Here is a 71174-nt window from a genome sequence, read left to right on the forward strand (position 1 = left end):
GTCCATATTAAAATGAAATCTTCACAATTTATGTTCAGAGATTGAAGTAAAGGCAGGTGTAAGAAATTATAAAAGTATTATTTGGGAACTGATATATGTCCATATTAAAATGAAATCTTCACAATTTATGTTCCTCTGCTGCAGCTCCAGCCGGTCCCTCCATTCAGGGTCCCTGACTTCCCACAGCAAGCCACCATGCCCAGCCTCCCACCCTAACTTTCTTTACTGGTTCTAGAAAACATTCCTAAATTCATTCCAACCTTTTTTTGTTTTTTGTTTTGAGACAGCATCTCACTCTGTTGCCCAGGCCAAAGTGCAGTGGCACCAACACAGTTCACTGTAACCTTGACCTCCCAGGATTGAGCAATCCTCCCACCTCAACCTCCCAAGTAGCTGGGGCTACAGGCATGCACCACATCCCACTAAGTTTTGTTGTGGTGATTAATATAGGGATCTCCCTATGTTGCCCAGGCTGGTCACAAACTCCTGGGCTTAAGCCATCCTCTCACCTTGGCCTCCCAAAGTATTAGGACTAAAGGCATAGGCCTCCATGCCTGGCCCTCCTTTTCTTTGACCTCCAGCTGTAACAGTTGTGAGCTTAAGTAATAGACTTAAATGAGCCTGGAAGAAAAGTCAGAAGCAAGTTTGACTTTTGGCAGCAGCAGCACCCATGAGTATTATCAGTGGCTTCTCTTGGGTAAGTGCTGAGGAGAGTGAGAGTAAGTAAACACAAGGCCCCTGCCCTGTGTTGATACTCTGTGACAACATGGATGCCCATATGACAGGAGCTGATACTCTGTGACATGGTGAAATACTCAGCCCTCCATATCCAAGTGCTGCTCATCTGTGAACTTAACCAAGCTTGCATAGAAAAATATTCAGAAAGGCCAGGTGCAGTGGCTCATGCCTGTAATCCCAGCATTTTGGGAGGCTGAGGCAGGCATATTACAAGGTCAGGAGTTCGAGACCAGCCTAGCCAACATGATGAAATCCTGCCTCTACTAAAAATACAAAAATTAGCTGGGTGTAGTGGCATATACCTGTAATCCCAGCTGCTTGGGAGGCTGAGGCAGGAGAATCACTTGAACCCAGGAGGCGGAGGTTGCAGTGAGCTGAGATTGCACCACTGCATTCCAGCCCGGGTGACAGAGCGAGACTCTGTCTCAAAAAAGAAAAAGTATTCAGAAAAAAGAATTGCATCTATACTGAACATGTACACCACAGATGTCCAACCTTTGGCTTCCCTGGGCCACACTGGGAGAAGAATTGCCTTGGGCCACACATAAAATACACTAACCACAACTGATGAGCTAAACAACAACAACAAAAAAGGTTCATGTACAATTTTTGTGATATCTGCCACCACAGGTAAGCAAAATGTCCTCACATTTAAAGGGTTGGAGATGGCTGATGTACTTTTTTTTTCTTGTCATTATTCCCTAAACAATATGACAACTATTTAAATAGCATTTACATTCTATTAGGTATTATAAATAATCCAGAGATGATTTAAAGTATACTGGAAGATGTGCATAGGCTATATGTATAAACCAAAAATAAAATTCTAAGTCCCCCCACAACCATCTGAATGGACCCCTCCTTTAGGCCAAGAGCATTCCAACACTAACCTGAAAAACTAGTTTTGGGCCATGATGGGAAGGGGGAGCCAGAAATGTCTCATTATACCTTCCTCCTTTTTGGACTTGCTGATAGAAGAGATTCTTTAAGTCTGATAAGTACCATTTACAATCTGTTATCTGTAAAGTCTGCTACCCGGAGGCTTCATCTACATGATGAAAACCTTGGTCTCCAAAACCACTTATCTTAACCCAAACATTCCTTTCTATTGACAGTAACTCTTTCAACCAATTGACAATCAGAAAACTTTTAAATCTGCCCATTACTTGGAAGCTCCCACTTCCAGCTGTCCCACCTTTTGGGACCAAACCAATGTACATCTTACATGTACTGATTGATGTCTCAGGTCTCCCTAAAATGTATAAACCCAAGCTCTACCCCAACCACCTTGGGCACATGTCCTCAGGATCTCCTGAGGATGTGTCATGAGCCATTGGTCACTCATATTTCGCTCAGAATAAATCTCTTTAGATAGTTTACAGAGTTTGACTCTTTTGTCAACATAAGCAAATACTACCCATTTTATATCAGGGACTTGAGCATCAGGGGCTTTTGGTATCCTCAAGAGGTCCTGGAGCAACTCCTCCACATATACCAAGGGAGGGCTATATTTGGTGTTCATCCCTGTTTCCTGACACAGAGCTCCTAAAACACTTAGAATCTCTAGACAGATAAGAGCATCTTTTGAGATAAGAGATAATGAATGACTGACAGCTGAGGGCTCCTAGATAGCTTCTGGATGAGAGTTGGTCACAGGAAAGACCAAGCCCAGATTAGAGAGTTGTGACCTTCAGCCCTACCTTCCAATGTCCAGGGAGAGGAGAAGAGCTGAAAGTTGACTTGATGACCAATAGTCAATGATGTAATCAATCATGCCATTGTAATAAGGCTTCCATAAAACCCAGAGGAGAGAGTTGAAGGGGAGGGCCTTCCAGATAGCTGAACACATGGAGATTCCTGGAGGGTGGCACCCCAGAGAGGGCATGGAAGCTCGGTGCCCCTCCCCATACCTTGCCCTGTGCATCTCTTCCCTCTGCCTGTTCATCTGTATCCTTTGTAATAACTTTAAAAAAAAAAATCATGCTGGATGCAGTGGCTCATGGCTGTAAACCCAGTACTTTGGTAGGCTGAGGCAAGTAGATCATATGAGGTCAGGAGTTCGAGATGAGCCTGGACAAAATGGTGAAACCCTGTCTCTACTAAAAATACAAAAATTAGCCGGGCGTGGTGGCTCACGCCTGTAATCCCAGCACTTTGGGAGGCCAAGGCCGCCTCACCTGAGGTCAGAAGTTCAAGACCAGCCTGACCAACATCGAGAAACCCCATCTCTACCAAAAATACAAAAAATTAGCTAGGCGTGGTGATGCATGCCTGTAATCCCAGCTACTCAGGATACTGAGGCAGGAGAATCACTTGAACCTGGGAGGCAGAGGGTGCGGTGAGCTGAGATCATGCCATTGCACTCTAGCCTGAGCAACAAGAGTGAAACTCCATCTCAAGGCCGGGCGCGGTGGCTCAAGCCTGTAATCCCAGCACTTTGGGAGGCCGAGACGGGCGGATCACGAGGTCAGGAGATCGAGACCATCCTGGCTAACACGGTGAAACCTCGTCTCTATTAAGAAATACGAAAAACTAGCCTGGCGAGGTGGCGGGCGCCTGTAGTCCCAGCTACTTGGGAGGCTGAGGCAGGAGAATGGCGTGAACCTGGAAGGCAGAGCTTGCAGTGAGCTGAGATCCGGCCACTGCACTCCAGCCTGGGTGACAGAGCGAGACTCCGTCTCAAAAAAAAAAAAAAAAAAAAAAGAAACTCCATCTCAAAATAAATAAATAAATAAATAAATACAAAACTTAGCTGGGCATGGTGGCAGGCACCTGTAATCCCAGCTACTTGGGAGGCTGAGGCACAAGAATCACCTGAACTCAAGAGGTGGAGACTGCAGTGAGCTGAGATCAAGCCACTTTACTCCAACCTGGGTAACAGAGTGAGAATCCATCTTAAATAATAATAATAATAATTTAAAAATCATTAGTTTATTTATTTATATTTAGTGATGAAGCCTCACTATGTTGCCCAGGCTGGCCTCAAACTCCTGGGCTCAAGTGATTCTCCCACCTCAGCCTCTCGAATAGCTAAGACTAAAGGTGCGTACATACCTGTGCCTTGCTTTGTAATATCCTTTATAAAATACTGGTAAACCTAAGTGTTTCCCTGAGTTTTGTGAGCACTCTAGCAAATGAATCAAACCCAAGGCCCGGGTTGTCAGAAGCACAGGTCACAGGCTGTGCTTTTGACTGACATCTCAAGTGGGGGGCTGTCTTGTAGGACTGAGCCCTTAACCTGTGGGATCTGGCAGTATCTCCAGGCAGATCGTGTCAGAATTCGACTGAATTAGAGGACATCGAGCTGGTGTCCCATGGAGAATCTACCTTGGCCAAATTGCTCGGTTGCTGTGTAGGGAGGAAACCTCACCCAGCTGGTATCTGAGTGTGGAGTTGGACATGTGAGAAGAGAAAGAATACTTCAGGTTTTTTTCCTCTGTCCCTTTCTACTCGATTACAAGACTTGATATTGTCAACCTAGGGAAGAAGCTGAGGCAAAACTAATACAAGTAGAGTTTATTTGGGCTAAACTTGAGGAGTGCAACCCAGGAGCATAGATTCATGTCCTGAATATACACTCCAATTAACAGGAATTACAAGTTTACAAGTTACAAGTTTAAGGCAATAGGGTCTGATACAAAGTGGTCTGTCAGGAATTCTCATTGGTTTACAGAAATAATATCAATTAATGATTTGCTATATACTGATTTTTAATTTTTAATTTTATTTTATTTTATTTTTGAGACGAGTCACTCTGTCATCCAGGCTGGAGTGCAGTGGTGTGATCTCAGCTCAGTGCAACCTCTGCCACCCAGGTTCAATCAATTCTCCTGTCTCAGCTTCCCTAGTAGCTGGGACTACAGGTGCATACCACCATACCTGGCTAATTGTTGTATTTTTAGTAGAGACAGGGTTTCACCATGTTGGCCAGGATAGTCTCAAACTCCTGACCTCAGGTGATCTGCCTGCCTCAGCCTCGCAAAGTGCTAGGATTACAGGCATGAGCTACAACACCTGGCCACATTTTAAATATTTTTTTGTAGAGATGAAGGGGGAGGGTCTCTCTGTTGCCCAGGCTGGTCTCAAACCCCTGGCCTCAAGCCATCCTCTCACCTTGGCTTGCCAAAGTGTGGGAATCACAGGAGTAAGCCACTGCACCCAGCCTTGGCTATACACTGTTAAGCTATAGGGTCCACAACCTATATAATCTTTAGGGCAGCATTATTATTAATAGGTTAATTTATGGCTACTTGTGACGATAGCAAGCAGTTTCAAGAGATGACTACATAGCTCAAAAGGAGGTAGTGGGACGTGATTGCTGTCTCATTTTAATGTCTAGGTCTGATAATTTAAAAGGATTCCCATTCCTCACGTAAAAGCTGTTTTTTCCATATGAATGAGTTCCTGCTCTAGAAAAAGGTAGAGGGCCCGGTCATGGTGGCTCATGCCTGTAATCCCAACACTTTAAGAGGCTGAGGACCGAGGATCACTTGAGGCCAGGAGCTTGAGGCAAACCTGGGTAACATAGCAAGACCTCATCTCTACAAAAAAAAAAAAAAAATTTTTTTTTTTTTCAGATGGAGTCTTGCTGTTGCCCAGCCTAAAGTGTAGTGGCAGGATCTTAGCTCACTGCAACCTATGCCTCCTGGGTTCAAGTGATTCTCCTGTCTCCTGAGTAGCTGGGATTACAGGCGCACACCACCACGCCTGGCTAATTTTTGTATTTTTAGTAGAGACAGGGTTTCACCATGTTGGACAGGCTGGTCTCCTGACCTCAGGTGATCTGTCTGACTCAGCCTCCCAAACTGCTGGAATTACAGGCGTGAGCCACCTCACCCAGCCAAAAAATTATTTTCTTTACTTAGGTGCAGTGGCACCCACCTGTAATCCCAGCTGGGGAGGCTGAGGTGGGAGGATTGCTTGAGCCCAGGAATTGGAGGCTGTAATGAGCTATGATTGTGCCTATAATTAGCCACTGCACTCCAGCTCAGGCAAGAGTGAAACTCTTTTTTTTTTTTTCTTTGGGAGACGAAATCTTGCTCTGTCACCCAGGCTGGAGTGCAGTGGCATGATCTCGGCCCACTGCAACTTCTGCCTCCCAGTTTCAGGTGATTCTCCTGCCTCAGCCTCCTGAGAAGCTGGGACTACAGGAGTCTGCCACCATGCCCGGGTAATTTTTTTTTTTTTTTTTTTGTATTTTTAGTAGAGACGGGGTTTCACCGTGTTAGCTAGGATGGTCTCGGTCTCCTGACCTTGTGATCTGACCGCCTCGGCCTCTCAGTGTTGGGATTACAGGTGTGAGCCACCTGTAATGGCTCACAAGCCATTTTTTGAAACAAGGTCTTGCTATGTTGCCCAGGCTGGTCTCTGAACTTCAGGCCTCAAGCAATCCTCTGGCCTTGTAATCCCAACCACCAAGACCTGATCTATTTTTATTTTTTCTTATTTTATTTATTTTGTTTTTGAGCCCCGGCTGGAGTGCAGTGGTGCAATCTTGGCTCATGGCAACCTCCACCTCTGGGGCTCAGGTCATCTTCCTACCTCATCCTTGAAAGCAGCTGGGACCACAGGTGTGAGCCACAACACTGGGCTAATTTTTAAATTTTTTTGTAGAGACAAGGTTTCACCATGTAGCCCAGGCTGGTCTCAAACTCCTGCGCCCAAGCACTCTGATCACTTCAGCCTCCAAATGTACTGGGATTACAGGTGTGATCCACAGCCTGGACGAAATTAATTTCTTTTTCTTTTTTTTTTTTTTTGAGACGGAGTCTTGCTCTGTCACCCAGGCTGGAGTGCAGTGGCGCCATCTCGGCTCGCTGCAAGCTCCACCTCCCGGGTTCACGCCATTCTCCTGCCTCAGCCTCCCGAGTAGCTGGGACTACAGGCGCCCACCACCACGTCCGGCTAATTTTTTGTATTTTTAGTAGAGACAGGGTTTCACCGTGTTAGCCAGGATGGTCTCGATCTCCTGACCTCGTGATCCACCCGCCTCGGCCTCCCAAAGTGCTGGGATTACAGGCGTGAGCCACCATGCCCGGCCTTCTTTTTTTTTTTTTTTTTTTTGAGACAGCGTCTTACTCTGTCGCCCAGGCAGGAGTGCAGTGGTGGTTCTCGGCTCACTACAACCTCTGCCTCAGCCTCCTGAGTAGCTGGGATTACAGGTGCCGGCCATTATGGCCGGCTTTTTGTTGTTGTTGTTTGTATTTTTAGTAGAGACAGGGTTTCACCATCTTGGCAAGCTGGTCTTGAACTCCTGACCTCATGATCCACCCGCCTAGGCCTCCCAAAGTGCTGGGATTACAGGCGTGAGCCACCGCACCTGGCCGAAATTAATTTTTTTTTTCTTTTTTTTTTTTTTTGAGACGGAGTCTCGCTGTGTCGCCCAGGCTGGAGTGCAGTGGCTGGATCTCAGCTCACTGCAAGCTCTGCCTCCCGGGTTTTTACGCCATTCTCCTGCCTCAGCCTGCCGAGTAGCCGGGACTACAGGCGCCCGCCACCTCGCCCGGCTAGTTTTTTGTATTTTTTAGTAGAGACGGGGTTTCACCGTGTTAGCCAGCATGGTCTCGAACTCCTGACCTCGTGATCCGCCCGTCTCGGCCTCCCAAAGTGCTGGGATTACAGGCTTGAGCCACCGCGCCCGGCCTAATTTTTTTTTTTCTTTTGAGATGGAGTCTTGCTCTGATACCAGGCTGCAGTGCAGTGGTGTGATCTCGGCTCACTGCAACCTCCACCTCCCAGGTTCAAGCGATTCTCCTGCCTCAGCCTCCCGAGTAAGCTGGAACTACAGGCACGCACCACCATGCCCAGCTAATTTTTTTTGTATTTTTAGTAGACACAGGGTTTCACCATGTTGTCCAGGATGGTCTCGATCTCTTGACCTCGTGATCTGCCCACCTCGGCCTCCCAAAGTGTTGGGATTACAGGCGTAAGCCACTGCACCTGGCCCAAAATTAATTTTTTAATGTAATTTTCTGAACCCAATATACTCAAAATATTATCAGTTCAACATACAATCAATATAGAAACAAATTATTCAGGCATTTTACATTATTTTTTTCATGCTAAGTCTTTGAAATATGGTGTGTATGTTAAACTTGTGACAGTTTGGACTGGCCACATTTGGAGTGCTCAATGTGCACCTGTAGCTGGCGGCTACTGTCTTAAGCCACTGTAGGCCTAAAGTTTCCCTCAAAAGTGAGACCAAATTCAACAGGTCTCCCTATCTCAGGCCTTGCCCTCCTTGGCCCATCCTGAAACTCCACTGGCTACTAGTTATCTTTCAAAAAAAACAACTCAAATCATGTCATCCCCCTGCTTAAAAGATCTCTGGGCTGGACGCGGTGACTCACGCCTGTAATCCCAGCACTTTGGGAGGCCGAGGCGGGTGGATCACGAGGTTAGGAGATCGACACCAACACCATCCTGGCTAACACGGTGAAATCCCATCTCTACTAAAAATACAAAAAATTAGCTGGGCGCAGTGGCGGGCGCCTGTAGTCCCAGCTACTCGGGAGGCTGAGGCAGGAGAATGGCGTGAACCCGGGAGGCAGAGCTTGCAGTGAGCCAAGATCGCGCCACTGCACTCCAGCCTTAAAAAAAAAAAAAAAAAAAAAAAATCTCTGATCTCTCCTGCCCTTCTAAGACAAAGTCCAAGCACTTTGGCATGATTTGAAAAACTCAATGACCTGACCCCAATTTCCTTTTTAAAAAATTATTATATATTTTTTAGAGATAGGGTCTCTGTCACTAAGGGTGGAGTGCAGTGGTGTGATCACACTCACTGGAGCCTCAAACTCCTGAGCTCAAGCATCCTCCAGCTCAGCTTCCTGAGTAGTGGGGATTACAGGTGCACCACCCAATTTCCCTTTTAAACTTTCTTCACCCTCTTCCCCACAACATGTGCCCACAATGCTAAGAACTTCTCAAACCCAACAAGCTTTTCCATCCTCGGTCCTTCTTGCATTTTTCTCTCTCCCCTTGAACATCCCTCCATCCACCATCCAAGGAGTACCTACTAAATCTCAGGCAGTGGGGTGGGCGTTGGACCCAATTCAGGAGTTATCGGGAAACCTCTTTGACAAACTCTTACCCCTCTCCTACGCCCTTCCCTCTCCCCCTACCCCCGCGCCCTAGCTCTAAATTTAACTCCCAGGACGCCGCTGGTTGGTTCACTCCTCCTCCCACACCCTGTCTAAAGGCCGGGAACAGAATTGTTAGCCCCACCATCCCCACCCCCATCAAGGTCAAGAAATTGAGGCGGGGGAGGGGGTGAGCATGACCACTCAATCCCCACTTTCTCATCTGAGGAACTAAGGCACGAAACAGGGAGTGCCGGAGGGTACACCGGGCCTGATGTACTAAGGCAGAAACCGGGCCTTCCTGCAGTGGGCCGGGTCAGCTCGGATCTCCGCGCGGTCCTGAGTCGCCGCCCCCAACCCAGCCAAGGATTAATTTAGGCGAGCTATCCCGCCCACCACCCCCACCCCCATCCCTGCCAACGTGGCGGGGAGGGACACAGGACAGAGGGGCAGTCGCTGCGGGGCGGCGCCGGCGCCCGTGCGGAAGAGCCCGTGAGCAGGCGTGAGTGGGTCGGGGGGCTGCGGGGGATCCCACGTGGAAGCAACGTCCTGGAGCTGGGTGGGGCTGCGGCGCGGACTACAAATCCCAGGGGCGTGGGCGGGAGAGGCGGAAGGGGCGTCCTGGGGCGGGGCGGGACGGGGCGAGGCTGAGCGGGACCCGGCTAGGCGGAGCGAGGCTGGAGGCGCGGGAGGGCAGCGAGAGGTTCGCTGGTGCAGCGCACAGGAGACCATGTCCGGGGGCAGCAGCTGCAGCCAAACCCCAAGTCGGGCCATCCCCGCCACTCGCCGGGTGGTGCTCGGCGACGGCGTGCAGCTCCCGCCCGGGGACTACAGCACGACCCCCGGCGGCACACTCTTCAGCACCACCCCGGGAGGTAGGCGCGGGCTTGGGGACGCAGCTGGCCGGCTCCTGGGCGGGCGGGAGGATCGGGAATCGCGGATTGGACCGGGTGTCCAGGCTCAAGGGCGCTGTGACTGGAAAGAACGGAGAAGGGGCATCGGGGAGATAGCAAGGGTCATGGAAGTGGCCGCCCGTCTGCCCTCTTGAGTGCGTCGTCCAGACCCAGGTTGCAAACTGCCCCGTTCGTTTCCTCTTTCTGTTAGGTGTCAGACAGCTGACACCTAACAAACACGCACTCTTCCAGGACTGCCACATGCCGAGCTGTGCTGCCCCTTGTGGGTGTTGGGGGCGCTCCCGAGGCAGGATAGGGCGGAGTCAGGGTGGCCCACGATCCAGGAGAGGCCTGGCCTGGTGTTTTTATGGGATGGGTATTATCTGTTGGGATAAATGATTCCTGCAGGGCCCTTTTTCCTTTCCGAAGCACCCCTAGTTTTGCGTTGGACACGCGCGCTCTGACGGAGGTTTGGATGTGGGGGTGCTCTCCTGCTCCAGCAGAGCCTCCCGGGCACCTGTGGCACGTTCCCCATTTTCGCGAGTGGGATCTCCGCGGGGGGGCCGGGCGCCACGGGCAGGGCTGTGCAGAAAAACACGTTCTTCTGTCCGGGGAGAGGAGGAGGCACCGTGTGACCTCCCTGGGAGAGGATGAGGAAGAGGAAGCTGAGCTGGCACGGGTGCGGGGGTGGGGGGGCAGCCTCAGGCTGCCCTCAGGAGCCTGGCATTCCCTCCCAGCCCCGCAACCCCAGCGCACAGACGCTGATGAAACCTACGCGCCTGTTTGCATGATGAAACAAATCCTCGTGGCTCTCCACTCCCCTCCCATCCTCGTACTGCCCCCACCCCTTTGACTTCTCTCCCTTCAATCTCCTCCACGCTGCTTTCCAAACTACTCGAAAACGCGACAGATCCTGGCGCTTCACTCGGTGGCGGGCAGGGGCCACATGCTTATTTTCTCAGGCAGCTGTCCTACCAGCAGCATGCACGGCCGGATCCGAGGTCCTCAGCTATTTGATCCAAAACATACACTGTTAGAACGGTTAGGGATCTTGTCCAGCCCTGCCGCCTTATTCTACAGAGCCGGGCATTGAGGCCCCAGAGCTTGAACACGTGTCTATTGCCCATTGTCACACCGTTTTCCCAGATTGGACAAGAAATAGCAACCAGGCAGAGAAGGGAGGAATGCTTCGTTTTCTATTAGAAATGAGCCAAGGAAAAGCTCGCAGGGGCTCTTATTGCCACTCCCGACTCATCCTCTTTCCCTTGCTGGGTCTTTTGTAGTTCATGCTGTTCTCCTTTGTCCCTGTCACAATGGTCTACCAGGACAATTCCTGACAATTTTGGACTTCTTTCAACTGAGGGTGTAAGTGTCTGCTGGATTTGTTCAGGGTGGGCCCTGAGGCTGGCCTGAAGGCACAGGTAGCCCTTTTTTGCGCCTTTTATTGCTGGATTGTTGGGTCAAATTGGAAGCCACAGATACTGTTTATAGGCACTTCTGGCACGGGTACCAAGGTTCACACCTGTAATCTCAGCATTTTGGGGAGTCGAGGCAGGAGAATTGCTTGAGGCCAGGAGTTCAAGACCAGCCTGGGCAACATAGTGAGACTCCATCTCTACAAAAAAAAAAAAAAAAGATGTCCTAGCTATTACAGAGGCTGCGGCCAGAGGGTCGCTTGAGCCCAGGAGTTGGAGGCTGTAGTGAGCTATGATTGACCACTGCATTCCAGCCTGGGTGACAGAGCGAGACCCTGTCTCTAAAATAAATAATAAACATAAAATATATGAACTTTGAATCCACTTTTCACTTTGGGTTGGGAAGTGGGGAGTAGGCAGGGGGCTGACAGACCACAGCAAATCCCCCTCCTTTTGAAGGTCTTTTTTTTTTTTTTTTTTTTTTTTTTTTTTTTTTTTTTTTTTGAGACGGAGTCTCGCTCTGTCACCCAGGCTGGAGTGCAGTGGCCGGATCTCAGCTCACTGCAAGCTCCGCCTCCCGGGTTCACGCCATTCTCCTGCCTCAGCCTCCCGAGTAGCTGGGACTACAGGCGCCTGCCACCTCGCCCGGCTAAGTTTTTGTATTTTTAGTAGAGACGGGGTTTCACTGTGTTACCCAGGATGGTCTCGATCTCCTGACCTCGTGATCCGCCCGTCTCGGCCTCCCAAAGTGCTGGGATTACAGGCTTGAGCCACCGCGCCCGGCCGAAGGTCTTTAACAGTAGGGGGAGTGGGGAAGGGGCTTCTGCATCAGGGCATAGCATGTTTCTGAGATCACTGGAAGAAGCTAGCAGTGCCAGGAGCCTAAAGCCAGCTCACTCTTTGGGTCATCCAGGTACAGCTCACAGTCCCTAAGCCAGGGAAACCCGGCTTACTTCCACTAAAGTCAAGCAAGCCTGGTCGGCCTCGATTAGCCAAGGTGTGAACTCTTCCTCCAAAGCCCACCTCAGCCCACCTCTGCTAGGGCAGAGAAGCTGAAATGGTCACATCGCAGGACCCTTTTGCTCCAGAGCAGAATACTGCGTCTCAACCTTCCAGGTGCTTGAGGATAACTGGGGGCTTCATTTAAGTGCATATTCTGATTCTGTAGGTGGGGGTGGGGACTAGATTCAGCATTTCTTTCTTTTTTCTTTCTTTCTTTTTTTTTTTTTTTTTTTGAGAAGGGTCTCACTCTGTCACCTGGGCTGGAGTGCAATGGCATGATCTCAGCTCACAGCAACCTCCACCTCCCGGGGTCAAGCGATCCTCCCACCTCAGCCTCCCCAATAGCTGGGACAACAGGCACACGCCACTCATGCCCAGCTAATTTTTGTATTTTTTGGCAGAGACGGGGATTTCACCGTGTTGGCCAGGCTGGTCTCAAACTCCTGACCTCAAGTGATCTGCCTGCCTCGGCCTTCCAGAGTGCTGGGATTACAGGCATGAGTCACCATGCCCAGCCTAGATTCATCATTTCTAACTAGCTCTCAGTGATTGGTGCATATACCACACTCTGAGTACTCAGGAATTAGTGGAACGTAACTTCCCTCACCTTTCAGATCTCTGGAGTCTGGCGGAAAAAAAAAAAAAAATGATGACTCCATCCAGGTAAACCTTGAGGTTGGGCTCAGCATCTGTCTCTAAATCATGGTGTGGAGAGTCAGGCTTTTGATAGAGTGTCTGTATGGCTGTCTGCACCTGCTTACTTATAGGGACTGTCAGCTTCTCAGGAAAAACCACTGGAGTAAGTGCCCACCAGTCACTCCTGCTGGGAATGGCCATCAAGTGATCGTCCCTGGAGGGAAAGAAGCAGAGTTGGGTTGCGCTATCTCCGTTCCTGTGACTGCAGTTTGCTTTCCTTTTTTTTTTTTTTTTTTTTTCCTGAGACAGGGTCTCACTGTGTCACCCAGGCTGGAGTACAGTAACATGAACATAGCTCACTGCAGTCTCAAACTCCTGGGCTCAAGTGATCCTCCTGCCTCAGCCTTGCAAGTAGCTGGGACTATAGGCACGTGCCCCCATACCCTGCTAAGTTTTTGATTTTTTTGTAGAGGCAGGGTCTCTCTGTATTGCCCAGGCTGGCCTCAGACTCCTGGGTTCAAGCAATCCTCCCACCTCAGCCTCCCAAACTGCTGGGATTATAGGCATGAGTCACCTCACCCGGCCTCCAGTTTGCTTTCCATGGTCATTAACCATTTGTACACTGAGGCTCTGCTGAGGTTAGCTGTCCGGAGTACTTAAGAGAATTTTGCTGAAGGGAGTGTCATGTATGAATATTTGAGTCTTTGGAGTCTTAGAAATATCCAGCAACACCATAAACAACCCATTAGCCAGCAGAACCTTTGAGTGGATCAGAAAGAAACTTTCCCTTATCGATCTCCACATTCCCAGCTCCGTGTTGCATGTTTGACTCTGAAGCCTACATACAGGCTTGGGTGGCAGTTATGCCAAAGACTCGTACCTGGATAAGGTGAATCCGAGGTGAGCAGGTAGAGCTGCAGGTGTTAATGGCACCCTGTTTGGTTAAGCAAACAAGGTCTGTGCCTGGGAAGCTTACCTTGGAGCAGCTCCCAAGTCTTTGGACATGAAAGAGGCGGTGCTGGGAAGAGGGGGGACGTAGGCTAGGCATCGAAGCCAGAGCACAGCCCATGTCCTGAGGCCTTAGTCACATAGAGGGAAGAAGTTATTATTAAGGATGGGTTAAAAGAGCTTGGACATTAATGCAGTGAGGGAGAAACAATGGACCCTCTTCTCACATTTACCTGAGCTTCCTTTTAAAGTGTTTGAAGGAGCCAGGTGCAGTGGCTCGCACCTGTAATCCCAGCTACTAGGAAGGCTGAAGCAGGAAAATTACTCAAGGCCAGGAGTTCAAGACCAGCCTGAGCAACATAATGAGACTGTAGGTATAAATTAAATAAATAAAATTTTTAAAGTGTTGGAAGCATTCCACACTGTGTCCCTTATTAAAGATTTGGTGGGGGGGGGTTCCTGATGTAGAGCACCCCGGACTCCTTCCAATCCCCAGACTCCTTTTTATTGTTGTTGTTGTTATTATTATTATTATTTTGAAATAGAGGTTCGCTCTTATTACCCAGGCTGGAGCGTAGGTTGCAGTGGTGCGATCTTGGCTCACTGCAACCTGCGCCTCCTGGGTTCAAGCGATTCTCCTGCCTCAGCCTCCCAAGTAGCTGGGATTACAGGCATTTGCCACCACACATGGCTAATTTTTGTATTTTTTTTTTTTTTTTGAGGCGGAGTCTCACTCTGTCGCCCAGGCTGGAGTGCAGTGGCGCGATCTCGGCTCACTGCAAGCTCCGCCTCCCAGGTTCCCGTCATTCTCCTGCCTCAGCCTCCCGAGTAGCTGGGACTACAGGCGCCGCCACCACGCCCGGCTAATTTTTTTGTATTTTTAGTAGAGACGGGGTTTCATTGTGTTAGCCAGGATGGTCTCGATCTCCTGACCTCGTGATCCGCCCGTCTCGGCCTCCCAAAGTGCTGGGATTACAGGCTTGAGCCACCGCGCCCGGCCAATTTTTGTATTTTTATTAGAGACAGGGTTTCATCTTGTTAGTCAGGCTGGTCTCAAACTCCTGACCTCAGGTGATCCACCCGCCTCGGCCTCCCAAAGTGCTAGAATTATAGGCATGAGCCACCACACTCAGCCTTATTATTATTATTATTTTTAATTTTAATTTTATTTTTGAGGCAGTCTCATTCTGTCATCCAGGCTAGAGTGCAGTGGCGTGATCTCAGCTCACTGCAACCTGTGCCTGCCAGGTTCAGGCTGATTCTCCTGCCTCAGTCTCCCTGGTAGCTGGGATGACAGGCACATGCCACCATGCCCAGCTAATTATTTATTTATTTATTTATTATTTGTTTGTTCCTTGAGATGGAGTCTTGCTCTGTCGCCCAGGCTGGAGTGCAATGATGCGATCTTGGCTCACTGCAACTTCCGCTTCCTGGGTTCAAGCAATTCTCCTGCCTCAGCCTCCCAACTATCTGGGTTTACAGGTGTGCTACCACACCTGGCTAATTTTTTGCATTTTTAGTAGAACCGGGGTTTCACCACGTTGGCCAGGCTGGTCTCGAACTCCTGACCTCGTGATCCACCCGCCTCGGCCTCCCAAAGTGCTGAGATTATTTTATTTTATTTTTGAGGCAGAGTCTCATTCTGTCACCAGGCTGGAGTGCAGTGGCACTATCTCGGCTCACTGCAGCTTCCACCTCCTGGGTTCAAGCAATTCTCCTGCCTCGGCCTCCCGAGTAGCTGGGACCACACACCAAGCTATTTATTTTTGTAGAGACAGGGTCATGCTTTGTTTCTGAGTCTGACCCTCTAGTTTTTTTATTATTTGAAAGGAGAGGCCAGGTGTGATGGCTCACACCTGTAATCCCAACACTTTGGGACGCCGAGCAGATCTCCTGAGGTCAGAAGTTCAAGACCAGCTTGGCCAACATGGTGAAACCCCATCTCTACTAAAAAAAACAACAAAAAAAATTAGCCGGCCCTGGCGTGGGCGCCTGTAATCCCAGCTATTCAGGAGGCTAAGGCATGAGACTCACTCGAATGATTCTGGGTGACAAGAGTGAAACTCTGTCTCAAAAAAAAAAAACAAGAGAGAGAGAGTTTGATTTTTTTTTTTTCTTCCTAAAAAAGCAAAAAAGTCCTTCATTGCCAAATCTGAGGAAAAAGGGTCAGTAGAGCAGTACTGTATTTATCCATTGACATAAAGTAGCGAGGAGTTTTCTCATATAGACCTTTATTTTGATGTTCTGGAAGATGCATTAGGAAGGCACAGCAATATTGTTTCTTTCTTTTTTTTTTTTTTTTAATTTGAGACAGGGTCTCACTTTGTCACCCAGGCTGGAGTGCAGTTGCAGCCTCACCCTCCTGCACTCAAGCGATCCTCCCATCTCAGCCTGCCAAGTAGCTGGGACTACAGGCGTGCACCACCATGCCCGGCTAATTTTTGTATTTTTTGGTAGAGCTAGGATTTCGCCATGTTGCCCAGGCTGATCTCAAACTCCTGAACTCAAGTAATCCACCTGCCTTGGCCTCCCAAAGTTCTGGGATAGAGGCATGCTCCACTGTGCCTGGCCTGGGAAGGCACAGCAATATTGAAAAAAAAAGGAATATTGCTTTCCAAGGTGAGTTTTTGAAGAAAACATGTTCAGTTTGCACATACATTCTTGCCTGTGCCAACAAACCCATGAAAAACCTGTTTCTTTCTTGTCTGACTTAGACCCATGCCTGGGGTCTCTCTCCACTATGATTCATAGTGAATGAATCACACTTATTTGTTTACGTGTTTGTTCCCTAGGTTAGCCAGGAAATTTTTTCAGAGCAGTCTTACTCATCTTTGTATTCACATGACCTAATGCCAGGTCTAATGTCCGGAAGGTGAAGAGTTGAAAAGAATGCTGGAATGAAAGTGTTCCCCTCAGGATAACCTAATTCTCTTATTTTATTTATTTATTTATTTTTAGACGGAGTCTTGCTCTGTCGCCCAGGCTGGAGTGTAGTGGCGTGATCTCAGCTCACTGCAATCAACTCCCTGGTTCAAGTGATTCTCCTGCCTCACTTCCTGAGTAGCTGGAATTACAAGCACACGCCACCACGCCCAGCTAATTTTTGTATTTTTAGTGGAGACGGGATTTCACCATGTTGGCCAGGCTGGTCTCGATCTCCTGACCTTGTGATCCGCCCGCCTCGACCTCCCAGAGTGCTGGGATTCCAGGCGTGAGCCTCCGCGCCTGGTCAGGATAACCTAGTTTTCTTACCATCAGGCCTCGGTCTCCGCTGGCTTAATGATGATGTTTAAATTTCCTTTTCTGTCCTTTCAGTTGCAGGGTCTAAGTGTTTATCTCAGAATGTCCCAGGGGCAGAAACTTTCTCTGTTTTGATGTTGTTGTTGTCTGTTTTTTGTTTGTTTGTTTGTTTTATGAGATAAAGTCTTACACTGTTGCAGGTTGGAGTACAGTGGCATGATCATGGCTCACTGCAGCCTCGACCCCCTGAGCTCAGGTGATCCTTTTGCCTCAGCCTCCCCAGTAGCTGGGACTACAGGCACACGCCACCAAGCCTGGCTAATCTTTAAATATGTAGTAGAGACAGAGTTTTGTCATGTTGCCCAGGCTAGTCTGGAACTCCTGGGCTCAAGAGATCCACCGCCTCAGCCTCCCAAAATACTGGGATTACATGCATGAACCACTGGACCGGCCAGAGAATAACTTTCTCTGAACCCTCCTACTTACCCTCATACAGATGATCCCCGATTATGATGGTGCGACTACAATTTTTGACCTTACGATGGTGTGAAAGTGATATGTGTTCAGTAGGAATTGTACTTTTTAAAATTGTTTTTAAGACAGAGTCTTGTTCTATTACCCATGTTGGAGTACACAGGCATGATTTCGGCTCACTGCAATCTCCGTCTCTCAGGCTCAAGCAATCCTCCCACCCCAGCCTCCCAAGTAGCTGGGACTACAGGTGTGTGCCACCATGCCCAGCCTAGAAATTGTACATTGAGTTGCGAATTTTGATCTGTTTCTGGGCCAGCAATATGAGGTACATACTCTCAAGACGCTCAGCCGCATCAGTGAGCTGCAGCTCCCATTTAGCCCCACAAACATGAGGACAAATGGCCAGTCACAAGCTTGTCTAACCCAAGGCCCTCGAGCAACATGCACCCTGGACAGCTTTGAATGAGGCCCAGTACAAGTCCGTAAACTTCCTTAAAACATTATGAAATTTCTTTTTTTTTTTTTTTTTTTTAAAGCTCAGCTGGAGTGCAATGGCGCAATCTCGGCTCACTGCACCTCCGCCTCCTGGGTTCAAGTGATTCTTCTGCCTCAGCCTCCCAAGTAGCTGGGATTACAGGCATGCGCAACCACGCCCAGCTAATTTTGTATTTTTAGTAGAGACGGTGTTTCTCCATGTTGGTTAGGCTGGTCTCGAACTCCCGGCCTCAGGTGATCTGCCCGCCTCGTCCTCCCAAAGTACTGGGATTACAGGCGTGAGCCACCGCGCCCAGCCAGTGTTAGTGTATTTTATGTGTTGTCCAAGACAATTCTTCTTCCAATGTGGCCCAGGGAAGCCAGAACATTGGACAGCCCGCTATAGAGTCTATAGTGTGCTGTGTTGCCAGATATTTTGTCCAACTGTAGGCTAATATAAGTGTTCTGAGCACATTTAAGGTAGGGAAGGCTAAGCTATAATGTTCAGTTGGTTACGTGTACTACATGCTTTTTTTTTTTTTTTGAGACAGAGTGTCACTCTGTCACCCAGGCTGGAGTGCAGTGGTGCAATCTCTGCTCACTGCAACCTCTGTCTCCCAGGTTTATGCCATTCTCCTGCCTCAGCCTCCCGAGTAGCTGGGACTACAGGTGCCCACCACCTCGCCCAGCTAGTTTTTTGTATTTTTTAGTAGAGATGGGGTTTCATCATGTTGGTCAGGCTGGTCTCGAACTCCTGACCTCAAGTGATCTGCCCGCCTCGGCCTCCCAAAGTGCTGGAATTATAGGCGTGAGCTACCGCTCCTGGCCCTAAATGCATTTTTGACTTATGATATTTTCTATGTATGGTGGATTTATTGGGACATACTTCATTTTAAGTCGAGGAACATTTGTATTAAACAGTATTGATGATATTACTTTTCCCAGTATTACTGAACAGGGAGTGGATGTGACCTCTTCTTTTAAAAAAAAAAAAAAAAACTTTTTACAGATAGGGCCTCACCTCTGTGGCCCAGACTGGAGTGCCTATGGGCTGAAGTGCAGTGGCGCGATCACTGCTCACTAACTTCGAGCTCCTCGACTCAAGCAGTCTTCCTGCCTCAGCTTCCCGAGTAGCTGGGACCACAGGCACACGCTACCACACCTGGCTAATTTTTATTTTTTGTAGAGATGAGGTCTGTCTATGTTGCCCAGGCTGGTCTTGAACTCGTGGCCTCAAGCACTCATCCTGCCTCAACCTCCCAAAGCATTGGGATTACAGATGTGAGCCACTGCACCTGGTGACTTTTTCTTATACTGAACAAGTCAGTATTGGAGTCAGGGTCTCAGACACTGGGACTGATGCTCTTTATTTACCTGTTTGCATCCAGCATTGCTGACAAGGCAAGAGTAGGTAACTGCTGCCCACTGGCATTTGGGCATGGGCAGCAAAGGGCGCCTTGTAATCTAATGGTTATGCCCATGAAAGCTCATTAAGAGAGCTCAGATACTAGGCCCAGAGGATCAGGGCTTCTTAACTGCCTAGGGAGACTTGGTGGAAATGGTTGTATCGGTTAGCTACTGAGTCTTGCTCTGTCGCCCAGGCTGGAGTGCAGTGTATAACAAGCCATCCCCAAACAGTAACTAAGTAGCAGCGATTTGTTATTGCTCTCTATCCTTTGGGTTGGTTGGATTATTTGCAGATCTTGCTGAGCTTATTCGTATTGCTGCATACAGTTGATGGCTAGATTGTCCTGGGGTGGAAGCTCCAAGATGGTCTTACCCATACATCTGGGGCATTGCTGGGGACAGCTGGAAGCCTGGGAGTTCTCTCTATCCTCTTGGTCTCCCAACATTCCGATCACTCAGTAGTCTAGCTTGAGTTTTATTTACATGATAGTTTCCAAGGCCACTTAAGGCCTAGGCTCAGAAGTCCCATAACATCACTTACCACGTATTCTATTGGTCAAAGCAAGTCACAGGGCCAGTCCAGATTCAGGAAAAGGAGAAAAAAATGCCTTTTGTTGTTGTTGTTGTTGTTGTTGTTGTTGTTGTTGTTTTAAGATGGAGTCTCCCTCTGTTGCCTAATTAGCTGGGATTACAAGCATGCACCACCATGCCCAGCTAATTTTTGTATTTTCAGTAGAGACAGGGTTTTACCATGTTGCCCAGGCTGGTCTTGAACTCCTGAGCTCAAGTGATCCACCTGCCTTGGCGTCCCAAAGTGCTGGGATTACAGGCATGAGCCATTGCGCCTGGCCTTTTTTGTTTGCTTGTTTGTTTGACAGAATCTGGCTCTGTTGCCCAGGCCAGAGTGCAGTGGCACGATCTCAGCTCACTGCAACCTCCACCTCCCGGGTTCAAGTGATTCTCTTGCCTCAGCCTCCCAAGTAGTGGGGATTACAGGCGCCTGCCACCACTCCTGGCTAATTTTTGTATTTTTAGTAGAGATGGGGTTTCGCCATGTTGGCCAGGCTGGTCTCGAACTTCTAACCTCAGGCAATCTGCCTACCTTGGCTTCCCAAAGCACTGGGATTACAGGCGTGAGCCACGACGCCTGGCAGGAAATACATGCCTTTTAATGAGAGAAGCTACATGTGCAACAGGAATGGGAGGTGTGGCAGGAGCCACATTTTCGAATAATCCTCCATGAGGGCCAGACCTCAAAGCATGGGTCTTAGAGGGAAGGTGCTGCCCATACTGATGTGTGGCCAGCAGAGCCAGGACCAGGTACAGAAGCCGAGTGGAATCACAACCCTGTGAATCAGGGTTAAAGAACAAAGGAAACCTTCCTGAAGGTACTGACTCATAGATCCCATACCCTGTTCTCACAGCCTTATGAGCACCTCCACAAAGCAAACCACACAAGATCGGGTGCAGTAACTCATGCCTGTAATCCCAGCACTGTGGGAAGCCAAGGCGGGTGGATTGCTTGAGGCCAGGAGTTCGAAACCAGCTTGGGCAAATAGTGAGACCATGTCTTTACAAAAAAATTTAAAAACTAGCCAGGTGTAGTGGCGTGCACCTGGAGTCCTAGTTACTCGGGAAGCTGAGGTAGGAGGATCTCTGGAGCCCAGGAATTTGAGGTTACGGTGAGCTGTGATCATGCCACTGCACTCCAGCCTATGTAACAGAGTAAGACCCTGTTCCAAAAAAAAAAAAAAAAAAAAAAAAAAAAGCAAACCACATAGGTGGCCATGATGCTAGACCACTAAGCAATATATTACTCTTTGTGTTGTGCCTTCATTGCAGGCCACCACCCAAGCCATCTCCTCTTCCCGCTCCAAGCGTCCTGCAGGCCAGGCTTTGGCAACACTCTTCAGGGGAGCCCACACCTGCCCTGCCGGACCCAGCACTCCCTGCAATAGGATGGACTCATTTGTCTGTGCCCAGCAGTACAAAACCAGGCAGGAATGAGAATAGCAGAGGGTGCAGTCGGGCTCAGTACTCCCTTTGGTTTGGAAGTGGACAATGTGGAGGTGTCTTGCCTTAAGGAGTGTGTGTGTGAGTGTGTGGTGTAAACAGATTTCTCTCTTCTGCCCTTCTGAACACAAGGGTAGAGCGGGCCTGCATTAGTTTACTATGGCTGCCATAACAAAATAGCACAGATTGGGTGCTTTAAACAAAATGAATTCTCTCCCAGTTCTGGAGGCTGGAAGTCCAAGATCAAAGTGCCAGCAGGGCTGGGTTCTGAGGCCCTTCTCCTTGGCTTGCAGATGGCCACCTTCTCCCTGTGTCTGCACATGGGCCTTCCTCTGTCTGCATCCAAATCTCTTCTCATAAGGACCCCAGTCAGATTGGATTAGGGCTCCACCCTAACAGCCTCATTTTAATTTAATCATCCCTTTAAAGACTTTATCTCCGAATACAGTTACATTCCGAGGTACTGGGGTTGGGCTTCAACATAAGAGTTTTGGGGGCAGGCCGAGCATGGTGGCTCATGCCTGTAATCCCAGCACTTTGGGAGGTCAAAGCAGGTGGATCACTTGAGGTCAGGAGTTCAAGACCAGCCTGGCCAAGATGGCAAAACTCTGTCTCTACTGAAAATACAAAAAATTACCCAGGCATGGTGGCGGGTACCTGTAATCTCAGCTACCAGGAGGAGGCTGAGGCAGGAGAATCTCTGGAACTGGGGAAGCAGAGGCTGCAGTGAGCTAAAATCATGCCACTAAACTCCAGTCTGGGTGACAGAGTGAGACCCCATCTCACACACACACACAAAAGTTTTTGGGAGAGATGCTATTCAACTATTCAGCTCTTAACAGGGCCGGTCCCCTTTCTAACTGGGACAGCAGGAACTGCTGTTTCTAATGGGAGGCATTTCAGAAGGGCATTCCCTATTGGTAATGAATTTCAGAGGCAGCTTTACCCATAGGGTACATTTGAAGTGTTTGGGAGGAGTTAAGGAAGGGGAGGAGCTTGGCCAGCAATCAGAATAATTAGCTCAGCTATTTTGTTCTGAAAGTCTCTGTCAAAGTCAATTTTCTTTTCTTTTTTTCTCTTTTTGTTTTTTGAGACGGAGGCTCGCTCTGTTGCCCAGGCTGAAGTATAGTGGTACGATATCAGCTCACTGCAACCTCCGCCTCCAAGGTTCAAGCGATTCTCCTGCCTCAGCCTCCTGAGTAGCTGGGACCACAGGTGCACACCACCACACCCGGCTAATTTTTGTATTTTTAGTAGAGATGGGGTTTCACTATGTTGGCCAGGCTGGTCTCGAACTCCTGACCTCAGGTGATCCACCTGCCTTGGCCTCCCGAAGTGCTGGGATTACAGGTGTGAACCACCGCACCCAGCCTGAAGCCAATTTTCAAAGAAACTGACTTATTCCCTCCCATGCCAGAGCCTCAGAGGGAGAGGCTGCCGATCGTCCCCATCTGGTATCCAGCAGCTTCATAAGACCCCTGGCCCCTGAGAAATGTTGGGATCTTGGTTCTCTTTGTGGAGGTGGGTGGTTGGGGGGCAGAGGTAAAGAAAAGTCTTGGACTGAGTGTGCTCTGCATCTCTCACCAAGACTTCCCCCCTGGCAGTTCTGTCCTGTTTGTTAAATAGACCATCCAGCCAGAAAAGCCACCCAGATACATGCGATTCCTCCCTGGACTGTGTGACGAGGAGGGAGGGAAGACCGAGATTCTGGCGTGTCGGCATATTTACCTCCAGGTTGACAGGGAGCTGCTGCTCAGACCTGGAGTTCAGATTGTCCGGGGTGTTTTGCTCACTGGCTGTTGGCTTGGATCTGAGCACAAGCATTTGAACCTCCCCCATCCCGGCCCTGTTGTGAAATGCTCTCCCTCTCCCTGGAATGGGAATAGCAGTTCTAGGAATTCCATCCTCGTACTCTCACTAAGCCTCACGTCCCCCCATCCAGGGGAAGAATGCTTCTGCCAAAGGAACCCCAGGGGAAAGTGAGGGCCATGCGCGGCTCAGTTTACAGAAGTCCTGTCCAGCCAGAGTATGGGCACTGGAGGGCTATGGGAAGCGCTCAAGGCAGGGAACATCCTGTTCTGACTAGCACCCAGAAGTCTAAGACCTCTTAATTTTTCCAGCTGAGAGTGTTAGCTAAGGGGTAGTAGCCTGGTCTGCCTTACTAATTTTATTTTATTTTGTTGAGACAGGGTCTCACTCTGTCACCCAGGCTGGAGTACAGTAGCATGATCCTAGCTCACTGCAGCCTCAAACTCCTGGGCTAAAGCGATCCTCCTGCCTCAGCCTCTGGAGTAGCTGGGACCATAGGCGCACGCCATCATGCCAGGCTACTTTTTAAATTTTTTTGTAGAGACGGGGGTCTCACTGTGTTGCCCAGTCTGATCTCAAGCTCCTGGCCTCAAGCAATCCTCATGCTTTGGCCTCCCAAAGCACTGTAATTGCAGGCATGATCCAGCCTTGCTAATTTAAGCAGTAGGAGGCATTTGGGATGGGAGTCAAGGTGGATTAGGTTGGCCTCTGGACGGCTGTGTAGGGACAGCGTTTCTGGGCTGCAGTTTCCTCTTCTGCAAGGTGAGGCTCCTGCGTGAGGAGTTGTAAGGGGGAATAACAGGCTGTGAGCACAGACCAGAGGGAATGACGGATGGCAACCACGATTGCTGTATGCACCTCGCCTGAAAATCTAAGCCTTCATTCATGCAGCACTCCAGTGCTCCTTGGCCTCCAAATATGCTTCCTGTTCCCGGCTCGTGACATCTTTCTTTGGTTGTGTGTGTTCTCCCAAGTGATTTTCTCTTTAACAACAATTATGTGAATGTCACTTTATTCTCATGCAAAGAATCTTGATGTTCTTTATTTTATTTAATCTTCACGATACTCTTCTGAGGTGTGGATTTTGTTATTCCCTCCCTCTTATAACTGAGAAATGAAAGTACAAGTTGGAGTTCAGGGACTGGTATGTGGCAAGCCCAGGTCTGAGGCCAGAACATCTGCCTCCAAGCACTATGCTATTTGTACATTAAGTACCTGCCAACAAGGAGATCCTAAAAATAAATGGCACATGCCTGGTGCTTTCAAAATAGTTTGAATGAGCCTAGTACAATGCCCTTGTTTTACAGATGAGGAAACTAGAACCTAAGGGAATGTCTCTATGGCTTTATTTACTGTAATCCCAGAAGTTTGGGAGGCCGAGGTGGGGGGATTGCTTGAGCCCACAAGTTCAAGACCAGCCAAGGCAATATGACAAAACCTTATCTACAAAAGAAAAAAAAAAAAGGCCAGGTGCGGTGGCTCACGCCTGTAATCCTAGCACTTTGGGAGGCTGAGACAGGCGAATCACGAGGTCAAGAGATCAAGACCATCCTGGCTAACACAGTGAAACCCCGTCTCTACTAAAAATACAAAAAAACTAGCCGGGCGAGGTGGCGGGCGCCTGTAGTCCCAACTACTCGGGAGGCTGAAGCAGGATAATGGCGTGAACCCGGGAGGCGGAGCTTGCAGTGAGCTGAGATCATGCCACTGCACTCCAGCCTGGGCGACAGAGCGAGACTCTGTCTCAAAAGAAAAAAAAAAAAAATTAGCTGGGCGGGGTGGTACATGCCTATAGTCCCAGCTACTTGAGAAGCTGAGGCAAGAGGATCACTTGAGCCCAGGAGGCAGAAGTTGCAGTAAGTCAAGGTTACAATATTATTCTCCAGCCTGGGCAACAGAGCGAGACTTTATCTCAAAAAATAATAATAATGATAATTAACAAAAAATATTTATTTACTTATTTTTAGAGACAGATCTTGTTCTGTCTCCCAGGCTACCATACCGTGGTAACATTGTAGTTCCCTGCAACCTTGAATTCTGGGTTCAAGCCATCCTCCTGCCTCAGCCTCCTGAGTAACTGGGACTGCAGACATGCACCACTACACCTGGCTAATTTTTTTATGTGTTTGTTTGAGACGGAGTCTTGCTGTCACCCAAGCTGGAGTGCAATGGGGCAATTTTGGCTCACTGCAACCTCTGCCTGGATTCAAGCAATTCTCCTGCCTCAGCCTCCCAAGTAACTGGGATTACAGGCGTCCGCCACCACGCCCAGCTAATTTTTGTATTTTTAATAGAGACAGGGTTTCATCATGTTGGTCAGGCTGGTCTCAAACTCCTGACCTCAAGTGATCCACCTGCCTTGGCCTCCCAATATGCTGGGATTACAGGCATGAGCCACCGCACCCGGCCTACCCCTGGCTAATTTTTAACTTCTTTTGTAGAGATGAGATCGTGATTTGTTATCCATGCTGGTCTTGAACCCCTCCGTTGCTTTATACATTGAAAGCAAACTGCTGTTACCACAAAGCATGCCTTGAAAACAAAATATCATTCCTATATTTGGTGCACATCTGGAGTTTAAAATCCCGAAGGATACTGGCTAGCAAATATGCTGAAGTTCATGATGGTTCTTGGTTTCCGTGGGCCTAAAAAGGAGGGAGGATGCCCTCACCCTGTCCCTTCCAAGTCTCTCTCCTGAGTTGCTGACCTGTCCTTTGATTTGTCCCTGCTTTGACCGATAATTGGTTGCTGGTATAGATGGCACTGAATAAATGGTGAAATATGTCACCGGGACCCTGCAGGTCATGATAATAACTAGAATTGTGTGGGGCTTCTATTGTGTCAGCCACTGTTCAAATCCACATGGTAACCCTGTGAAGTTGGCACTATCATCATCATCATCATCATTGTCATCGCCAATCTGGAGAAGCAGAAACTGAGGCACAAAGAGTTTAAGTCATAACTTGCCCAGAGTTGCGAGAGCTAGCAAGTGGAATGACAGAGCTGGGTTTCCAAAGGATTTCAGGTAGAATGAGCCTCAGTTATTGTCCCCAGATAGTTCAAGACCGAACCTTGAACTCTACCCCCCAGCAAGCGATGGGCTGGATCCCAGCTACACAAACGGTTTGAGGTGTAGGGGTGCTCCTCTCTTCTTTCCCTGCTCTGCTGGGAGGCAGGGTTCTGAGTTTCCCTGCTCTGCATCTCTGGGTTGGCAATCAAGGTCAGCCTCAGCTCACCTCCCTCACCCCTTGGGCACTGCAGAACTGGGGTGAGATGGATGTTTCTCTGGACCAGGGGTTTAGGGTCAGGCTGCTTGGAAGCAAGAAGATGGAGGACTTGGGATCTGTGTCCCTCAGTGGTCTCCACTTAAGGCCTGTCTGTGGACTTCATACACTTGGCTGTAATCACGTGTTTACAGGTCTTTCTCGACTAAATTAGATAAGGTTTAGATCTAAGTGCTTTCACTATATCTGACTTTTTTAAATCCCTAGCACCTCGCATGGTGCTAGTACAAAGTAGAGGTTCAGTGAGTAAATAAATGAGACCAGCACACATACTTTCAGGAAAAAGGATTGAGCAAAGACTGGCAAATATGTGGGTGAGGATTAACACTTTTGTCCCTGGATTGCAGGAGTCTCTATACTTGAATACAGTTCATGGGAGGTAAGGTGTAATGTAGGGTTTTTTTTTTTTTTCTTTTTTTGAGACAGAGTCTCACTCTCTTGCCCAGGCTAGAGTGCAGTGGCACGATCTCAGCTCACTGCAACATCTGCCTCCCGGGTTCAAGCAGTTTTCCTGCTTCAGCCTCCCGAGTAGCTGGGATTACAGGTGCATGCCACCACGCCCAGCTAATTTTTGTATTTTTAGTAAAGACAGGGTTTTGCCATGTTGGCCAGGCTGGTCTTGAACTCCTGACCTCGGGTGATCCACCCACCTTGGCCTCCCAAAGCACTGGGATTACAGGCATGAGCCCCTGCGCCCAGCTTGAATCTCTTCTTTGGTAAATGAGGTTTTTTTTTTACCTCTGTATTTTCTCTCTTCCTCTCCCCTCATTGTCCCAATAAAATTACATTTCAAAGTTTTAAAAAATCCAGCCAGGTGCAGTGGCACACACCTGTAATCACAGCTTCTCAGGAGGCTAAGGCGGGAAGATCACTTGAGTCCAGAAGTTTGAGTCTAGCCTGGGCAACATAGCAAGATTGTGTCTTTAAGGAAAACAAAAAACAAAAACAGGCTGGGTGCAGTGGATTGCTTGAGCCCAGGAGTTCCAGCCCACCCTAGGCAACATGGTAAAACCCTGTCTCTACAAAAAAATATATACAAAAATTAGCTGGGTGTGGTGACACATGCCTGTAGTCTCAGCTACTCAGGAAGCTGAGGTGGGAGGATCACCTGAGCCCGGAGATCCAAGGTTAAAGTGAGCCGTGATGGCACCACTGCACTTCACCTGAGTGACAGAGCAAGACCCTGTCTCAAAAAAAAAAGAAAAAAAAATTTAAATTAAAATTAAAAGTAAATATTTGTTGTTTTTATTATTATGATTCTTGAGCCAAGTAATCTATAATAATAGCATTTCCATTTATAATTTTTTTTAAAAAAAAGCAGAGTTAATAAATGCTTTGTTTTAAAAATGTGCTTAGTTTTTATTTAGGTTTTCCCAAACCTTCCAGAAGGTCTTGCACACAGTCATAGTAAGGTCTTGCACACAGTCGGACTTCTAGATTTATCTGCCCAGTTTTTCCCTCTCTCCTGAATTAAGACAAGATTTGGAGTGACGGTTTGGCTGCTCCAGCCCTGCCACACAACTGTCAATGTGGGGTTCCCTGAAGCCCTAGTCTTTCTATAATTTTGGCAGAACACGTCTTACTGTATTATTTCTGAAATGTCTCTATGGCCAGGCGCGGTGGCTTACACCTGTAATCCCAGCACTTTGGGAGGCCGAGACGGGAGGATCATTTGCAACCAGGGGTTTGAGACCAGCCTGGCCAACATAGCAAGACCCTGTCTCTAAAAATAAAATTTAATTTAATTTAAAGAAAAAGAGAGAAGTATCTCTGTTATACTTTTACTTGATTTGTGTTTGGCTGGGGATAAGATGCAGGTTGAAATGAATTTTCCTTCAGATTGTGAAGGCATCGAGGCACTGTTTGCATGCTTCCAATCTTGCCATTTAAGACATTTTATGCCCTTCTCATTCCCTGTCCTTCTATATACCTGAAAATCCTATAAAGGATTTTCTCTTGATCTCTAGTATTGTGAATTTCACAATGATGTTAACTGAGGGTTTTGAATTCATTGCGCTACTTACTGAAAGAGGAGCTTCAATTTCAGGAAAATTTCCATCTTCTGTTTTTTTTTTTTTTTTTTTTTTTTGAGACAGAGTTTCGCTCTGTCCCTAAGGCCAGAGTGCAGTAGCGTGATCTCAACTCACTGCAACCTCCTCCTTGTGGGTTTAAGCAGTCTTCCTGCCTCAGCCTCCCGAGTGGCTGGGATTATAGGCACATGCCACCATGCCAGGCTAATTTTTGTATTTTTGGTAGAGATGGGTTTTCACCATGTTATCCAGGCTGCTCTTAAACTCTTGATCTCAACTGATCTACCCACCTCAGCCTCCCAAAGTGCTGGGATTACAGGCATGAGCTATGAACACCCGGCCTTTCTTCATATTTTTAAAGTAAATTCCCTTTTATTAGTTTCTCTTTTCTCTTTCTAGACTTACTGCCATCCAATATTGGACCCCTAATTTATTATCTTTTTGCCTGTTGTTCATCTCTCTTTGTCCTTTTGTTTTTCTTTTTTTTTTTTTTTTGAGACGGAATCTTGCACTGTCCCCAGGCCAGAGTGCAGTGGCACAATCTTGGCTCACTGCAGCCTCCGCCTCCTGGGTTCAAGCAGTTCTCGTGCCTCAGCCTCCTGAATAACTGGACTACAGGCGTGCATCACCACACCCAGCTAATGTTTTGTATTTTTAGTAGAGACGGGGTTTCACCATGTTGGCCAGGCTGGTCTTGAACTCTAACCTCATGTGATCCCCCCGCCTCAGCCTCCCAAAGTGTTGGGATTGTATACGTGAACCACCGCACCCAGCCTTGTTTGTTTTTCTTTAAGGTTTTCTGCTTCCTTTATTACCTGTTTCCTCCTGTTGGTTTGCTTAGATTGCTTATTTTTTGACACAGGGTTTCACTCTGTCACTCAAACTGGAGTACAGTGGCGCGATCTTAGCTCACTGCAGCCTTGGACCTCCTGGGCTCTGGCGATCTTCCCACCTCTGCCTCCTGGGTAGCTGGAACTACAGGCGTGTGCCACCACACTTGGCTAATTTTTGTCTTTTTTGTAAAGACAGGATTTCACCGTGTTGCTCAGGCTGGTCTCAAACTCCTGGGCTCAAGCAATCAGCCTGCCTTGGTCTTTCCTTTCTTTTTTTTTTTTGAAAGACAGGGTCTCGCTCTTTCGCGCAGGCTACGGTGCAATGGCATGATTATAGCTCACTGCAGCCTCAACTTCCTGGGCTCAACTGATCCTCCCACCTCAGCCTTCCAGAGTGTTGGGATTACTTGTAGGTGTGAGCCACTGCACCAGGCCTGGCTGTTTTTATTTAAGGGTGGGGAACTCAGGAGCTGACCAGGAGTCCCTTGTGAGGCCCAGAGACTGATGGGTTCCATCTGGTGGCTAGCTGGTTTTATTCACTGCGGACCCCCGTGCCACAATCAGTTTCTGTGGGTCTTTATCTTCACTCTTTATTCTGAAGCAGGGGAAAGGAGAGGGCTTAAGGCTCACCATTCGGGAGGTCAACATTAATTTCCCTGTCACCCCTCTCCTTGGGGCAAGGGACACCTGGCACCCCTCTGGTAAGTTTGTTCAAGAGAGTAAACCTCAGGGCAGCTGCTAGATGCTGGTAAGAACCTGGGATTTCCATTTTCCATACAGACTTCCAAGCAGTCTCCTTGTTATCAGCCCCCATCCCCAGATTCCATGCTGTGCCTAATTCCTGAACCTTCCTGGGGTTCTCTGGGGCAAACGGATAACTTGCTCCACCCCCATCTCCCTGCACTTCAGTGTCACCCGCTTGCTGCCCTTGAGATCGTTGACTGCTCCTGTACTTGCCTCTGTCTTTACCTGTTGTGATTTGGGATGACAGTTGGAGCTCTCCCTGCATCCAGGTTGGAGAACGTGCTTGTACTTCTCATTCTTGGTGTTTGGCATGACTTTTGAGAGGAGCAGGAGAAAAATGTCATGGCTCTGCCATCTTGAAGTCGCTTTGATCCTCAAAAGCACTTCATACTCTTTGTTTGTAGTGACCTAGTGGAGGTGGGTCATTTACCCCAGTGTAGAGAGGGCCTGCTGAGGACATAGGACCTCAGCAGGACATAGGACCTCAGCTAAAGAGGTTTTGTTTTCCTTTTATTTATTTATTTTTTGTGACAGAGTCTCACTCTGCCTCCCAGGCTGGAATGCAGTGGCACGATCTCAGCTCACTGCAACCTCCGCCTCCCAGGTTCAAGTGATTCTCCCACCTCAGCCTCCCGAGTAGCTAGGATTAGGTGTGTGCCACCATGCCCGGCTAATTTTTGTATTTTTAATAGTGGCGGGGTTTCACCATGTTGGCCAGGCTGGTCTTGAACTCCTGACCTCAGGTGATCCGCCTGCCTCAGCCTCCCAAAGTGCTGGGATTACAGGAGTGAGCCACGGCGCCCAGCCTGTTTTGCTTTTAAAGATGAGATCTCGCTGTGTTGGCCAAGCTGGTCTGGAACACCCAGCCTCAAGTGATCCTCCAACCTTGGCCTCCCAAACTGTTAGGATTTACAGATGTGAGTCACTGTGCCCAGCCGTAGCCCCCACCTTTGGCTAAAGTTTTATGTGGAGGCCACCCTAGCATGATGCCACTCCACCTGCCAAACACACACACAGAGGTTTCTGTCAGAGCACACCTGACCAGCAGCCCTGAAGGGACCTTGGCATCTATCCTGCCCTCTCGAGTTTCCATTTCCTGACTTTGTACATGGGCCAAGTGTCCCCCGCACCAAGAAGTTCTGCAGCGGGCGTCTTCAGCCAGGCTTTGAGGTTTGTCTTTTTTTTTTTTTTTTTGAGACAGGGTCTTGCTCTGTCTCCCAGACTGGAGTCCAGTAGTGCCATCATCACTCACCACAGCCTCGATCTCTCAGGCTCAAGCGATCCTCCCACCTCAGCCTCCCACATAGCTAGGACTCCAAGCGCATGCCACCACACCTGGTTAATTTAAAAAAAATTTTAGGCCAGGTGCAGTGGCTCACGCCTGTAATCCCAGCGCTTTGGAAGGCCGAGGCAGGCGGATCACCTGAGATCAGGAGCTGAAGACCAGCCTGGCCAACGTGGCAAAACCCCATTTCTACTAAAACTACAAAAATTAGCCAGGCATGGTGGCAGGCAACTGTAATCCCAGCTACTTGGGAGGCTGAGGCAGGGAGAATTGTTTGAACCCAAGAGGCGGAGGTTGCAGTGAGCCAAGATCGCGCCACTGCACTCCAGCCTGGGGAACAGAACGAGACTCCATCTCAAAAAAAAAAAGAAGAAGAAAAAAATTTGTAGATAAGGTCTTGCTGTGTTGCCCAGGCTGGTCTCAAACTCCTGGGCTCAAGCAATCCTCCCACCTCAGCCTCCCAAAGTGCTGGGATTGCAGGTACAAGCCGCCTCACCCAGCCTTCGGCTGACTTTCTGAACGCTGCTGTTTACTCCTCACAGCCCCCTCCCCAACTAAAATACTCTGATTTTATTAGGTAAAATTAGGATTCTTATTTTTAAGTAAGTGTGGTAGGCATAGGACAAAGGGCACGGAGGCTTTTTCTTTCCCTTTTAAGTATAATTAATGATTTAATTTTTTTTCTTTTTTTTTTGAGACAGAGTCTTGCTTTCTCTGTTGCCCAGGCTGGAGTGCAGTGGCATGATCTTGGCTCACTGTAACCTCCGCCTCCCAGGTTCAAGCAATTCTCTTGCCTCAGCCTCCCAAGTAGCTGGGATTACAGGCATGTGCCACCACACCCAGCTAATTTTTGTATTTTTAGTAGAGACAGGGTTTCACCATGTTGACGAGGCTGGTCTTGAACTCCTGACCTCAGGTGATCTGCCTGCCTCAACCTCCCAAAGTGCTAGGATTACAAGCATGAGCCACCGCACCTGGCCTGTTTTTTGTTTTGTTTTGTTTTGTTTTGTTTTGTTTTGAGACAGGGTCTTGCTCTGTCGCCCAGGCTGGAGCGCAGTGGCGCGATCTCAGCTCACTGCAGCCTCTGCCACCCAGGTTCAAGCGATTCTCCTGCCTCAGTCCAGAGTAGCTGGGATTACAGGTGTGTGCCACCACGCCCGGCTAATTTTTGTATTTTTGGTAGAGACAGGGTTTCACCATGCTGGCCGGGCTGGTGAAAGCAAGATCTTCAAGAAGTTATTTGTACTCCCATGTTCATAGCAGCATTATTCACAACAACTGAGAAGTGAAAGCAGCCCAGGTGTCCATCAGTCAGAGGAAAGGATAAGCAAAATATGCACACACTCACAATGGGATATAATTCAGCCTTCAACAGGAAGGAAATCCTATCACATGCTACAGTGTGGAGGAACCTTGAGGACATTATGCTAAGTGAAATAAGCCGGTCAGGAAAAGGTAAATCCTGTATGATTTCACTATATAAGATATCTAGAGTAGTCAAAATCAGAGAGACAGAAAGTAGAGCCCTGCTTGCCGGGGCTTCAAGGGAGGGGGGAAGGGGTGTTGTTGTTGAGTTTCAGTTTCGCATGACGAAAACGTTTTTGGAGATGATTGGCGGTGATGGTAGCACAACACTGAGAATTTACTTCACACTACTGAACTGTCTCCTTAAATTGTTTAAGATGGTCAATGTTATGTGTATTTCACCACAATTTTTAAAAAATCACCAGGGGCTGATGCCCTTTAAAAAGGCTCTCCAGATGGTTGCTGGCCCCTGGGCTCTTCTTTGAGAGTATTGAATCTTAACTCTTGGGTTTCACTCTATGGTAAACAAACCAACAAGAACAAAAAAAGTGTGGCTCATGCCTGAAACCCCAGCACTTCGGGAGGCTGAGGCCGGTGGATCACTTGAGGTCAGGAGTTCAAGACCAGCTTGGCCAACATGGTGAAACCCCATCTCTACCAAAAAATACAAAAATTAGCCGGGCGTGATAGCACATGCCTGTTGTCCCAGCCACCAGGGAGACTGAGGCGGGAGGATTGCTAGAACCCAGGAGGCTGAGATTGCAGTAAGCCAAGATCATGCCACTGCATTCCAGCCTGGGTGACAGAGCAAGACTCCATCTCAAAACAAACAAAACAAAAAGCAAAGCTGGGGAGAAACAAAAAGGGGGGGACTCTTGCCGAGTCTCAAAGATTAAGAAACAACAGAAAAAAAGTGGTCCCATCTGGAGCCAGGATGTCCAGCCATGTGTCCACTGAGTCCCCACCCCGCTGCCTGGACCCTGTGGTCTCTGGGCTTCCCTCCCCTCTGGGGAGGGGAGATTGTACAACCTCAAGCCTTGCAGAGTGGAGCAATGCCACATCTGGCTTCTAGAACCAAAACAAATCTGGATCACTTTTAAAAAAAGAGAGTTAGAAATTGGTCTTCCCAGGCCGGGCGCGGTGGCTCAAGCCTGTAATCCCAGCACTTTGGGAGGCCGAGACGGGCGGATCACCAGGTCAGGATATCGAGACCATCCTGGCTAACACAGTGAAACCCCGTCTCTACTAAAAATACAAAAACTTAGCCGGGCGAGGTGGCAGGCGCCTGTAGTCCCACCTACTCTGGAGGCTGAGGCAGAAGAATGGCATAAACCCGGGAGGCGGAGCTTGCAGTGAGCTGAGATCCGGCCACTGCACTCCAGCCTGGGTGACAGAGCGAGACTCCGTCTCAAAAAAAAAAAAAAAAAAAAAAAAAAAAGAAATTGGTCTTCCCTTACCTCCCCTCACTGTTGCCCTGGCCCTGCAAAAAGAGGGCACCACCGCCCTCCATTTGTAATCTATTGGGCTCATAGCCACTCAGACCTAGAAGGTGTATGGGTCTTTATTTTACAGATGAGGAGACGGAGGCCCAAAGCAGGGAGTGCAAGGAGCAGCGCGCATAGGGTCACACAGCTGACTGGGAATGGAGCCCAAATGCACCCTGGTTCTTTCCTTTACACCCCTCCTCCTAAGAAACAGCTCTGTGCTGGAGTCCCACAGGCAATGAGCAGGGCTGTCAGCTTCAGCATCGCTGCCTCTCCTGCAAGGGGACAGGAGAGTAAGACAAGTGACTGCCTGGAGGGGCTGCAGCCAGACTAGAGAAACACGGCCAGCAGGTGAAGTTTCTCTTTAGGTATCTCTCTACATTCCTCTGCCCTTCAGCATCTCAGGTCCGCCTCAGCACAGAGCCCCGTTTCGTGAACTCGCACTTAGTCTCCAAGATGGAAATTCGTGCCTTTCAGGAGTTTACAGAGAGTCCAGTGCTGAGGATCAAGAAATGAATTTCAATATGTACAACTATTATGGATCCATAAAAATTAAAAATGAAAAAAGTAAAATAAAGCGTAAGAAATGAATCTCAGCTGTTGGAATGCCACTCATCATAGCCCCTAAGTGAGGGAGAGATTTCAAGGTTATTGCTAAGGAAGGGCATTCCTGAAGTCCTTAAATCATGATTCCCAAACTTGGGTTATTCATATTTTATCTGCACAATTATTACTATACCTTGCATTCCACTTGTACAGATGTTTAACATTTCTTTATATCACCTTAGCTTTTGAATTTAGCTTACATTATTTTATTATAGAATCTACAATATAGTATTATATTATTTGTACATTAAAAGGAATTGCTATCACTACTATATGTGGAACACCAGATTCACTTGCCATAAATAGAAGGTAGCTATAAAAAGATACAAAGGGGCTGGGCACGGTGGCTCACGCCTGTAATCCTAGCACTTTGGGAGGCCAAGGTGGGCAGATCATGAGGTCAAGAATTTGAGACCAACCTGGCCAACATGGTGAAACCCCGTCTCTACTAAAGATACAAAAAATTAGCTGGGCGTGGTGGCACACGCCTATAATCCCAGCTACTTGGGCGGGTGGGGTAGGAGAATTCCAAAGTCAGTGACACACTGGCAGGACACACTGGGGACCTCACAAAGGAGAGAGGCTCAGCAAGAGAGCCTTTGGGGGCAAGGAGAGCCCACCCTTCACTCCTGCCTCTGGCTCTTCTCTGCAAAGCCCAGGCATTTCTCTTTTTTTTTTTTTTTTTGACATAGGGTCTCACTGCAGCCTGGACCTCCTGGGCTCAAGCAATCCTCCCGCCTCAGCTTCCCGAGTAGCTGGGACTACAGGCACGTACCATCATGCCCAGCTCATTTTAACTTTTTTGTAGAGATGAGGTCTGTCTAAGTTGTCCAGGCTGGTCTCAAGCTCCTGGGCTCAAGCGGTCCTCCCACCTTGGCCTCCCAAAGTGCTGGGATTACAGATATGAGCTACCACACCCGGCAAAAGTTACTATTTTTACTACTCTGGTTGAATCACTTAATTTTCTGTTTGGTCATTTGTAAAATGCGGCTATTCTGGTTATCCCACAGGAGTGCTGTAAGGACAGGACTGAATAATGAATAGAAATGCATTTTTTCCACCATGGTATGTGATTGTCATGGGTAGTTAACACTGAGCCCTGGTGGGTGAGTGAGCTGAGGGGCTTTAGGGACAGAGCACAGTGTGCACAGAGCCCTGGGAAGACACAGGTGCAGTCGGTGGCCTGCAGACCCCTTCCATTAGATCATTCCATGTGAAGGGGAGTCAGGGCCATTTGGAGGTAACGGAGTTCTGAGTGGCAGCCAGACCCCCAAATAAGCCTCATTGATCTGGCTTTTTTTTTTTTTTTTTTTTTTTTTTTTTATGAAAAGGAGTCTCGCTCTGTTACCCAGGCTGCTGTACAGTGGTGCAATCAGCTCACTGCAACCTCTGCCTCCCAGGTTCAAGTGATTCTCCTGCCCCAGCCTCCTGAGTAGCTGGCGTTACAGGCTTCCGCCACCACGTTGGCCAATTTTTGTATTTTTAGTAGAGACGGGGTTTCACCATGTAGACCAGGCTGTTCTCAAACTCCTGACCTCAGGTGATCCACCCACGTTGGTCTCCCAAAGTGCCGGGATTACAGGCATGAGCCACCGCACCCGGCCTCCTCTGGGTTTTTCAGGAGAATCTGCTGCCTCTACTGCAGCCACACCTTTAAAAATTGGAAAAACCAGCAGGCAAGAGGTTGCAGGTGGCTTGACCAACCTCCCTGTGCCCTTCTAGGTACCAGGATCATTTATGACCGGAAATTCCTGATGGAGTGTCGGAACTCACCTGTGACCAAAACACCCCCGAAGGATCTGCCTGCCATTCCCGGGGTCACCAGCCCTTCCAGTGATGAGCCCCCCACGGAAGCCAGCCAGAGCCACCTGCGTAATAGCCCAGAAGATAAGCGGGCAGGCGGTGAGTGTTGGGGCTTGGCCAGGCTCTACCTTGGGAAAGGGAATGTATTAGCAATACCCTGGAGTCCATCCACTGGGGTGAATTCCAGGGAGGAGAAATGACAGGGACTCTGCCCTACCCTCTAAGGAGCAGCTCAGAGCCCAGAGGGTGAGAGTAGGGATGGGGAGGTTGAACTCTTCATTGATAGCAACTTTCCCCCTGAAAAGGGTCCAGGCATCTCAGGAAAGGTGATCTGGCACCTTTGGGTCATGTAATTAGTGGGGAGTTTGTTTGAAATGGCAGTGGCTGCACACAGCAACTTTCATAAGCATCTGCCTCTGTATAATTGTCCCTGAAGCATTTCCACTTGGAACACACCCATGATGTTTGTGGTGCAAGAGACAAGTTATCAAAGACACAGTGTACTTGTCCTTTGGGAAATTACATGTCTACAAGATAAGAAATACATCCGGGATGCCTCCTGTTGGGCTGTTGTTCCCTAGTGGATCTTTATGAAGGCAGGTAGAAACAATGCAGCCAGTTGTCTCTGCCGATTTGACATTTGGTAGCTGGGTCCTTCCTGCTGTCCCCACCTCCTGAGTAATTAGAGCAGCCACGCTGGTACTGGTGTAAATGAATGCACTCTTTGTGGCATCTTGACTGGCTTGGCAGAGTGTTGGAGTTCTCTGCTGCAAGATGATGCAGCGTAAGCACTTCCAGGCAACTATACTCAGATTGGAACCTGCCAACCCTTCACCCGGAAGGCCATACCCCAGACCCAGACAGGAAGCAGCAGGGACCTCAGCTGGGCTTGCTCTGCTGACAGCAGCAGAATTCATCTCCCCAGGGCCTGGAGGACATGATTCATAATTACCTTGGGAACCTCACAGTACAAGAGAGACAATAGTTGCCTGTGTCTTAGTCTGTTTTTTTATGGCTGTAACCGAATACGTGAGAGTGGGTAATTTATGAAGAAAAGTGGTTTATTTCTTACAGTTCTGGAGGCTGGGAAGGCCAAGGACATGGTGCCAGCATTTGCTTGGCTTCTGGTGAGGGCCTCCTGCTGCATCATAACATGGCGGAAGGCATCACAGGGCAGGAGGGGCACATGAGAGAGAACCAAGCTGGCTTTTTATAACACTCTCGTGATAACTAGCCCACTCCTATGGTAACCATTAATCCAGGAATGGGCTAATCTATTCATGAGGACAGAGCCTTCATGACCCAATTACCTCTTAAAGGCCCCACCTCTTAATACTGTTACATCGGTATTACCCCATTAAGTTTCTGTATGAATTTCAAACCATAGCATTCCAGCCCTGGACCCCCAAAACTCATGTCCTTCTCATATACAAATATATTCATTTGGTCCCCATATCCCCAAAGACTTAACACGTTGCAGTCCTAGCTCAAAAGTTCAAAGTCCAGAATTGCATCGGAATCAGATGAGACTCACAACATGATTCATCTCAAGCTTAATTTCCTTCCAGCTGTGAGCCTATGAAACTAAACAAGTTATCCCCTTTCAAAAAATAGGGACTCTCCCTGGCCCCTAAAAACATCAGCTGGCGGCCAGGCACAGTGGCTCATGCCTGAAATCCCAGCATTCTGGGAGGCTGAGGCAGGATGAATACTTGAGGCCAGAAGTTCAATACTAGCCTGGGCAACAATGCGAGACCCCATCTCTACATAAAATTTTAAAATTAGCCAGGCATGGTTGTGCATGCCTGTAATCCCAACTACTTGGGAGGCTGAGGCAGAAGGATCACTTGAGCCCAGGAGGTCAAGGCTACAGTGAGCTATGATTGTATAACTGTACTCCAGCCTGGCCAAGAGACTGAGACCCTGTCTCTAAAGAAAAAAGCAGAAACAACAAAAAAGCCCAAGTGATATAGTTTGGATATTTGTCCCAGCCCAAATCTCATGTTGAATTGTAATCCCCAGTGTTGGAGGTGAGGCCTGGTGGGAGGTGTTTGGGTCTTGGGGACAGATCTGTCATAGCTTGGTGCTGTCCTCATGATAGTGAATGAGTTCTCTCCAGATCTGGTTGTTGTAAAGTGTGGGAGCGCCACTCCATCCTCTCTTTTGCTCCTGCTTCTTCCATGTGACATGCCTGCTCTCACTTTGCTTTCCACCATCAGGAAAAGCTCCCTGAGGCCTCCCCAGAAGCCAAGCAGAGGCCAGCATCATGCTTGTGCAGCCTGCAGAACCATGAGGCAGTTAAATCTCTTTTCTTGGCTGGGTGCGGTGGCTCACACCTGTAATCCCAGCACTTTGGGAGGCCGAGGAGGGTAGATCATCTGAGATCAGGAGTTCGAGACCAGCCTGGCCAACATGGCAAAACCCCATGTCTACTAAAAATACAAAAATTAGCTGGATGTGGTGGTGGGCGCCTATAATCCCAGCTACTCTTTTGGGAGGCTTAGGTAGGAGAACCGCTTGAACCCAGGAGGCAGAGGTTGCAGTGAGCCAAAATTGGGCCACTGCACTCCAGCCTCGGAGACAGAGCGAGACTCCATCTCAAAAAGAAAAAAAAAAGCAACTTATTTTCTTTATAAATTACCCAACCTCAGGCATTTCTTTATAGCAATGAAAGAATGGCCTCATATACCAAGTATTCACCCATTATTGACCTGGCCCTCTGTCCCCTCTCTCCCCAGGTGAAGAGTCACAGTTTGAGATGGACATTTAAAGCACCAGCCCCTCAGGGCCTTCCTGGGAGGAGTCCCACCAGCCGGGCCTTATGAAAGTGATCATACTGGGCAGGTGTTAGCATGGGGTCGGTCACCCCAGCCCTTTCTCCCTCACTCAGGGCACCTGCCCCCTCCTCTTTGTGAACACCAGCAGATACCTCCTTGTGCCTCCACTGATGCAGGAGCTGCCGCCCCAAGGGGAGTGACCCCTGCCAGCACACCCTGCAGCCGAGGGCCAGGAAGTGGACAAGAAGAAACCCTTCCTTCCGAATGATGAGCAATTCCAGCCTCTCGCTGCTGGGGGCGCAACCACCCCTTCCTTAGGTTGATGTGCCTGGGAAAGTTCCCTCCCCCTCCTTCCCTAAGAGAGGAAATAAAAGCCACCTTCGCCCTAGGGCCAAGAGTTGGGCCCTGTCTGAGCTTTTTTCAACCCCGTGTGGTAACTAACACCAGCTGCTATCTGTACAGTGCTGCTTTTTTTATTTTTTTTTTTGAGACGGAGTTTCACTCTTGTGGCCCAGGCTAGAGTGCAGTGGCGCGATCTCGGCTGACTGCAACCTCCACCTCCCGGGTTCAAGCAATTCTCCTGCCTCAGCCTCCCGAGTAGCTAGGATTACAGGTGCCCACCACCACACCCAGCTAGTATTTTTTTTGTATTTTTAGTAGAGATGGGATTTCACCGTGTTGGCCAGGCTGTTCTCGAACTCCTGACCTCAGGTGATCCACCCACCTCGGCCTCCCAAAGTGCTGGGATTATAGGTGTGAGCCACCATGCCCAGCCTTGTACAGTGCTTCTAAAGCATGGGCCTGTCCTTATTTGATTCTGACTCTGATCCTGTGGGTAAGTACAACAACTGTTATCCTCACTTTATAGCTGAGAAGACTGGCACAAGAACAGGTAAAATTGTGCAGCTGCTGAATGGCACATGGGACTAGGTTTGAGTCCTGCTACTCTTTTTTTTTTTTTTTTTTTGAGACGAGATCTTGCTCTGTGTCCCAGGCTGGAGTGCAGTGGCATAGTCCTAGCTCACTGCAGCCTCGAACTCCCAGGTTCAAGCAATCTCCTGCCTCAGCCTCCTGAGTAGCTGGGACTACAAGTTCATACCAGCATGCCTGGCTAAGTTTTTTGTGTGTAGAGATAAGGTCTTGCTATGTTGCCCAGGCTGGTCTTGAACTCCTGAGCTCTAGTGAGCCTCCCACCTCAGCATTCCAAAGTGTTGGGATGACAGATGTGAGCCACCACGCCCAGCCCATACCCTGCTATTCTTGATCTCTTGTTTTTCAGTGGCAAGGCAGCTGCCTTGCTTCTGGGCTTTTTCCCCCTTATCTCAACCCTAAGCCTGTCGAGTTTGGCACCTTCCCCTCAGGGCCCATTCCATGCAAGAATCAAAGGGAAGAGCCCCTGCCTTGGCCAGTGTGGCATCTGATCCACAGGCACTCAACCTTTGCCAACTGATCGCTTTGTGTGAGCTGTCATGGGCGGCACAAACACAGACAAGCTCTCTGCCTTGAAGATTTCGTTGAAATGTAAGATTTGCCCAAAAGTAAATGTAGCATAGGCTGGACACAGTGGCTCAAGCCTGTAATCCCAGCATTTTGGGAGGCTGAGATGGGAGGATTGATTGAGACCAGGAGTTGGAGACCAGTCTGGGCAATGCAGTAAGACCCTGTCTCTATAGAAAATTTTTTAAGTAGCCAGACATGGTGGTGCACACCTGTGGTCCTAGCCACTTGGGAGGCTGAGGTGGGAGGAACACATGAGCCCAGGAGTTCAAAGCTGCAATGAGCCACGATTGTGCCACTGCACTCCAGTGACAGAGTAGAGGCTTCATGGAGGTGATGCTACAGCCAGGCCCTGGGAATGAGTGGGTTGGGGGAGGGAGGAGCCCAGTGTTGCCAAGCTCAGATGGTCTTGGGGAGCTGGGGTATTCAGGGATGGGACATCAAGTAGCCTGCTTTGGTCAGAGCAGGCAGTTTGTATGGGAGAGAATCACTAACAAATGGCCAAAGTAGGGTGAGGTTTCTGAAGGTCTTGAATGCTAGCTAGGCAGAGATCTTTGCTGAGAAGCAACAGGAATTTCTCATTACAGGGTATGCTGGTGGGTGGATGGCCTTTGAACAAGAGGCAGTGGCTGGCATTTACTTAACAAGCTCCGGGCACATAGGATTTGTCCACCTGCCATTTGGAGAGCAGCAGACCTTCAGTGGCCAAGTTGCTTTCTTGGCCTTTTCTATAGCTGGGTTGCAGCACCCTTCCCTCACAAGGACTGAAAGTAGCTGAGTCCAGGTGCGTGGTGATGTGTGGCAGGCCTGGCCTTTGGCACGTTGCCTCCAAGCACGCAGCAAAGTCTGTCCATATGGATGGAAAAGAGAGGCTAGGGATGGGCCACCACTGGTGCAAAGAATAATGAAAGCTTCAGGTAGGCTCAAAGGGGAGATTGGGTCAGCCTTCCCAATGCCTTAGCTTTTCAATAAAAGCATCTTCCTCCAAGGCCAGGCACAGTGTTTCCTACCTGTAATCCCAAAGCTTTGGGAGGTCAAGGTGGGAGGATCACTTGAGGCCAGGAGTTCGAAAACAGCCTAGACAACATAGTGAGACCCCATCTCTACTACCAAAAAAATTTAAAAATTAGCTAGACATGGTGGTGCACACCTGTAGTCCCAGGTGCTTGGGAGGCTGAGGAGGGAGGATCACTTTAGCTCAGGAGGTCGAGGCTGCAGTGAGTTATGATCGCACTACTGCACTGCAGCCTGAGCAGCAGGCTTAAAAAAAAAAAAAAAAAAGCGGCCAGATGAGGTGGCTTATGCCTGTGATCCTAGCACTTTGGGAAGCCAAGGTGGGTGGATCACTTGAGGTCAAGAGTTTGAAACCAGCCTGCACAACATGGCAAAACCGCATCTCTACTAAAAATACAAAAATTAGCCAGGTGTACTGACACATGCATGTAATCCCAACTACTCGGGAGGCTGAGGCACGAGAATCGCTTGAACGTGGGAGGCGGAGGTTGCAGTGAGCCGAGATTGCACCACTGCACTCCAGCCTGGGTGACAGAGTGAGACTCTGACTCACAGGAAAAAAAAAAAAAAAAAAATCTCACTCTGACATCCCACCAGAGGTCTTACCAGCCTACAGATCCATTTCCCTTCTTGGTCTTACGTCTCAGGGTCTAAGAGACAGGTAAATAAATCATTTAAAAATGATTTATCTGATAGTTCAGGGGCCACAGTAAGACAATTTTTCAGGCTGAGCATGGTGGCTCATGCCTGTAATCCAGCATTTTGGAAGGCCAAGATGAGGATCACTTGAGGCCAGGAGTTTGAGAGCAGCCTGGGCAACATGGCAAGACCCCTATCTCTATGAAAAATAGAGATAAAAAGAAGAAATAAAAGAAGTGTGCCCCTTTCCTACTGAGCAAAAGCATCCCCCTGAGGACCCCAGGTGTGTTTTGTCATTTTTGGCCAGGTGCTGTGGAGTGGCCACGATCCACAACACAGTCCTTATCCACAAGGAAGTTAAAATTTTGGGGAAAGCGAAACTGTTGTGGTCCAGCTGAACATGCCTGTGCATTGAGATCTAAAGCTCGTAGAGATGCTCACTATAGAGGACCATCACAGTTTGGCCCCTGCCACCCTCCAACATCACCAAAACCACTGCTTTTGCAATTGGGAAACGCCCTGACAACTGTTGGACAGATACCACGTGCCAAGACCCAGAGGAGACAAATGAGTGTTTTTAGCTATGTTGTGTGTTCTCAAAGAGCTTACAACCTGATCAGGAGAGGAGAAGTACTCCAAGTAGTAAATGGTCATTGGAAATACAAAGCAATACTTATGTGCTTGTCCAGTGAATGGAGGGGAGGCCGTGCATGTCCCAAGTTAGAGGAATCTGAGGTTTGAGAAGCCTTCACGGAGGAGGTGTGGCTTGATAGGACTGGTAGGATTCCTGTGTCATGAATGGCGTAAGGTACAGGAGCCCCCAGGAACAGGTGAGCTGGAGAAGCATGGACGCGGTTAGGCGTTCTGTGCACGAATGAAGAGGCTGGCCTGACAGTGGAGATGGGAATGGGCTGTATTGGGAAGAAGGCTTGACACCCTTGAGTGAGGTAGAGGGAGGAGGGATGTGTTAAAGGTTTCTGGTCCAGGAGATCCAGGCAAGAGGTCAGAAAGGAATTGCTGGTTTAGGAATTATGTAAAGAGCAAGGAGGCCAAAGATGGAACCGTGGGGAATGTTCCCAGGGAGCATGAGTGGAGGAGTGTGGGGAGCTGAACTGCTGGTGATTTTCCAACCTCCAGGCTGCTACTGACACAGCTGTGGGCGTCGCTCCAACTTCCAGGTAGCCAGACAGGTATCAACCAGGCCGTCTTTTTCCTGGTGCCTTTAGTGCGACATTTATCAAGATGACTCAAGGAACAGCCCAAGGACACGTGGCCAATCAAGAAGGCTCATACTTGGCTGGGCGCAGTGGTTCACAACTGTAGTCTAAGCACTTTGGAAGGCTGAGGCAGGCCGATCACCTAAGGTCAGGAGTTCCAGACCAGCCCCGACCAACATGGAGAAACACCGTCTCTACTAAAAATACAAAATTAGCTGGGCATGGTGGTGCATGCCTGTAATCCCAGCTACTTGAGAGGCTGAGGCAGGAGAATCGCTTGAACCCCGGAGGTGGAGGTTGTGGTGAGCCAAGATCACGCCGTTTGCACTCCAGCCTGGGCAACAAGAATGAAACTGCATCTCAAAAAAAAAAAAAAAAAAGAAGGCTCATAGTCTTGCCACCTGAAAACCAGTACTTCTAGAAGGGTGAGATTCAGCAAAAGACTCCAAGTGGTCTTCCAGGTAAATCCAACCTTTGATTTTTTTTTTTTTTTGAGACAGAGTGTAGCTCTGTCATGCAGGCTGGAGTGCCATGCCACAATCTCGGCTCACTGCAACCTCTGCTGCCGGGTTCAAACAATTCTCCTGTCTCAGCCTCCGGAGTAGCTCGGACTACAGGCACGTGCCACCACTCCCAGCTAGTTTTTCTACTTTTAGTAGAGTCAGGGTTTTGCCATGTTGGCCTGGCTGGTCTCAAACTCCCAGCCTCAAGTGATCACCACCCTCATCAGTCTCCCAAAGTGCTGGAATTAAAGGCAGGAGCCACAGCTCAGGCCCCAGATGAACTCTGATTTAACAAACATTTACTAAGCGTCTAGTAAATGCTAGATCTTGAGGCAATACAAGAGAATTTTAAAACAAATACCTGGGAAAATGTGAAATAATCCAAGGAGGCATGATTAGGTACAAATAAATGGAGTGATAGATGTGACAGGTCAGCAAGACAGGGACAATCAGTGACAGTAGGAAGGATATGTAGACTATAGAAGAAATTGAAGTTGCACATGGTGATTCATACCTATAATCCCAGCACTTTGGGAGGCTGAGGTGGAGGTGATCACTTGAGGCCAGGAGTTTAAGACCAGCCTGCCCAACATGGTGAAACCCTGTCTCTACTAAAAATACAAAAATTAGTCGGGCATGGTGGTGGGTGCCTGTAGTCCGAGCTACTCAGGAGGCTGGGGCAGGAGAATCTTTTGAACCCAGGAGGTAGAGGTTGCAGTGAGCCAGGATCGCACCACTGCACCCCAGCCTGGATGACAGAGTGAGACTCTGTTTAAGAAAAAAGAGAAAGGGCTGGGCGCAGTGGCTTACGCCTGTAATCCCAGCACTTTGGGAGGCTGAGGCAGGCGGATCACCTGAGGTCGGGAGTTCGATACCAGCCTGACCAGCATGGAGAAACCCCGTCTCTACTGAAAATACAAAATTAGCTGGATGTGGTGGCACATTCCTGTAATCCCAGCTACTCGGGAGGCTGAGGCAGAAGAATCGCTTGAACCCAGGAGATGGAGGTTGCAGTGAGTTGAGATCGTGCCACTGCATTCCAGCCTGGGTAACAGAGTCAAAAAAAGAAGAAGAAGGAGAAGAAGAAGAAACTGCATTAGCAAAAGTATGTCTAGAATGAATGAATCCAGCATGTGTAAGATACTAGGATATTTTTAGTCAGTTGTGTGTTGCTGGGTTGGGTAGCACGTAGCAGGCTTAGATAGCATGGGATTTAATTGTTGGAACCAAAAAAAAAAAGCATGCGTGGAATGTCAAATAAAAAAAGATAGAATGTCTTCTGCCTGTCTGGAGCTTCACTACAATCTTATTTTGGATCTCCATAATTTATGAGGTTAGTATTTTTACTCCTGTTTTACACATGACCATGGCTAGTGAGGGCCAGAATTAGAATTCCAACTCCTATATTTTCAGCTCCAAAAACCTATGGGGTTTGGTTTTGTTTTGTTTTGTTTTTTGAGACGGAGTCATGCTCTGTCGCCCAGGCTGGATGGCTGGATCTCGGCTCACTGCAAGCCCCACCTCCCAGGTTTACGCCATTCTCCTGCCTCAGCCTCCTGAGTAGCTGGGACTACAGGCTCCCGCCACCTTGCCCAGCTAGTTTTTTTGTATTTTTTTTTTAGTAGAGACGGGGTTTCACGGTGTTAGCCAGGATGGTCTGGATCTCCTGACCTCATGATCCACCCGTCTCGGCCTCCCAAAGTGCTAGGATTACAGGCTTGAGCCACCGCACCAGGCTGTTTTGTTTTGTTTTAGAGACGGGGATCTTGCCATGTTGCCCAGGCTGGTCTTGGATTCCCGGCCTCAAGTGATCCTCCTTCCTCGGCATCCCAAAGTGTTGCGATAACAGGCATAAGCCACCATGCCCAGCCTCCAAAACCTATGCTCTTAATGCCACACTGTGAATAGAACTGAAGTCTGGGCTGTTCTGACTCTGAGCTTTAGGCAACTGGGATACTGGTTGGAGATGTCAGAACAGGCAGTGACAGGTGAGTGTCAAGGTAAAGCAGGTAGAGAAGAGACCTGGGGCCAGGAAGCCATTCAGGTGTTTGGTGAGTTGCTTAGAATTCATGGGTTTGGGGGAGTGAGGTAGTGAAGACGAAGGAGTGTAAGGTTGATAGCCTTTTCTCGTTTACTCAAGGGTTATTTGTTGAGAGCCTACTGTATACCAGGTGCTGTTTTAAGCACTAGGGGTGATAACTAGAGTGGATAACACAAAGCCCTGCCGTCAAGAAGCAGACCTTCCAATGATGCAGCAGCTGTGTGTGCACCCCGCTTTCACTGTGGACATCACAAACCTGGCCTCCTCCAAATAAGGTGCAGAACTGAGCATGGCCAACCCTTCCTCCCCGCAAGCAGAGGACATGTGCTCCTTGCTGTGGGACAATCAGTCCTGCATGGAGGAACCAGCACCCCAGTGACAGGCCATAGACGAAAATAACTGAACAAAGCCCTGTTTTTTGTCAGCAGGAAAAGGCAAGGAACCCGCTTTCTGCAGGTTAACGGAGCGGGGGGCGGGGGGGAGTGCGACCCGTGAGGATTAGGTTTTGCTGAGTTTAACACACTCCAGAGAGTATGCTGCAGGGACAGTAGGGAAGAGAAGGGCTCTTGGGCCACAGCAAACTGAAGGCGAATCCCTCCAACCCCCAGCTGCAAATCAGAGGCCGTTTCCTATGCAAAACACCATAGGAAGCCGTTTTCCAAAGGAGGAGCCTTAAAGCCGCCCTTGTTTCTTGCTTTTGGGTTCTGCGGAGAAACGATGTTGCAAGACTCGTCTTTGTGCTGCCGCCTGCTGGAAGAGTTCATTAAAGCAAGGAAAGCTGGGTACGTCTAGGAAATGGTTATTGCACTCCGTTAGGTGAAAAAAAGTGAGGATGCCATATGTATTCAAGACTTAAGCACATTTCTCCACATTTTTTCTATCGAGATCATGCAACTGGATCTTCATTCTCTAAAAGGAATACTAAGGAAAAAGTTTTCCAGACAGAGTGGCCAGGATTGTGTTGTGGGGCAGAACCAGAGGTAGAATAGAATATGCCTGCGCTGCCCAGACCTGGTTTGGGACAAGCTAGTTATGTCCCTGCTTCCTCCCTTGACCAAGCGCAGCCATGCACGTGGTCATACTGCTCTTTGATCCTCGACCCACCTCTCTGGCCAGCAGCAGCCAGCTGGCTGTATCTGCCAAGGAATTCCAGCCAGGAACACAGTTTACTCTTGTCTGGCATTTCTCAACCCGAGCTTCCACCATGAAGTTGCATTTAAACCTTTTTCTAGGCACTGCACTACCTTCCAAAAACAGTCAGGACTCTGGGCTGTTCAAAACTTCCTTAGCCTCTATAGGATAGGTTTCAGATTTGCGTAGGAATTGTGGATATAAACGTAGCCATCACTCAGGTTATCCTCCAACTCCTGGGACAGTTTCAGCTTTTTTTTTTTTTTTTTGACACGGAGTTTCGCTCTTGTCTCCCAGGCTGGAGTGCAATGGCATGATATCAGCTCACTGCAACCTCCGCCTCCCAGGTTCAAGCAGCTCTCCTGCCTCAGCCTCCCAAGTAGTAGCTGGGATTACAGGTACCTGACACCTTGCCCAGCTAATTTTCGCATTTTTAATAGAGACAGGGTTTCACCATCTTGGCCAGGCTGGCCTTGAACTCCAGACCTCAAGTGATCCACCCACCTCAACCTCCTAAAGTGTTGGGATTACAGGCATGAGCCACTGCACCTGGCCTAGTTTCAGCTTCTGAGCTTTTCAGGAACCAACCAAAAAACTCACTCACAGCTCCCCAGCCTCTTAACTCCAATGAGGGACATCTACAGCAATAGGAGAAACCTCTGATGACCTACACAGAGACACTGATACCCAAGTATTCTTTTACATTTTTAAATGTAATTTTAAAATTTGTTATTATAAATTGACAAATTATAATTGTATACATTTATGAAGTACAAAGTGGTGTTATGACATATGTATACAGTGCGGACTGATTAAATCAAACTATTTAACATATCCATCACCTCAAATCCTTTTTTTTTTTTCTTTTTTTTTTTTTTTTTTTTTGAGACGGAGTCTCGCTCTGTCGCCCAGGCTGGAGTGCAGTGGCCTGATCTCAGCTCACTGCAAGCTCCGCCTCCCGGGTTCACGCCATTCTCCTGCCTCAGCCTCCCGAGTAGCTGGGACTACAGGCGCCCACCACCTCGCCTGGCTAGTTTTTTGTAGTTTTAGTAGAGACGGGGTTTCACTGTGTTCACCAGGATGGTCTCGATCTCCTGACCTCGTGATTTTTTTTTTTCTTTTTTGAGACAAGATCTCACTCTGTCACCCAGGCTGAAGTGCAGTGATGTGAGCAGAGTTCACTGTAGCCTCACCTCCTTGGGTCAAACAATCCTCCTGCCTCAGCCTCCCATGTAGCTGGGGCCACAGGCATGCACCACTGCACTCACCTAATTTTTTTATATTTTTGTAGAGACAGGGTCTTGCCTTGTTGCCCAGGCTTGGATATCAATTTTTTGTGGTGAGAACATTTGAGTTTTATTCTTGGCAATTTTGTGTATTTTTCTCTTTTTTTCTTTAAATTTCTTTTCTTTTTTTTTTGAGACAAAGTTTTGCTCTTGTTGCCCAGGCTGGAGTGCAATGGCGGGATCTTGGCTCACTGCAACCTCTGCCTCCCGGGTTCAAGTGATTCTCCTGCCTCAGCCTCACAAGTAGCTGGGATTACAGGCACCCGCCACCACACCCAGCTAATTTTTGTATTTTAGTAGAGATGGGGTTTTACCATGTTGGCCAGGCTGGTCTCAAACTCCTGACCTAATTTGATATGCCTGCCTCAGCCTCCCAAAGTGCTGGGATTACAGGCATGAGCCACCATGTCCAGCCACTTTAAATTTCTTTAAAAAAATTTTTTTAACTCTTAATCCCATGACAGATTACTCTTGGCAATTTTGAAATATATAATATACTATTATTAACTATAGGACACCCAAATACTCCTTAAGCCTCATGAACTTTGCCACAGTCTTATTCAATTCACTAACAGATTATGTTAGTAATGCTGGTCTGATTTGGGATAAATAGCATGACTTCCTCTCCATTTTCCTCCATAGATGGCATCTATCTATCTGTCTTATTCCATTTTGTGTTGCTATAACAGAATACCTGAAGCTGGTTTATCTGTAAAGAAAAGAGGTTTATTTGGCTTATGATTCTGGTGGTTGGAAAGTCCAAGGGCATGGCACAAGCATCTGCTTGACTGCTGGTGAGGACTTGTGCTGTGTCACAACATGTCAGAGAAGCAGAAGGGGAAGTGAGTTATGTGCAAGAAAGGGACCAAACACCTCACTTTAAAACAATATGAGCTTGAGGGAACTAATCTATTCCTGTGTGAACTAACCCAGCCTCCAGAGAAAGACATTACTCTACCCTAGCCCTGTGTGGGGATGAGTGCCCCTAGTCTTTGCAGTGAGCCAAGATCCCGCCATTGCACTCCAGCCTGAGTGACACACAGAGACTCCATCTCAATAAAAAAAAAAAGGCATTAATCTACCTTAACATAGTCACATCGTAAAGGCACCACCTACCAACACCATTATATTGGCAATGAACTTTCAACGTGAGTTTTGATGTGGACAAACCACACCCAAAACATAGCAACATTTAAACTAGATTAGCCTTTTGCATTCCAAGGGACCAACATACTGCCCAGGGGCAAAAGATTATCTTGTGTGGGAACTTTGTAGTGTGTATACCATGTGGCTTACTACCTGTGTCTCTTCAGTCAGAGTTTGGGAGATCTCAAATCATAGAGGAACAAGATGGTATCACTATTCTTTGCTGTAGTCAAGATACGATTGGAAATGCCATTCAATCATGAGCAGATAGTCCTCCTGTTGACAAGATATCCTATTTACCACCTTCAACCAAAACCTTCAGCCACTGCCTCTTCTCCCTCCTTAAGAATTCAGTTCTTCCTTCCTTACATTGAGCCTGACTGCTTCTTTTTTTTTTTTTTTTTTTTTTTTTGAGACGGAGTCTCGCTCTGCCGCCCAGGCTGGAGTGCAGTGGCCAGATCTCGGCTCACTGCAAGCTCCACATCCCGGGTTCACGCCATTCTCCTGCCTCAGCCACCCGAGTATCTGGGACTACAGGCACCCACCACCTCGCCCAGCTAGTTTTTTGTATTTTTTTTAGTAAAGACGGGGTTTCACCGTGTCAGCCAGGATGGTCTCGATCTCCTGACCTCATGATCCACCCGTCTCGGCCTCCCAAAGTGCTGGGATTACAGGCTTGAGCCACCGCGCCCGGCCCTGACTGCTTCTTTCAGGTTCCTGCAGGGCTAAAGATGGGCCACCCCAAGCAGGAGGACATTGTCAGCCCAAGGGAAAGCTGTTGATCCTGACCTATCAGACAGCTGGCCAGTCATGCACAGGGCTCACACAGACTGACATGTGAGGAAATACAGCTGCTTCAGCGGCCAGATGGGTATTTGGATTCCGTGGGTGGATGACAAAGGGCCCTGGGTCTTGGGCCTGAATCAAGAAAACTTAAATCCTTAAGTCAGTAACTGTATTAAAGTTCATGGTTCAATCAGAACCTTCCTTTTGTCAAGGAAGAGAGAAAGGAGGTCATGACATTGTCTCTTCTCAAGAGTCCATCTCAGCCAGGCACCGTGGCTCACACCTGTAATCCCAGCACTTTGGGAGGCCAAGGTGGATGGATCGCTTGAGATCAGGAGTTCAAGACCAGCCTGGCCAACATGCTGAAACCTCATCTCTACTAAAAATACAAACATTAGCTGGGCTTGGTGGTGCATGCCTATAATCCCATTCTCGAGAGGCTGAGGCACAAAAATCACTTAAACCCGGGAGGCAGAGATTGCTGTGAGCTGAGATGGCACCACTGCACTCCAGCTTGGGTAAGAAAGCAAGACTTTGTGTCAAACAAACAAACAAACAAACAACAACAAAAAAGAGTCCATCTCATCCCCTCCATGATGCAGGCAAGCTCACTCTTAGATTTCCCCTACTTCAGGTCTCTCGTGACTGCTGTCCTCTTGACCTCTCCTAGATATTTGGGTTTCTTGTACTACACAACTTCATTCATACTCTAAGTGCCAGCACCATGATTCATTGCCTGCCGGTTCCAGCAGAAAAACCCACCTACCACATCCTGGTCAAAACTTGATGTGACTGGGGTAAAGGAAAAAGTTCATCTCAGGCCAGGCGCGGTGGCTCACGCCTATAATCCCAGCACTTTGGGAGGCTGAGGTGGGCGGATCATGAGGTTAAGAGATGGAGACCACCCTGGCCAACATGGTGAAACCCCGTCTCTACTAAAATTACAAAAATTAGCCGGGCATGGTGGCGCACACCTATAGTCTCAGCTACTTGGGAGGCTGAAGTAGGAGAATCACTTGAACCTGGGAGGTGGAGGTTGCAGTGAGCCTAGATCGCGCCACTGCACTCCACCCTGGGCAACAAGAGCGAAACTCCATCTCAAGAAAGAAAAAAAAAGTTCGTCTCACCCTTTCCCTCCCTCACTTTCTGGCCTCCAACATTCTGCAGGGACTCTCAAAAGAGACATTCACTATGGCCTAACCCATGGTGAGTCTTCCTCATAGCTCCCTGAGGAATTCCCATCTCCTTGGTTAGACGTGAACCCCCTTGGCACTGAAAATGACCCTGAGCTTCCAGCGCTTGTCCCTCTTCCAGCTTATCCTCCCGCTGTGTCATCTCACTACATCAGCTGTTCTCAAACCTTCCCGTGCATTGGAATGACCTGGAGGGCTGACTAGAACACAGATTGTGAGGCCAGACCCCCAGAGATTCTAATTCAGTAGTCAGGGGTGGAGCCTGAGAATTTGCATTTCTGATCAGTTCCCAGGTAGTGCTAATGTGGTTTAGTCTAGGACCATGCTTGGAGAACTGTCCAGCTGCATAATGTCAGGACGTTAGCTCTCCTAGACTAGTGATTGCACCAAGCCTACATCCACAAGGAGTGGAAAACCAGCCATCCAGTGCTCCTGTGTTCCTGGGTAGACAGGCAGCTTGTTTCCAAACTCCTCAGGCTCCAGAGGAGTGTGTTAACAGAAAAACCAAACTCTGTAAAAAATATATATATATAAAAAATATAATACATATTATATAATATATATTATATATACACACATATATATTATATATATTATATACACACATATATAAAATATATTTTATATATATATATTTTTTAATGGAGTCTCGCTCTGTCACCTAGGCTGGAGTGCAGTGGTGCGATCTCGGCTCACTGCAACCTCCGTCTTCCAAGTTCAAATGATTCTCTTGCTTCAGCCTCTCGAATAACTGGGATTACAGGCGCCTGCCACCACGCCCAGCTAAATTTTATATTTTTAATAGAGACAGGGTTTCACTATGTTGGCCAGGCTAGTCTGGAACACCTGACCTCAGGCGATGCACCTGCCTCGCCTCCCAAAGTGCTAGCATTGCAAGTGTGAGCCACGGAGCCTGGCCGTAAAATATTTTAAAGAGGCTGATTCTGAGCCAATAGGAGTGACCACAGCCCTGGAGAAAACACAGACTGAAGGAGCCTTGATGAGCCTTTGGTTTCATACATTGTAGGGAGGCAGGAGTTATAGGCAAAGACATCTATCAATGCATGAAAGGTACACATTGTTTCAGCCCTAAAAGGCAGGATGTCTTGAAGTGGGGCCTTATAGGTATAAGTAGATTCAGTGATTCTTGAATTTGCAGTTGGTTAAAGGAGTAAGGCTCTGTCGAAAACTTGGAATCAGCAGAAAGGAATGTTTAAGATAAGGATGCTATGTAGCAAGATTGCTGGCCTACTGTAGGCTAGACTTTACCCCTGTCTGGGATGGCCCTGGGTCTTGTTTATAATTTGGTATCTGATTGCAACAAAGAATCTGTTTTTCAGTAGGCTTACTAGGGAATGTTTGTCCGTCTTATGATCTCTATTTAACATGCCGGTCAGTTGTGCCTAACCTCCAAAAGGGAAGGGGCATAACAAGGTATGTTCGACCTCTCTTCCTGTTGTGGCTGGGGGTTCAGTTTTCTTTTCTTTTTATTATTATTATTATTATTATTATCATTATTATTATTTTGAGATGGAGTCTTGCTCTGTCGCCCAGGCTGGAGTGCAATGGCAAGATCTTGGCTGACTGCAACTTCTGCCTCCCAGGTTCAAGTGATTCTCGTGCCTCAGCCTCCCAAGTAGCTGGGATTACAGGCGCACACCACCATGCAGAGCTAATTTTTGTGTTTTTAGTAGAGACAAGGTTTCACCATATTGGCCAGGCTGGTCTCAAACTCCTAACTTCGGGTGATCCACCCACCTCGGCCTCCCAAAGTGCTGGCCAGGGAGTTCAGTTTTTTGTTTGTTTGTTTGTTTTTTCTTTGAGACGGAGTTTCACTCTTGTTGCCCAGGCTGGAGTGCAATGGCGCGATCTCGGCTCACTCGGCTCACCACAACCTCCGCCTCCCAAGTTCAAGCGATTCTCCTGCTTCAGCCTCCCGAGTAGCTGGGATTACAGACACCCGCTACCACGCCCAGCTAATTTTGTATTTTTTGTACAGATGGGGTTTCTCCATGTTAGTCAGGCTGGTCTTGAGGGAGTTCAGGTTTTAGTGTTCATCTAGGCTCCCCTTGGCCAAGAAGGGTATTGACCATTCAGTCAGTGCGGGGTGGTGGTGGGGGGACGGGTGGAGAGGGGAATGTAGAATTTTATTTTATTTATTATTATTATTTTTGAGACAGAGTTTCACTCTCATTGCCCAGGCTGGAGTGCAGTGGCACAATCTCAGCTCACCGCAATCTCCACCTCCCAGGTTCAAGCAATTCTCCTGCCTCAGCCTCCCAAGTAGCTGAGATTACAGGTGCACACCACCATGCCTGGCTAATTTTGTATTTTTAGTAGAGACAGGGTTTCTCCATGTTGGTCAGGCTGGTCTCGAACTCCTGGCCTCAGGTGATCCGTCCGCCTCGGCCTCCCAAATTGCTGGGATTACAGGCATGAGCCACCACGCCCGGCCCAGAATTTTATTTTTATTTTACAAGCTCCTTGCTGAACCCTTCTGGGCTGCTTCACCAGTGGGGTTGGTGGCATCTTTGGCGTTAAAATGGGACAAGCCTCAGGCCAGGCACGATGACTGACACCTGTAATCCTAGCACTTTGGAAGGCCAAGGTGAGCAAATTGCCTGAGCCCAGGAGTTTTACATCAGCCTGGGCAACATGGTGAAACCCCATCTCTGCTAAAATACAAAAAATTAGCTGGGCGTGTTGGCGTGCACCTGTAGTCCCAGCTACTCGGGAGGCTGAGGCATGAGAATTGCTTGAATCTGGGAGGTAGAGGTTGCAGTGGGCCTAGATCATGTCATTACACTCCAGCCTGGGTGACAGAGCAAGACTGTCTGAAAGAAAAAAAAAAAAAGAACAAGCCTTGTTCACAAGAGAGAATGCAGTTTCATTTATTCGACAAATATTTACTGAGTGCCTTATATGTGCCAGGCATGGTTCTAGGTGCCTACGATACATCAGTAAACGAAACAGACACAAATCTCTACCCACAGCCGGGTACAGTGACTCACACCTGTAGTCCCAGCACTTTGGGAGGCCGAGGAAGGTGGATCACCTGAGGTCAGGAGTTCAAGACCAGCCTGAACAACATTGTGAAGCCCTATCTGTACTAAAAATACAAAAATTAGCTGGGCGTGGTGGCGCGTGCCTGTAATCCCAGCTACTCAGGAGGCTGAGGTAGGAGAATGGCTTGAACTCAGGAGGCAGAGGTTGCATGCAATGAGTTGAGATCACGCCACCGCACCCCAGCCTGGGCAACAGAGCTAGGCTCTGTCTAAAAATAAATAAGTAAATAAAAGCCAGGCCTGGTGGTGCATGCCTGTAGTCCCAGCTACTCCAGAGGCTGAGGCAGGAGAATTGCTTGAACCCTGGAGACGGAGGTTTTGGTGAGCCAATATCACGCCACTGCACTCCAGCCTGGCTGACAGAGCAAGACTCCATCTCAAAATATATATACCCACCTTTTATGGAGCTTGCCTTTTCCTAACAATAAGAAGAATAAAACTCTTTTTACTGTATTCAGTGGGACTCAGATATCTGGTTACTGGAAGTGGAAGTAACCAGGAATGCTTAGTTGGCTCAGTTTATAAACACTAGAAATGAAGGCCCAGAAGCTTCAGCAGAGACTGAATGACTGCTCCATTGAGATGAACTACTGCATAATTATCTTCATCATGATTTTAACAAACACAAAAAGCTTTGTTTTGCTTTATTGATGATAACAACATGGGGGCATCGGAGTAGGGGAGAGAGTGAGTCCTTGGAGTTGAGTCCAGGGCATCTGACCCACTATTCTTTGTTAGGAGACAGCCTAGAAGCCTTCAACAAAGGCTGTGTTGGAGGAAAAACTGAAGCTAAATTAATATTTAAATGGAAGAAACTGAAGCTAAATTAATATAAGTAGAGAGTTTATTTGCACCAAGCTTGAGGTTCGTAACATGGGAGCATAGATTTAAGTTTCCTGAATAGACATTCCAATTAGCAGCAGATACAAGTGGATTCTTTTTTTTTTTTTTTTTTTTTTTTGAGAGGGAGTTTTGCTCTTGTTACCCAGGCTGGAGTGCAATGGCGTGATCTCAGTTCACTGCAACCTCTGCCTCCCAGGTTCAAGCGATTCTCCTGCCTCAGCCTCCCAAGTAGCTGGGACTACAGGCACGTACCACCATGCCTGACTAATTTTGTACTTTTAGTAGAGACAGGGTTTCTCCATGTTGGTCAGGCTGGTCTCAAACTCCCAAACTCAGGTGATCCGCCTGCCTCAGCCTCCCAAAGTGCTGGGATTACAGGCGTGAGCCACCATGCCCAGCCACAAGTGGATTTTTTTTTTTTTTTGAAATGGAGTTTAGATCTTGTCGCCCAGGCTAGGAGTGCAATGGCTCAATCTTGGCTCACTGCAACCTCTTTCTCCTGGGTTCAAGCGATTCCCCTGCCTGAACCTCCTGAGTAGCTGGGATTACAGGCGCCTACCACCACACCTAGCTAATTTTTGAATTTTTAGTAGAGACGGGGGATCACCATGTTGGCCAGGCTGGTCTTGAACTCCTGACCTCAGGTGATCCACCCGCCTCGGCCTCCCAAAGTGCTGGGATTACAGGTGTGAGCCACCGCGCTGGTCCACAAGTGGATTTTTAAAGGGAAAGAAGAGGCAGTTCCTGAGTTGTTTACCAAGAATTTCCATTAAAATAACATAAGCGGCCGGGCGCGGTGGCTCAAGCCTGTAATCCCAGCACTTTGGGAGGCCGAGACGGGCGGATCACGAGGTCAGGAGATCAAGACCATCCTGGCTAACACGGTGAAACCCCGTCTCTACTAAAAAAAAAAAATACAAAAAACTAGCCGGGCGAGGTGGCGGGCGCCTGTAGTCCCAGCTACTCGGGAGGCTGAGGCAGGAGAATGGCGTAAACCCGGGAGGCGGAGCTTGCAGTGAGCTGAGATCCGGCCACTATGCTCCAGCATGGGGGACAGAGCGAGACTCCGTCTCAAAAAAAAAATAATAATAAAATAAAATAAAATAAAATAACATAAGCTGCTGATTGGCTATATACATTGTTAAGCTATAGGGTGTGGGTTATAGTGGCTGTTACAGCACTATTAGGTTAATTTATGGCTACTTTTAGCAATAGCAAGCAATTTCAAGGTGAACACATAGCTCAGAATGGGGTGGGGGAAAGTAGGATGTGATTGCTATCTCATTTTAATGTCTCATTGGGCCTGATAATTTAGAAGGACTCCCATGCATCAGATAAAACTTATTTTCTTACCTGGTACGGGGATGGGACATAACTTGTTTTCATACAAGTTCTCTCCCTTGGGTATTGAAGGCCCTGTGGTCAATACAGGCTGGGAGCAGTGGCTCACAACTATAATCCAAGCACTTTGGGAGGCCAAGGCAGGAGGATCACTCGAACCCATGAGTTCAAGACCAGCCTGGGCAACATAGTAGATCCTGTCTCTACAAAAATTTTAAAATTAGCCGAGTATGATGGCACATGCCTGTAGTCCCAGCTACTCAGGAGGCTGGGTGGGAACACAGCTCACCACAACCTTGATCTCCTGGGCCCAAACAATCCTCCTGCCTTGGCCTCCTGAGTAACTAAGGCTACAGACATGCACCATCACACCCGGCTAATTTTTTTTTTTTTTTTTTTTTTTTTTTTTGAGACAGAGTCTTACTCTGTCACCCAGGCTGGAGTGCAGTGGTGCGATCTCGGCTCACTGCAGCCTCCACCTTCCAGGTTCAAGCGATTCTCCTGCTTCAGCCTCCTGAGTAACTGGGATTACAGGTGCCTGCCACCATGACCAGCTAATTTTTGCATTTTTAGTAGAGACGGGGTTTCACTATGTTGGCTAGGCTGGTCTCGAACTCCTGACCTCAAGTGATCCACCTGCCTTGGCCTCCCAAAGTGCTGGGATTACAAGCATGAGCCATCATGCCCGGCCCAGCTAATTTTTTAAATTTTTTGTAGAGTTGGGGTCTCACTATGTTGCCCAGGCTGGTCTCCAACCCATGGGCTCAAGTGATCCTCCTAACTTGGCCTCCCAAAGTGCTGAGAGACAAAGCAGGGACCACACCCTCCCTCTCCACTCCTCCACCTACTTGTTAGAGGCTTGCCAAACCCCTCCCAAGCATGGAAATAAAGGAAAATCTTGAGTTCCTTCAAAGGAAATTCCAAGCACCTAGCTAGCCTTGATAAATAAATGAGCAACTTGATAAGCAAGAATGTAATAGTAGCCTAAAACAATAGCAAAGGAAGCTAGAGCCAGGAAATGTTTGGTTCCCTATGTAAACTAAAGATAACATCTTTTTTTTTTTTGAGACGGAGTCTTGCTCTGTGCCCCAGGCTGGAGTGCAGTGGCGCGATCTCGGCTCACTGCAAGCTCCGCCTCCCGGGTTCACGCCATTCTCCTGCCTCAGCCTCCCGAGTAGCTGGGACTACAGGCGCCCGCCACCTGGCCCGGCTAATTTTCTTGTATTTTTAGTAGAGACGGGGTTTCACTGTGTTAGCCAGGATGGTCTCGATCTCCTGACCTCGTGATCCGCCCGTCTCGGCCTCCCAAAGTGCTGGGATTACAGGCTTGAGCCACCGCGCCCGGCCAAGATGACATCTTAGCATGTGTCCCTGAACTGTTTTTCAGAAACTGGACCCCCACCCAATGGATCTGCTGGCACACAGACCTCCGATAAGGAGAAACAGAGGACTGAACTCTGACAGCTGTCCTTTGTTCTAAAGTTCTTCCTGAGGGGCCTGAAGGAGGTCACACTCACACTGAGCTAACATTCTTTTCTCCTGACCCCAAATTTTTCTCCCTTAACCAATTGCAAATCAGAAAATCTTTGAATTTACCTATTGCCTATAACACCTCTACATTCCCCCGAACCCTCCTCCCCTTCAAGATACCCGACTCTTTTAAGCTAACAAATGTGTAACCTTCATGTACTGACTTATGACTTTGCCTGTAACTTCTGCTTTCCCGAATTTTACCCCTGCCTTTAAAACCCCTTACCTGAAAGCTATTGGGGAAGTCAGGATTTGAGAGTGAGCTACCTGGTCCTCCTTGCTTGGTGCACTGCAAATAAATGTCTTCCTTTCTACTGTTGCGGGACAATCAGAGACAGGAATGACCGAACAGAGTTCAGGAAAGCCTTTATTAAGGTAATCACCTAGCTCAGTAGGACTAGCGTCCAGGAAAGTCTGAGCTCTGGACAAAGAAAGCAGCCACCTTTTAAGCAGTCAGTGGCCGGGAGCTATGTGATGCAGGAAGCATACTTACAGAAGCGAGAACAAAGGCAGTTGATCAGTCTTTTACATTTATCTATCCTACATGTTCTATATCCTTGGGAAACTCTGTTTCTGTAACACATGCTTATCAACCTTGTAACTTTGCAGCTGTAGGGAGGTGAAGCAGGAACTCACTGAGCCTCAAGGAATGTGAAACTGGTGAGTACAGATAAGGCTTGCTGAGCACAGAAGGAAAAACAGGCAGTTAGTATCCTTCTCTAAGTTAGACTACATAGGGCAGGGGACTACACTAAACTTAGCTTTTGAAGGAAAAACTAAAAATTTCTTGGTGGTCTTGTAAAATTCATGAATTCCTTCTTCATCCCCGCTTCGGTGCTCGCCATAAATGTAGATTAATAAAGAGCACCACAGTTGTTTCTCTCTTCCTGTGTAGGCACATATTCTTCCTGGGGAACTGGTTGGTATTTTTGTAATGCCATTATTTTGGTGGTAGTTGTTCTGTCCACTATAGCTTTAATAGTAGACTGGATGCTTCTGATGAGGAGAGGTAAAAGACAAGGCAGTCTTAAACATCCTCCTACTATAGCTGTAAAACCAATTATCAAGGTTTTAAAGCCTCCAAAAGTGAGTTGGGCTCCACCAGGACCAAGTCTGGACTGGGACATGGGCTAACTTCCTCATTCTAGCAGTAATTTCCATAACAGCTCTTCCATTATTACCAATTTCTAAGCAACAGTTGGTCAAATTAAGCTTGCCACAAACTTCTCCTTCTGAGGCTAGGAGGTAGTCTAATGCTAGCCTATTTTGGTATATAGCATCTCTCATTTGAGTGGCCTGTATGGCTAACAGAGCCAAGGCTCAGGCTGTTTCATTGACTATGATTTCTGTACTACTTGCAATCTTATAATTTGGTTTAACATGTAAATAGGGGTGTGGTAGCCCCATAATCCATCTTGGGCCCATGTAGCTGGCCCATAGTATTTGATAATTTTTTCAGAAGGCCATTCATTATCCTTCCAGCTACCTATCTCAATGTCCTTCTTTATGTTTGTGTTTCTCTTTTCTACAGTACTTATCTGAGTAAAGACGTTTCTTCTGGTCCTTTTTCCTTCTTCATTAGAGACCAGGTAACTTAAATCTTCCCCTTATTTCAGTGGGAGCAAGAAGAAGGACGGCCTTATTGTCCTTAACACACAGGCTCCGGTCCACTTCTCGGGCAATAGTTAATAAGCTTTAGTCCCACAGATCCAATATAGTTCTGCCAGTGCTTTCTAAACATTTGGAGCATCTAGTTGATACCATAACTGATTTAGTGCTGGAAACTGAAAGAGAGGGTTAAAATCTGGTACAGAGGAATTGTCTATAAAGCTTCTTCACTGAGTCATATTCTTAGACTCTTCAAAATATTGCTGACCTAAACAAGTCATATCTCCTACTTCAGTTTGAAAGTCTTTTTTCCCCGTCGTGCTATGCAGTATCTTCTAATGATAGGGTTTTTGTTTGTTTGTTTGTTTGTTTTTTGTTTTGTTTTTTGAGACGGAGTCTCGCTCTGTCATCTGTCACCCAGACCGGAGTGCAGTGGCACGATCTTGGCTCACTGCAAGCTCTGCCTCCCGGGTTCATGCCATTCTCCCACCTCAGCCTCCCGAGTAGCTGGGATTACAGACACCTGCCACCATGCCCGGCTAATTTTGTGTATCTTTTAGTAGAGACAGGATTTCACCGTGTTAGCCAGGCTGGTCTCAATCTCCCGACCTCGTGATCCACCCACCTTGGCCTCCCAAAGTGCTGGGATTACAGGCGTGAGCCACTGCGCCCGGCCTGATAGGGGTTTTTAATAGCCAGACACTTGGGTTTGCATTGAACCTTGTAACAAATTCCAGTATAGTAAAGTTATCTTGTGACATTAGTTCTTTAGCCTCCAGGGCCACTGGTCACCTATACTGGTACGTCCACATACATAACATGAGGTAACTCCAAGATTAGTAGCAATACTCTCAGCTAGCTGAGCAAATAGGTTCTCAGCTGACATTGGTGGAATCTGAACTTTTGACTCCTTGGGGTTAAAGTGTTTATTGAAGGATTTGAAAAATCTGAACTGTGACATTGGACTGACTTGAGCTTTAGCTCACTGAGTCTTTTTAATAATAATTAATGGAATACCTAGATTTGCTCCTTCTTGAGCAAAGTTTGCTCTCCTTGGTGTCCTTTAGTCCAAAAAGGCATATTTAGCTTCAATATGGTCAGATTTAGGGGGGTTGCATGTTTTAGTCACACAACCAATCTTTGCTTCATGGCTGGTTAGCAGAGCTACTCTCCCTGCCTAAAGGTATTGGCTGAACTCATGTGTGGTCCATTGAATGTTACAATAGGGACATTCTTCTTCTGGTTCTCCTGTCATGATCTTAGCAGCCTTGCTGATGACTCTTTCTTGTTCTAAGTTCTTGCAGACTACTCCTAGATTGTTTAGGTTGCTGAGGTGTGCCGCCTGACAGGCATCAAAAGATACTGAAGTAGATCCTTTATGTGAATAAGGGAATACCTTTGCTTTGCTTACGAGTTTCCCAGTTCTAACATCTTTAGGATTGGCATATGAAGGTAATAAAGGTTTCCCTATTTGAAATTCAAACCAGAAGTCATAGGGTAGGGGCCTGGATTATAACATACTTGAGCTTGCCTATTTCCTGGGTCACAAATGGAGTAGCTTGTTTGATTATAAACACGTGTCCCCCAGGGAGTTCCTGTACACTCATAATAAGTTTGATATAACAGGGTTTTAGTTATACCTTTACCAGACCAATACGATGATGACAATTATCTTGGTTTCCTCCCGTGCCTGTTAACATTATTGTCATTGGTGCGATCAAGTTTATACTATGCATGACAATCCTCCCAGGCAACAAGTTTGACAGCAATTGCAAAGATAGCACGACAGCAAGACAACCAGTATAAGCAATAGTGTAACTACACTTTCAAATTCAATCCACATTTACTTATCTAGTGCTGGCTTCCTCAGGCTTAGGCCGTGCATAGACTAGTTGGCTTCCGGTTGTATGACTAGAGCAGGGCTTGACGTTTCCTTAAGCTACAGCTGTGCATTGACTGACCAGCCTCCAGGGTGGTCGGAGCAGGGAGGTCGTCTTTTCCTGCTGTGCCTTGATTCCTCTGCAAGATCAGTCAAGTTGGATGATCTGGATCTTGCTGACTCGTCCACTGGTCTTGAACTGAGGCTGCAGGTTTTAGTTGGCTGTGATGGATCCAAGGTGTAATACCTGCAACTTTAACAGCAGTAAGGGTAGACATGATCACAATATGGGGGCCATCCCATAAGTGCCTGAGGGTAGTAGGATTCCAGCATCTAACCCATACAGAGTCCCCAGGTTGAAAGGGATATATTGCATCTGTAAGGCTAACAGGTATTTTTTCTCTTACCCACCCTTGTACTTCTTGCATTACCTGCATTTGTCTTCTTAGGGTCAGTTCTCCAACTTTCTTTCAATCTCCTTTTAACTGAGATATAAAGTGGGGGTGGTTGGCCATACACTATCTCATAGGGTGGATACCTGACTCGGAGAAGGACCATGGGCAATACCTAGTCCCACCTTAAATGAGTCTCTTGGCAAAACTTCTTCAATGGTTGTTTCAGTGTCCAGTTCATCCTTTCAACCTTTCAAGAATTTTGTGAGCAATAGGATGTATGCAGTTTCCATTTAATTTTTAACATCTGAGTTAGTTGCTGTACAGCTTCTGCCACAAAAGCTGGTCCATTGTCTGAGCCTAAGGTTAGAGGCAGTCCAAATCTAGGAATAATGTCTTTTAATAATATCCTGGTTACTTCTCATGCCTTTTCTGTCCTGGTGGGGAATGACTCTACACACCCTGAAAAGATGCACACAAACACTAACATGTAACGATAGCCTCCAGCCTGAGGCAGTTCGGTAAAGTCTACAAGTAGGTTTTCACATGGCACTGGTCCTGTTTCCTGAATTCCTGGGGGCCAAGTATGCCCTTGCCTTGGGTTCTTCTGGGCGCAAGTAACACTCTGCTCGCAGACAGCTCGAGTGATGGCAGTCAAGCATGGCACATAGAAATACTGCCCTACGAGAAGCCCTAAAGCTGTCTTCCCCATGTGTGTTCCTTGCTGAAACTGCTTTATAAATCAGGGGGCAACGGCTTCTGGAATGGCAAGCCTCCCATCTGAAAACTTCCACCAGCCTCCTTTCTGATAACTCCCATTTTCCTGCGCGAACCATGCCTTCTCGTTGGACAAGTAGTTAGGAGCATTTGCAAGGGGAGGCTCTAATAAGGGCATGGCATAAGTCTCTCTTTATTTGTTTTTTCTGTCATTGCAGCCTTTTTTGCTTCCTTGTCTGCTTTTCTGTTTCCTGTAGCCTTATCACTTCCTCCTGTTTGATGTCCTTTACAGTGGATGACTGCTACTTCCTTTGGAGTCCATACAGCCTCTAGGAGCTACTCTATTTGCTTTTTGTTCTTTATTTCTTTTCCTTCAGTAGTTAACAGTGCTCTTTCTTTGTAAATGGCTCCATGAGCATGCAAGGTGGCAAAAGCATATCTTAAGTCAGTATAGATATTCACTGACTTTCCCTTTGCTAGAAATAGTGCTCTCATGAGAGCTATTAGTTCTGACTTCTGCGTTGAGGTTCCTACCGGTAAGGGGTGGGCTTCAGCCACTGAGCTTAATGTGACTATGGCATATCTGGCCTTTCTGATACCCTCAGATATGAAGTTGCTTCCATCACTAAAGTATTCAGTATCTGGGTCTTTTAAGGGTTGATCCTTTAAGTCTTCCTGGCTTGAAAAGACTTCATCCACTGTTTCTACACAGCAGTGGTACCCTGGGGCACATAACGGGAGCTTTCCATGTTCTGCACATTCTGTTGGTAACAGTGTGGCCGGATTTAGGGTATTCACAGTCTCTAAGGTGATATAGATTCCCACGTAAGGGTCCTTGGTGTCTTAGCATCCTAGGGTTAGAGAGCCAACCATGTCCTCTCTGTTCCATCAAGGTGACAACTGTGTGGGGCACCCGAATTATCAGCTTCTGTCCAAATGTGAGCTTGTTAGCATCTTCCACTAACAAGGCACTGGTAGCCAGCGCCTTGAAACAGGGTGGCCATCCCATAGCCACCAAGTCTAGTTGCTTGGACAACTATGCTACAGGCCAATACCATGACCCTAGCATTTGCCCTAAGACTCCTGTAGCCATACCTTTTCTTACATGAACATACAGGTAAAAGGGCTTTGTCACGTCTGGCAGTCCCAGTGCTGGGGTCTGGGTTTCCTTGAAAGCCATGTCCTGTTCTTTCTCAATTTCCTTGAAAGCCATGTCCTGTTCTTTTTCCCCAAGGAGGGGCTCCTTTTCCCCCACTTTGATTGCCTCATATAAAGGCTTTGCTAGGAGCGAGTAGTTAGGAATCCATATGCGGCAAAAACCAGCTGCCCCTAGGAATTCCCGCACTTGCCGCCTTGTGTCTGGCCAAGGAATGCTACAGACAGTCTCTTTTCGCTCCTGCCGAAGCTCACGCCACCCTTGGGAGATGTAAAAGCCAACATACCGAACTCCTTGACCACAGATCTGTGCCTTTTCCTTGGACACTTTATAGCCAGCTTCCCACAGCACTCAAAGGAGACTCTCTGTTCCTTGGATACATTCCTTTGTTGTGGGTGTGGCTAACAGCAGATCATCTATATATTGCAGTAAGACACAGCGATTGCTTGGTGGTGTGAAAGCCTTTAAGTCTGAGGATAGTGCTTCTTCAAAGATAGTTGGGGAGTTTTTAAATCCTTGGGGAAGTCTAGTCCAAGTCTACTGAGATGGGCCTCAGTCAAAGACAAAAATGTCTCAGCTTACAGGGGCTAATTGGATGCAGAAGAACTCATCTTAAATGTCCAAGCATGTGAACCAAGCAGCACTAGCAGGTATTTGTCCAAGTACAGTGTACGGGTTAGGCACAGTAGCATGCGGTATAGCAGCTACCTGGTTGACTGCCCTTAAATCTTGTGCAGGCTGGTAGTCACCGGAAGGTTTTAATACTGGCAATAAGGGAGTATTCCGTGAGGAGACACATCTCTCTATTATTCCAAATTCAAGGAGCCATTTTAAGTGCCTTACAATCCCTTGGTTAGCCTCTATGGGAATGGGATACTGACGGATCTGCACCGGGCAGGTTCCTCGTAGTAGCTCTACTATGACAGGTGCTTGATTTACTGCTAATCCTGGAGGATTGTCCTCCACCCAGACTCCTGGTAGCTTAAGGAGTAAGTCTGTGAACAGTTTTTCTTTCTCAGCTGTGCTGTACTCCTTTCCACACTCCTGGCAATTACTTTCATAAAGTCTCCACTGCTCTGCCTTGGATACTGTATAAGAGTTAGTACCATAGCCTTTTTTTGCCCTAGGCTCAAGGTCATATCTCCACTCAGTGTAAAGGAGATTTAAGCCTGCAGCTTCTGCAACAAGTCTCTCCTCAACAAGGGCACCAGGCAGTTTGGCAAGTATAAGAACTTGTGTTGGACTTCTCGGTCTCCAATCATACATCTCTTTGATTTGGAAAACGATGTATTTTTCTGTAATACCTGTGGCCCCAATAATATTAGCATAGTCTTTTGTTAACGGCCCAATTGTTTGAGTCACAACTGAGTGTTCAGCACCTGTGTCTACCATAAAGTCTATTTTTTGGCCCCCTACTACCATTGAGACCATAGGCTCCTCGGGGCCTAATGAGATGGAGCCCAGTCTGTCTCAGTCTTCAAGGTAGCCGTTGGCTCCTGCCAGCCCAGTTAGATCCATGTCAGATCCTGCTGCGCCTTGTCCAGCGGGGGAAGGAGGCCTTGTCCAGCCATTCTGTCCCTGGTTGTTGCCTTTATCCTTTTCTTTCTTTGAACATGCATCTTTCCAATGCCTTCTTTGCTTGCATCTCACACACTGATCTCTCTCTAGTCTAGGCTGACCTTCCTGACCTGTCCTGGTCTCCCGACCTGGCCTAGCTTGTCCTCTACTGTGACTGTGTCCACGACCACATCCACGTCCTCTTGCAAATCCAGCCTCTCTTTCAACCAGGGCTGCAGCCAAGAACTTTCCTTCACTCTACACTTGGCCTCCTGCTCTGCTTCTTCATCTCGATTTACAAACACTTTGGTTGCCACCTGGATAAGCTGGGAAATGTTCATACCTTCAAACCTCTCCAGCTTCTGCAACTTTCGCTTAATATCATTTTGTGCCTGACTCACAAATGCCGCATTAACCATCCACCGATTTCCTGCCGCTTCTGGGTCAAAAGGTGTGTACAGCCGGTAAGCCTCACAGAGCCTCTCATAGAACTCACTGGGGCTTTCATCTGGTTTCTGACGGACCTCTGAAACCTTTCCAGTGTTTGTTGCCTTCTTCCCTTCAGCCTTTATGCCTTGTATTAGAGCCTCTTGGTATCTCAGCAAGTTCAGCAGCCCTTGGGCCTGATTTGGGTCCCAGCCTGGGTCAGTTTCTATTGGCAAAGCCTGCCGAGCATACTGTCTGACATCTCCTGTGCCTACTGGGGTGTTGCTTTCTAGCCTCTGATGAGCTGCTTGTATTACTCTGTGGTGTTCTGTATTGAACAGTGACAGAAGGAGCTGCCTGCAGTCAGTCAGCCCAGGTTGGGTTGTGAGTTAAGAAGGTGGGCTGCATCGGGTCGATAAGAGCCTGGGGTTTTTCCGTATAGAAGGGAGTATGCTGTTGCCGTTGAAAATTCTGTAGTAGAGAAGGGCTGATAAACTTAAAGCCGTTCTCCTCCTTGAACCTCATTTTGTACATCTAAATAGATCTGTCCCCTAGTTTCTCTGAGGGGCATCTGCATGTCTCAGACATATCCTGACCCAAGATGGCCAACCTCATCCTGGAGTTCCTCCTTTAATTTATCAGGTAGTGGCCCTGGCTCTTCCCTACGTAGTGAAGTTTGAAGGGTACTCTCCTCTAAGTCTGACCCTTCAGAGACAGCTGCTGGAGCACCTTCCTGCCTAAGCCTTGCCAGAGATGGGTAAATTGGAACATAATGGGGTGGAGTCTCTAGCTCTTCTGGCAGGGCCTGTAGGACAGGTTTTTCCTGTTTTCCTTGCTGCTGTTTCTCCTGGGCCTGGCTTTGTGGGTCTTTTCTATGGCTCCTTGTTTTATACGAGCCACTAGAGTCTTACAATAATTTTCAAAACAGGCCTGTAGCCATTTCAGATGGGTTTGAATCATGCTCAGCCAGGAGTCTATGTATGGAAACTGATCAGCGTGCCCAGGCTGTTCTCCGACCCCAGTGACCACCCGAAACACTCGGCCAATTATTTCCCTATCTGTGGTTCCCTCGGCCAGCCACCCTGCATTAAAGGAGAGCCAGTCAATTTCACAAAGTGGTCTTAGCCACTGCAGTGTTAACTTCATTCTATAATCACCATCAAAGCCTTTCTTAAAGTTCTTCAACATACATTCTTATTGAGTTGGTTTCAATGCTTTTCCTCCCATTTCCTCCCTCACAGTGCACTTTCACTCTCACTTTCACCCTCAGATTCACCAGACCAGGTCCTATAATGGGAGGGTCGGACACTGCTTGGCCAGGTCACAGCCAGCTACTGCTGTGAAGCTATGAAGCTAATCCTGTCAGCCTTACACAGTGACCTAGGTCTGGCTCATCCCATACTTGCCTCGGAGGACACGGTCTGCGCTAAGAGATCTGCACCTCCTGGCCAGGCACGGTGGCTCACGCCTGTAATAACAGCACTTTGGGAGGCCAAGGCAGGCGGATCATGAGGTCAGGAGATTGAGACCATCCTGGCTAACACAGTGAAACCCCGTCTCTATGAAAAACACAAAAACAAAATTAGCCGGGCATGGTGGCGGGTGCCTGTAGTCCCAGCTACTCAGGAGACTGAGGTGGGAGGATGGTGTGAACTCAGCAGGCAGAGCTCGCAGTGAGCTGAGATCGCACCACTGCACTCCAGCCTGGGCGACACAGTGAGACTCCATCTCAAAAAAAAAAAAAAAAGAGATCTGCACCTCCCCACATCACTCCCCTCGTTGGCCTCTCCCAAGACTGTCTCTTTCACACACTTTCACATACCTCCCCTACCCCAGGACTCCTCATCGGACGAAATGAGCCTCTCTCATGTCCCAGGTGAGCTTAGTTAGGCTTCCACATTCACACACATACACACACAACTCCTACCCCAGGACTCCTCATCAGATGAAACGAGCCTTTCTCATGTCCCAGGTAGGTTCACATGCACCCACATACTCCCAGTTTCTGTCTCCAGATCCAGTGAACCACTTTCACCTGTTAGTGGGGACACAAGGTTCATCCAAATTGGCAGGCCACTCCTGCCACCCCCAGCCACTCTGGGTTGGATAAGTGGTCATTCCCCAGGAGGTGACCAAGCTCCCCTTCTGTCCTTATGGGATGGGCTTTTCTGGGGCCCAACTTTACTGCAGTTCAGTAATCTGCCTGCACACTGCTCCTGTGACTGTCCTGCAACTCCGGAGTCAGTTCCATTGGCACTGTCAGGGAAAGGCTCCAAGACATGAGACAGCCATTCTCCTTCTAGGCTAAGTCTTACCCAGTGGCACCAAGGGTCCCAAATCTCCTGCATCCTGGGGCTCTAGGCCACAGGCAAAGGATACAGAAACCTGTCGTCTCTAATCCTGGACGAGCCCCCAGAAATGCTGTGGGACAATCAGACAGGAGAGACCAAACGGAGTTCAGGAAAGCCTTTATTAAGGTGATCACCTGGCTCAGTAGGACTAGCGTCCAGGAAAGTCTGAGCACCAGAAAAAGAAAGCAGCCATCTTTTTTTTTTTTTTTTTTTTGAGATGGAGTCTCGCTGTGTCTCCCAGGCTGGAGTGCAGTGGCGTGATCTCGGCTCACTGCAAGCTCCGCCTCCCGGGTTCACGCCATTCTCCCGCCTCAGCCTCCCAAGTAGCTGAGACTACAGGCGCCCGCCACCACGCCTGGCTAGTTTTTTGTATTTTTAGTAGAGACGGGGTTTCACCATGTTAGCCAGGATAGTCTCGATCTCCTGACCTCGTGATCCACCCGCCTCGGCCTCCCAAAATGCTGGGATTACAGGCTTGAGCCACCGCGCCCGGCCGAAAGCAGCCATCTTTTAAGCAGTCAGTGGCTGGGAGCTACATGATGCAGGAAGCATACTTACAGAAGCGAGAACAAAGGCAGTTGATCAGTCTTTTACTTTTATCTATACTACATGTTCTACATCCTTGGGAAACTGTTTTCCCAAGGAAAACAGTTGTGCTTGTAACTTTGCAGCTGCACTAGGGAGGTGAAGCAGGAATTTGCTGAGCCTCAAGGAATGTGAAACTGGTGAGCACAGATAAGGCTTGCTGAGCACAGAAGGAAAAACAGGCAGTTAGTATGCTTCTCTGAGTTAGACTACATGGGGTGGGGCGGGGCTACCCTACACTCAGCTTTTGAAGGAAAAAGTAAAAATTTCTTGGTGGTCTTTGATTATACTTGTAAAATTCATTAATTCCTTCTTCACTACTGCTGCAAAACCTTGGTGTGGGTATCTACTTTTACTGCACCAGGCAATTGGACCCCATTCTGGTTCAATAACAGTTTCTTCATTTCAGGTTGACAGTAGCCTTCCACCAGCTGCCCCATCTGGTTGGTGTTCAGTTATGGGCCCATATGGGGCTATGGATCATTGCATTATGGTCACTGAAGCCCTGGCCCCACAGGTCCAGCAACTCCCTTTGGTACTTCTGGTATTGAGGACATGGAAGTGATTCTGCCTCAGTTATGCCACACTGGGGCTTGAAAATTCCTGTGAGGCTAAATTCATATCTAGAGTTACTAGTGAAGCAGCCACATTGTCTGGGGTAAATACCCGGGGTTGGTCATCTCGGGCCAGGAAATTTAGGACATGGGCACACATGAGGAGTTTAGGAGCAGAGGTTTAATACGCAAAAGAAAGAAAAAGGAAAACAGCTCTCTCTCTAGTGAGAGAGAGGGGACTTCTGAGAGGAAAAGACCAACCAGCAGCAGATGCACCAGATTTTATAGTCAGGTTTGAGGAGGTGATGTCTGATTTGCATAGGGCTCACAGATTGGTTTGATCAGGTATGATGTTTACAAAGTGTGGGGGAAGGCTGGCCGCCCCATCCTAATCTTGTTATGCAAATGTGTTTTCCCCTTGGCCAGCGCCATCTTGTCTGCTCCTTACTGTACATATGACTGGCAGAGAAGGGAAGATGGAGCCACCATCTTGAACATGATGGGCTCAACTGCCACCACTTTGTCTTCAACTCAATTTTACAGGCTGCTCTTTGTTAGAAAGGAAAATAATTTGGGGCTGCTTTTCATTAAAAGAAAAACCTTACCAAGGACTTCCCTACCCTCACTATGTACCTATGTAATGTCTTCTTAACTCCTACATCATTACAAGGTCATGGCCCATTCCCTTCTCATCTCCCAAGTAGGCTTTTGTGTGGTGGTAAAAGCCTTATCCCAAATATTTCAGTTATGTTCAGAGTTCTTTCTCTTTTTCTAAGGAACACGTATAATAAACCATTTCTTTTTCTTTTTGTTTCTTTTTGTTTTAATATAGGATCTTGCTCTTGCTCTGTCACCCAGGCTGGAGTGCAGTGGTGCAATCATGGCTCACTGCAGCCTCAAGCTCCTGGGCTCAAGTGATCCTTCCACCTCAGCCTCCCAAGTAGCTGGGACCACAGGAACATGCCACCATGCCTGGCTAATTTTTACTATTTTTTTGTAGAGTTGAGGCCTCGCTATGTTGCCCAGGCTGGTATCAGTCTCCTGGCCTCAAGTGATTCTCCTGCCTCAGCCTCCCAAAGTGCTGGGATTACAGGCGCGAGCCACCATGCCTTGGCCCAATGTCTCTTTTTCTGTGTGTTAAAAAATATACAAAATACTCCTTTTTTGTTGTCAAGTCCAGAAGATCCATCAGTCAAAATAATTGCTTCTTAAATTTATTAACTCCATCCAAAATAATTAATTCTTACAGGTGAGACAATAGTCACAATACTTGCAACTTCCTTTTTAACATTTGTCATTCTATGCAGAATATCCCAAGCAAAAACTGAGGCAAAAAGTGAACTGATTGTGGAGTGGGGAACTGGTGGCTTTTTAACATTTTAAAGAAATGTATTATGAGTAAGACATCATAATTGGTTTTGAGTGAAATGATTATCTGT

General features: G+C 47.9%; 1 protein-coding gene across 1 annotated transcript; it reads left to right on the forward strand.

Annotated features, from left to right (window-relative positions):
• Nucleotides 1-9484: 9484 nt before the first annotated feature.
• EIF4EBP1 (eukaryotic translation initiation factor 4E binding protein 1) lies at nt 9485-39675 on the forward strand. Its single transcript, XM_005563062.4, has 3 exons — nt 9485-9691; nt 36421-36600; nt 39240-39675. The coding sequence occupies exons 1-3, from the start codon at nt 9547-9549 to the stop codon at nt 39269-39271; spliced, it is 357 nt and encodes a 118-aa protein (XP_005563119.1). The 5' UTR covers nt 9485-9546; the 3' UTR covers nt 39272-39675.
• The last annotated feature ends 31499 nt before the right edge of the window (nt 39676-71174 follow it).

The sequence above is a fragment of the Macaca fascicularis genome, chromosome 8 (assembly GCF_037993035.2).
Source record: "Macaca fascicularis isolate 582-1 chromosome 8, T2T-MFA8v1.1".
NCBI lineage: Eukaryota > Metazoa > Chordata > Mammalia > Primates > Cercopithecidae > Macaca > Macaca fascicularis.

What these genes read in the sequence shown, in the direction of transcription:
- EIF4EBP1 (XM_005563062.4), top strand. Translation starts at nt 9,547, where the DNA reads ATGTCCGGGGGCAGCAGCTGCAGCCAAACCCCAAGTCGGGCCATCCCC. An exon ending in CTTCAGCACCACCCCGGGAG is followed by an intron (nt 9,692 to 36,420) that starts GTAGGCGCGGGC and finishes GTGCCCTTCTAG; the next exon opens with GTACCAGGATCATTTATGAC. An exon ending in AGAAGATAAGCGGGCAGGCG is followed by an intron (nt 36,601 to 39,239) that starts GTGAGTGTTGGG and finishes CTCTCTCCCCAG; the next exon opens with GTGAAGAGTCACAGTTTGAG.